The sequence below is a fragment of the Populus euphratica genome, unplaced genomic scaffold (genome assembly GCF_000495115.2).
Source record: "Populus euphratica unplaced genomic scaffold, PopEup_1.0 scaffold128.1, whole genome shotgun sequence".
Taxonomy (NCBI): domain Eukaryota; kingdom Viridiplantae; phylum Streptophyta; class Magnoliopsida; order Malpighiales; family Salicaceae; genus Populus; species Populus euphratica.
In genome coordinates, this window is record NW_011500015.1 from 378,113 (window position 1) to 436,002 (window position 57,890).

General features: G+C 30.2%; 5 protein-coding genes and 1 long non-coding RNA gene across 10 annotated transcripts; 5 read left to right on the forward strand and 1 right to left on the reverse strand.

The window, feature by feature from the left end:
- Positions 1–5,804: 5,804 nt before the first annotated feature.
- On the reverse strand, positions 5,805–12,564 carry LOC105141653 (cellulose synthase-like protein H1). Its single transcript, XM_011048933.1, has 9 exons — positions 12,251–12,564; positions 11,795–12,122; positions 11,108–11,233; positions 10,788–10,907; positions 10,422–10,634; positions 10,168–10,303; positions 7,814–7,995; positions 7,335–7,685; positions 5,805–6,525 (listed from the first exon to the last, which is right to left on the reverse strand). The coding sequence occupies exons 1-9, from the start codon at positions 12,508–12,510 to the stop codon at positions 5,998–6,000; spliced, it is 2,244 nt and encodes a 747-aa protein (XP_011047235.1). The 5' UTR covers positions 12,511–12,564; the 3' UTR covers positions 5,805–5,997.
- Positions 12,565–14,957: 2,393 nt separating this feature from the next.
- Positions 14,958–19,150, forward strand: LOC105141654 (alpha/beta-Hydrolases superfamily protein). Its single transcript, XM_011048934.1, has 5 exons — positions 14,958–15,214; positions 15,330–15,472; positions 15,562–15,691; positions 17,382–17,573; positions 18,738–19,150. The coding sequence occupies exons 1-5, from the start codon at positions 15,041–15,043 to the stop codon at positions 18,945–18,947; spliced, it is 849 nt and encodes a 282-aa protein (XP_011047236.1). The 5' UTR covers positions 14,958–15,040; the 3' UTR covers positions 18,948–19,150.
- Positions 19,151–33,225: 14,075 nt separating this feature from the next.
- LOC105141655 (probable WRKY transcription factor 31) lies at positions 33,226–36,205 on the forward strand. Of its 4 annotated transcripts, none has more exons than XM_011048938.1 (6): positions 33,226–33,915; positions 33,997–34,095; positions 34,207–34,728; positions 34,817–34,930; positions 35,182–35,774; positions 35,835–36,205. In XM_011048938.1, exons 1-6 carry the CDS (start codon positions 33,484–33,486, stop codon positions 35,959–35,961), a joined length of 1,887 nt encoding a protein of 628 aa, XP_011047240.1. In that variant the 5' UTR covers positions 33,226–33,483; the 3' UTR covers positions 35,962–36,205. The 4 variants fall into 4 exon arrangements, with proteins under 4 accessions (XP_011047240.1, XP_011047241.1, XP_011047237.1 ...); XM_011048939.1 differs by having other exon boundaries at positions 33,227–33,915; positions 35,182–35,834; positions 35,898–36,205; XM_011048935.1 differs by having other exon boundaries at positions 33,227–33,915; positions 35,182–36,205.
- A 1,011-nt stretch (positions 36,206–37,216) lies between these two features.
- On the forward strand, positions 37,217–38,648 carry LOC105141656 (uncharacterized). Of its 2 annotated transcripts, none has more exons than XR_845432.1 (3): positions 37,217–37,429; positions 37,558–37,610; positions 38,145–38,648. It is a non-coding gene; the product is annotated as an uncharacterized LOC105141656 (long non-coding RNA). The 2 variants fall into 2 exon arrangements; XR_845433.1 differs by having other exon boundaries at positions 38,148–38,648.
- A 9,455-nt stretch (positions 38,649–48,103) lies between these two features.
- Positions 48,104–49,226, forward strand: LOC105141674 (mitogen-activated protein kinase kinase kinase 2-like). Its single transcript, XM_011048969.1, has one exon. The coding sequence runs from the start codon at positions 48,543–48,545 to the stop codon at positions 49,224–49,226; it is 684 nt and encodes a 227-aa protein (XP_011047271.1). The 5' UTR covers positions 48,104–48,542.
- Positions 49,227–53,972: 4,746 nt separating this feature from the next.
- Positions 53,973–56,656, forward strand: LOC105141657 (Stress responsive alpha-beta barrel domain protein). The gene is made up of 9 exons (XM_011048940.1): positions 53,973–54,230; positions 54,293–54,383; positions 54,468–54,595; positions 54,722–54,861; positions 55,004–55,072; positions 55,413–55,551; positions 55,778–55,840; positions 55,924–55,967; positions 56,395–56,656. Exons 1-9 carry the CDS (start codon positions 54,050–54,052, stop codon positions 56,479–56,481), a joined length of 942 nt encoding a protein of 313 aa, XP_011047242.1. The 5' UTR covers positions 53,973–54,049; the 3' UTR covers positions 56,482–56,656.
- Positions 56,657–57,890: the final 1,234 nt, after the last annotated feature.

A 57,890-nucleotide genomic window follows, 5' to 3' on the forward strand; every position in this document is an offset into this window, starting at 1 on the left:
GCAGCCTTTATTTCATCAGCCATTTTTAATCTTTCTTGGCTTTAAATCTGCAAAATCTAACTTTACAGATGTGTCTAGAATGGCCAAAAATGATGGAAACGACACTGAGATCACCTAAATCGGACTTCGGATGACTCAGATTTAAACAATCAAACTTTGAGATCACTGGACGCTGCAGATGAAGCCACGTGGCAGGAGGAATAGTCTTTGCGCCACACCGGATCAAAACCTAGTGATGCTGACGTGTCAGACACGTAGGTAATGTGGGGTCCACCAAATTTGACGTGGCAGATCCACGGAGATTTTCAATTGGCATGGCAGAGCTGACGTGGTGATGACGTGTCTGAAGACGTGGTAGTTTGACTGGTCAGACTGCTGATGTGTCAGGTGACGTGTCTGATGACTGTGTGGAACTGCTGACGTGGTTGATGACGTGGCGGGTCAAGTTGCAGGAAACGGGCGAGGAAGATGCATGACGCGCGTGAAGCGCGTCGGTGCGCATGGACAGTACTGGTGGCGGCGCGTGCGGGCATGCAGGATGTTGAATTTTCACCGGGTTTTCACTAGTGGATTCCTCTCGTCGTCCTCTTCACGCTGATATGTTCCAAAACACGTTTTGAGAACTTTGATTTTTGAGTTTGGATCAAACACCTTCTTTTTCAAGAACAAGCTCTAATGCCAGTTGTTAGGACATTCTGACATTCAAACACACATCAATTTACGTGGTTCAGTAACTTGCCTACTCCACGGAGCTACTGGTTCGTATTAATCAAGCTCAAAAGCAATACAAACAACAAAACAAGGAGGAGGAGAAAAACTTCTCTACTCAACTCAACTCTCACTCTAAGCTCTCTTTGTGTTTCTCTCTATTTTGTGGTGATCAGCTATCAATGACACTCTTTATTTATAACTGATGTGGGAGATAATCTTCTTCCTTTGATCAACAATGGTGGGCAATATTTTCTTTGGTTAGGCACCCACCATTTGACTCTTACCATGTCAAGCATGGCTGCCACCAACCATATTGTGTCCACACATAACACTGTATCCTAGACCCATCAACCAGAGCATCACTCTTGAATCTTCTCAAAAGGTATAACTGTGTTGTTGTTATTTCTAGCTAACAACTTTATAAAGAGATCAAATATTCTTCAATAGAGAAAAAGAAAACGAGGAAGAAGAAGAAGCAGAATAAGAAGAAGAGAGCATCGTTTTTTTGAAGCAGATTGTGAAGTGAAAATGGAGATTTATCTAGCAAGGCATAAACAAGTAGAGGAGAAACATACACTTGAATTTTCATCTTTTATATAATTTGAATAATAAAATATTCATGACTCCATATTTCATAGAGCGTGAATGTGCAAGGGTGACTTCTTCAATGACTTGAAAAATCCTAAAGGATATATAGTTTGTTGCTATAAACGTTAAATATATGTCCACCAAGTGACAGTGATAAACTGATCCTGCAAGAAAGAACAATTGTAAGAGTGAATTATTGAGAGAAAGAAATAAGAAGAGAACTTAAAATGGACCATTTAGGTCTTTTTGCTCACCTTGGGTAGAAAACTCGAGTTGGTAATGATACAATAAGCTGACAACACTGCGTAGCACATCGCTTATCCCCCAAAAAAGGATCTAGGGATACGCCAAACATTGTCTAAATTGGAGTCTGGCAGTAATTATGGCAATAATGGGGATTCTTTTGCTGATCAATATTTCTATTGCCCACCTCTTTTGCTGGGTCATCGAGATCGTGGAGCACGCTCCACAAATGCACGAGGATCGGGCGAGCAAAGAACGAACCTCCAACCCTTTGCATGGGTAATAATCCGTAACAGCCCTAATTTTCACATATCATTTATACTTCATTTCTTTATGATTAATCCATTTGTTAGTAATTTTTTTTTTAAAAAAAAATTATACATTTGTAATAATAAAAATCTATTGAATTTGGACAAAGTCTTTTTCATACCTTGATTTCAAGTTATCAACTAAAATTTATTCTCAATTTAATAATTATTAAACACAACTTAAACATTGTCCAATCATCTAGACATGTATCAATGAAATTAAAATAATCTTTAATCCTATATTCTAACACTTTCACTATTGTAATTTCCTATTATATATATGTAGATTATCAAAAAAACATCATAAGTTAATCACATTCATTCATAATTATATATGTCATCATTCATAATTATATATGTCATAATAAAGAGTCATAAATTATAAAAATTGATTAACATATTATATTACCAAGCACTGATCTCATTAAAAACTAATACCTTCTTTTCAATTTATCTATATGAATAAAAATTCTACATTGATAATTGTTTTACTTTTAAAAACTTGATAAATAAAAGAATTAAGGTGTTAAACATCTATTTGATGCCGAAGCTCTTATTGTGTTCCCCTGTTATTGCATAGCTCTCAAGACTAGTGTTTTTAAACTAGCCTAGTGGTTGACCCAACCCAAGACTCGAGTTATGGGTTTTGATCGAGTCATTAAGGACAACCTTAATTTTTTTTATAAATAAAAAAGATATTGTTTTGGTTAAAAATAAATAAATAGTCAATAGATTACAATTGAGTTTTAACCGGGTCAACCAGGCCACCAGGTAAATCCTTCGAGTCAACCAGGGTATTGACTTCTCTTATTTTTTCATAAACCTGGCCTAGTTCCAACCCCAGGTCAGTTGAGTTCTGGGTGACCCGCCAGGTCAAGTCGATTTTTAAAACTATGCTCAAGACCTCTTTTGTACCAACAAGTATATATCATTATATTTCATTTCACTCTTACCTCTTTAACAATTTAGTTTTTACATTATAAAAAATCTTAAGCAAAAATAAAAGTCAGTCAAACCCAATCAATCTATTTTGACCATTTAAAACATAGTTTCTTATTATAATTGTAACAAAAGTTATAAAAATTTGGTTTTAAACATGGCTTGTTTCTTATGAAAGCTAATACTTCAAACTATGTTTTTAATGAAAAGAGAAAGCTCAGTTTTCCATTAGCACGCCCAAACCACCTGTTATCATAATTTATCAAAATTATCCATTATAATTTTTAGATTTATCTCATCTCAAATTTTGATCTATATATGAAGTTTTAGAGCTTTAAATTCAGTAAGGTCAGTCTCATTGAAAAACTAATACCTCATGCTATAACTTCTATGAAGAAACCTATCCCAAATATTATCATTTTCACAAATTAATGGCTTTAAGAAATGAGATTGTCCAGTTTTCCTTCCTATGGCTTTATGATAAACCAAACATTCCTATTCAATTTCTCACTTTTCAAAACAATCCTTATCATGTCATTTACATTATAATATCATTAAATATAACTTTATAAAACTTATCAACTTAACTCTTATTCATTTAAAATAATCAAAACTATTTCAAGAAAAAACATGCTCATTGTGAGATTTCATACCAAATTTACATTCCATAATATTAGCATAGTAATATATACTTTCAATTCTTCAAAATAAATTATCATAATTCACACTAACAATAGGATAATAAGATAAAAATATATATTTTCCATTAAGTTTCTCCTTGTACACAAAATCAACCAATTATAAAGATTCTCATGTCTAAGTTCTACAACCAATCTTAAGATTAAAGACATAATTGATTCAATTCATATTACATGATATAACTAAGCTTACCTAAAATGATTTTAAATATAAAATTATGGATTGATAAATTACAATTCACTTAAATAAATACATTTCCATCATGCATTAATTAGCACCATTTTGGCAAGTTATGAATGCCTTTAGGATTACCATGTTTTCTTCATTAATTCTCACTAATTTAACACCCATTATAAATTACTCTAACCCAATTGAGTTAATTTATCATTAATTTATATATTTTTTCAAATTTCTACCATAAACTCTAACATTAATTCTAAGATTTCTACCGTAATTGTTATTAGTTTCATATAAAATTACTAAATTGGATTTAGAACATCTCACTAACTAAACGTTAATTTAGTCTTCAAATCCTAGCCTGTCAAGATTTTCAAAATCCCTCCTTATTTTTTGTCATTACCATGACAACCACTCTAGTTTCTTTTCTTTTCCATAACTTCTTTCCCTTAATAAACTGTTTAAGGATGATAATTCACAATCCCTCTTCAATTTTGTTGGTTTTCTATTGTTTTTTTCATAAGAATTCTTTTTAATTTTTTTATTTTTCTTTCTCTCTTTTTTTCATGTTACTTCTAGCCGGCCATTAAAGTGTGTGAGAGAGAATTTTTATAGTCAATTATTTGAATTATTACACATTAACCCCATCTTTTCATTTAATTCTCATTTTATCCCCATAATTTTCTAATTGATTTCTTCTCTTATCATTTCATTTCAATTTTTCCTTTGACATTAATTTTTAATTTCCTCAATTTTAATTTAACTCATTTTGTTTCCAAGTTATTTTTAATATTTCATGAAGAATTTAGTCTGGAATTTACATAATTCCTTTAGTGAGGACATCTTCTTATGTGAATCCATATTGCAAAGAGATAAAACTTGCCTTAATCAACATATATTACAGGGAGAGAGAAAAACATTTCTCATGGAATGAATACTTATTATTATGCATAAACTAGGAAATGTTTTTACTATAATAATCATAATTTTTTTTATAATTTTTACTATAGCAGTGACAAATCTTTAATTTTTATTTTTCTATAGAAAAAAGGTTTTTCTTATATTTTTTTGTAATTGATATATTTATTATTTTACACTTGACCTATTTATTACCATTTTTTTCTTATTTTTATTTTTTGTAATATTTTTTTAGCTTTTCCTTTTCTTTCTTTACACTTTTCTTTTGGGAAAAAAATTATTTTTTATTCTTTATTCTTGGAATATTTATCACTCTACACTTGACCTATTTATATTATTATTTTTATTCTTATCTTTTTTATTTTGTAATTTTTCTTTTAAAAAAATATTATACAAAGACTAAGAAAATGATGTTTCACTAAAGTAATGAGATCTTTGTTCTATTTTTCTACTACATTGAAAATTAGTTTGAGGTATTACAAGTTTTTATTAACATATAATCTTTACTTTATTTTATTATATGTAAGCATTAAATTATTTATTCATAATTTTTTTTCATGACAAAAAAACATGTTAATAAAATCTATATATTAATTCTTTTATATTAAAAAAAATTATTCATCATGTAGTGAGGCAAGTAGGATAAACGACAAAAAAACATGTTAATAAAACTTTTATATTAATGCTTTTATATTAAAAAAAAAATTATTCATTATATAGTGAAGCAAGTAAAATAAACATGACAATATTTTTATTTTTGTATTTATTGGCACAAATAATTTTTAATCTATTTAATTAAATGCATGTATATAGTTTTTGATTTATGATTAGGATTGTTTTGTGTTAAAAACACATTTGAAAAACTTGCGTTTTTATTTTTTTCCACCAAAACAGTTAATAATTAGTATATATATTAAAAGAAAATTCATTTTTACTTTATAAATGACAAATGACATGATTGAAAACTTTTCTAATTTTTACTGTAGTGGTAATAAATCTATAATTTTTTTTCTAGTTTTTTCCATAGTATGGATTGCCATGAACTGGAGTGAGACGTTTTGCTTGATTTCCTGTGTCATCGGGACATGAACCATAAATGACTTTTCTTCTGTGAAGAACATCTTGTTCCTCCATAAAAAGGTCCTTGACAAAGTTTAACATGTTACTGTAAGTCAAGACAAGGGCTAAGTAAGAGATAACATTGGTAAGAGAATTGCGGTTCCTACGTTGTATTGTATGCAGATAACTCCTCTTCGCTTGAAATAACCAATATTTTTGTTTATTATAGGAAAGACATGATAAGAAAATTCATTTAAAAAGATGCCGAGTCAAATTATCAAAAAACTTGCAATCCTTCCACACCATCGACTTAATCGATGCATCATGCGGGTAAACATTAGGCTTGACCCATTGATCATGCACGCTTGGCCACGAGCACAAAACATAATGCCAAAGAAGCTGACTTGAATATTGTGGATAGAGGAATCCCATATTTTCCTTTTGCAAACAGGCCTTTCAGAAATGGCCAGAAGCATAAGACCACCATTAAGCTACACAATATCTCTCCCAGCCCTGAGCCATCGTTAACTGATAGTTGCATGCCTCGGAATCCCATGATCAATGCCGTGAGTTGCAGCAGCAGAACGGTTGTCCCAGGCACAAAAATCAGCGAAGCATCGAAGGTGAACCTGCCTTCATCGCCATCATTACTTGAAGATTGGTCTTTTGGTGTAACTTCAAAAACTGCATCTGATATTCTTAAAACCTTCAAGATTACACTTATAAATCCAAATAACCATGCATTCATTGCATTTATTCTAGCCATCCTTTGGTTATTCCACCATGCACGGATTGACAATCCAGTTTCGAGGTACTCTATTAGAGTGTAGATGACGTAACTCAGGAAAAGGGCCATGTAGATATATATGGCTGGCTCATGCACCTGCATTCACCATGAGTAATGCTAAATTGACATGTATATGAACTAAACATAAAAGGGGGAAAAGGGAACAAAGACTGAGGAAAGCTATCTTTCTCTATATGTAAAACTTGAAAAGAATAATGATTTTGGACGTAGTCATTGCTAGCCTCATTTTTTAACATGAAATTGTGTAATTATAGGGTGTGTTTTTTTTAAGTATTTGTTTTCGAAAATATATTTAAATAATATTTAAAATGTAAAATAATCTAAAAATATTTTAAAAAATTAATTTAAAGATAAAAAAATAAAATAAAAAGAAAAATTATCAAACAGTCAGCTACTCATAATAAGACCTTATTTTTTTATTTTTTAAAAATATTTTAAAAAAATTCAATTTTTTTAAATTTTTTTATACATTTTTAAATTATTTTAATATAATAATATTAAAAATAATTTTGAAAAATAAAAAATATTATTACCATCTATTTTATCTATTTTTTATATGGTTAAGGATTTGTTTAGTATTATTATAATTATTATTTTTTAAAATTTATTTTATTTAAAAGTATATTAAAAATATTTTTAAATTTTTTTAAAAAATATATATTAAAATAAAATAATTAAAAATTAATTTTTTAAAAATCATTTTTACAGGACAAACGATTACAAGCGATCGTACATTAGCTGTAAAAGATAGCGGTGACTACTTTAATGACTTGAAAAGCCCTTGTCGCCAGGTGCGTTGAATATATGTCCATCAATTAACAGGTGTCAACCAAGCGTGCAAGAAAGAACAGCTGTAAAGTGATCATTTATGTTTTTTGGCTCACCTTGGGCAGGAAACTCGAGTCGGTGATGGTACAATAAGCTGGCAACACCGCGTAGCAAAGCTCAGGAATAGAGCGTAACCCCCAAGTAAGGAACGAGAGATACACCAAACACTGTCTAAACTGGAGTCTGGCAGTAACTGTGGCAACAATGGGGCTTCTTCTGCTGATCAATATTTCAAGCAAACCTGTTGCCCACCTCTTTTGCTGGGTCATCGAGATCGGTCCGCCCGGAGGGGCACACCCCAGAAAGGCACGAGGATCCGGTGTGCAAAAAAGGGACCTCCAGCCCCTAGCTTGGATCATTAATCCAGTGAGGATGTCTTCTGTTGCGGATCCATATTGCCAACCCACCTGAGATAAAACTCGCCACCAATACCAGTCAGTCATTGTAGATTATGGGGAGGGGAAAAACGCTTTTCTAAGCATGAAAAATGATACATATTTAGCAATTAAACCCTTCGATTTTTGTTCCCACTAACCTCTATGCCCCAGCTAGTACCGTACTCGTAGCCACAACCAGCAACCTGGTGTGCTGCCTCAACTAAGGTGGGAAGATTTTGAGGACTAATATTTTCCTTCCCTTGTAGTGCATGAGCAGCTGATCTGATAAACTCCTTTGAACCGCCAAATATCCTTAGCTGCTCCTTGTATGATAAACCACCTTGTTCATAAAAGAAGAAGAAAGGGTGTGATCGATCGATGATTTGCAATAGAAGAGAAGGAATAATTGCTATATAACAAGTACGAGTTGGTGTGACTGCACACTGCATTATTATAAAATAAAAATACGTGATGATGTTATAATTATAAATTAATACAAGATAAATAATCAAAATTAAAGATACAAGAAAACTAATATTTCATCATTAAAAAAATTATATCAGTGATAAAAATTTAAAAACGAAATAAAATCATTTATAGCAATTTAATAGTATTTTATGAAAAAATATATAGTGTTTTTGCTATATAATTTAGTTTTTTTTGTTAATAATAAAAAAAATTAAATACTCTACCAATTTAATATTAAAAACAATTACTAAAGATAATTTTGGACAGAAAAAAAATCATTAGAAAAATATTATAGCAATTGATAATGTTTTATGAAAAAAACTAATAAAATAAAAAATTATTTAAAGAAATACTGTAGCAATTCACAGTATTTTGTGAGAAAAACCACGGCATTTTTCTAGTATAATTTAGTTATATTCTAATTATAATTTTTAACTAACTTTATATTAAAAAAATCAATAAAGATAATTTTAAAAAATATTATGAAAAAACATTACAATAATTTATAGTATTTTAAAGAAACAAATTATAAAATGACGGAGATAAAATCATAAGAAACTATATCAATCCACAATAATTAAACTTTTCCTCACATATTGACAACAATAAAGATAATTTTAAAACAAATCATAAAAAAAACTTATGTGAATAGACATCGTAAAAATCCATAATGTTTTGTGAGAAAAGTTATAGTTTTTTTCCCACATGATCAAACTTTATTATAAAGTTAAATTCTAACCAACTTAATAAAAAACAATCAACGAAGATAATTTTAGAAAAAAAAATATATCATAAAAAAAGAAAACACAAAAGAAATTGAAAAAAAATATATGAGGAAAAATTGCATTGATTCATAGTGATTTGTGAGGAAAAACTTGTATTTACTTATAATTGCAATTCTTAATCAATTTAATATTTAAAAAAATAAAATTCACCAAGATAATTTTAGAAAAAAACATGATAAAATAGAAAAAAAAACCATGTAAAAAAAAACACTATAGCAATTCATAGTAATTTGTGAGGAAAGTTAAAGTACTTTCCTCACATATTGTAACTACAATTTTTAATCTACTTAATATTAAAAAATAAAATAAAATAAAAAGATAATTTTAAAAAAAATTCATAAAAACAACAAAACAAATCATGCGGAGAAAAACTACATGGAAAATCACCACAACAATTTACAGTATTTTTCAAAAAATAATGAAGTGAGATTTTTAACCAGCTCAATATTTAAAAAATAAAATCAATAAATAAATTTTTAAATAATAAATAAGAAAAAGAAGAAAGCTAGAAAAAAAGGAAAGTAATTTTGGAAAAAAGATAAAGAAAAAAAAGAAAAAAAATGAAAAAATGAAAAAGAGTAAAAATAAGGAATGAAAAAAAAAACAAAGAATGCATGGTAGATAGTGCAATTGGATGTGGAGAAATTTTTGAAAAAACATATTATAAAAAAATACAAAACAAAACTGAAAAAACACATGTAAAGAAAAACTATATCAATCCATAATATTTTATAAGGAAAAACTTGTATTTATTTATAATTGCAATTCTGAACTAACTTAATATTTAAAAAATAAAATTAACCAAGAAAATTAAAAAAAAAACATAACAAAACAGAAAAAATCATATGAAAAAATATTATAACAATCTACAGTAATTACAAGAAAACTTATTACGCCTTCCTCACATATTATAATTGTAATTTTTAATCAACTTAATATTAAAAAATAAAATTAAAAAAATAATTTCAGAGAAAATCATAAAAAAAACAATAAAAAAAATCATGTGGAAAAAACTATATTGAACAATACCATAACAATCTATAGTATTTTAAAAAAAATTATAAAGTAAAATTTTTAACCAGCTTAATGTTTAAGAAGTAAAATCAACAAAAACAATTAAAAAGAAAAAAGATGAAAGTTGGAAAAAAAAGTAATTTTGAAAAAAACAAACAAAAAAAATACATCATAAATTACTATTATAATTCATAAAATAATTTTAGATATAAAAACAGTAATTGGATGTATGTATGCATAATTACCATGAACTGGAGTGAGACGTTTTGCTTGATTTCCGATGTCATCGGGACATGAACCATAAATGACTTTTCTTCTGTGAAAACATCCTGTTCCTCCATAAAAAGGCCCTTGAATCCCAGCTGCTCCCTTCCCCATGTACTAACCAGTTCAAACATTCAAAGCCAATTAATGACCAATATATATTACTCTTCTTCGCAGAGTTGAGAGAGAGTTTGTGCAACTTTTTATGTATAGATAGGATTTTGGACGCCCTTACTTTGTGTTCAACCACGAACTGGTTCCCAAATGGATCATCCTTGAGTCCATCATAGAAACATTGAGGACACTGAACAAACCCGCTTTCTCTTTCATCATTGGAACCGAGTAACAGACACATCGCATGCAGAAAAATCTGTGGATTGTTGACAAACATGTCGCAGTCCACGTTCAACATGAATGGAGCATTTGTTATCAATCCAGAGACTCTGGTCTGTTCATCATGAAAAAACAAACAAACAAATAAATAAATCCTGGCCATAACGGCGGGTTAATTAACAAGTATAGGCTGGGATATAAGTTCAAGATGTGGACTGCCAGTACACTGAATGCAAGAACTGTGATTTTGAAAAGAAAAAAAACTTACTAAGACGTTCATGGCACCTGCTTTATAGCGATGTGGATGCTCTGGCCTCTTCTCTCTTGATACGTAAATTAAATGCGGCAATGCTTCTGAAAGTCCAGCATCATTCTGGTCCCTTATAACCTACAAGAAATTTGTCTAAAATTAGCAGGGATTGCACGTTCAAGATCTGAGAAACTTAATAAAAAAAAAGAAGCAAAAATTACCATGCAAAAGAGCATCATATGTATATATATATATAAAAAGAAAGCACCTAAAAACAAAATAATAATAGCAGTAGTGATAACCATCATGAATCAACATATGCCTTGTAATGCGTGAACCTTGATAATAGTCGGATGGTTTTTGCGCTCCATATTCGAGAAGACGGCAAAATCACCGATTAGATCCCACTCCATGGATTTTTCGACTGCATCTTTGATTTTGGAGGCAAGCTCCTCATACCCATCCTACCAAGCATGAAAACAAAACATTTTCGTACCATTTGTAGTTAGTCCAACCACTTCAATTTTGTTCTATTATCTTATATATATATATATATATTACACCCTCAAGAATTTCTAAATGGCATTCCTAGGTGCAATGCATATTAACATTAAGCTATATACAGAAATTAATTATATTAATTTTGATATAATTATTGTATTTATTTTGATATACACGACATTTTTATTCCCTAAAACATTCATGTCATCTCTACTTCGGTACACTTTTTAATTTGTAAATAAAACTTGACTTTGTTTGTAGTTATTTTTTAAATAATTTTTTATTAAAATATATATTTATGATTTTTTTTTTTAAAAAATTATTTTTAATATTAGTATATTAAAATAATTTAATAATATTAAAAATATATTAATTTAAAATGAATAAATAAATAAAATAAAATTTAATTTTTTTTAAAACGTTTTAGATATGATAAAGTTATGCTCGGTGGTGGTGGGTACTCTAGCAAAGAGAGAAACAAATACTGAGAGATAAGATTAATTAATTCCCAAGTCCAAAACTACCTTCATCTTGTTGTATTCTTGCTGGAATTCCAAGGAATTACAACTGCCGGTTAAAATGAGCTCACTAGAAAAGTATCTGAATGGAGCTCTAGTTTGAATGTTATACTTCTTGCAAAATGGAACCCAAATCTTAGCAAACTTGGATGCTTCAACAAGAGAATAGTAGGTTATAGGGGAGCAACCATCATCCGATACATAGCAAGCTAGTTTATCTGCTGGATAGTCAACTGCCAATAAGGATATGACTGTGTTTACAGTGAGTATTGACGGTTCAAGCACCGGGTCTGCGCTTGTCACAAACATATCCACAGGAGGAAGATCCTGTGCACTAGTAAATTTTCAAAGAGAAACAAAATGACAGCAATATAGTTCAGAACCTAAGGTTTTATATTATATGCGTGTGCTTGAAAGAAAGGAGTAATTAGCATGGCATGTTACTGTGAAAAAGAGTGTTACTTCTGTGAAAGTCGTTCTGGGTATGTCTTGTATTCCACTGGATTCCATTTGCTACTGACAGTGACAACCCAGATGAAGGTAAAGCATGACTCGCATAGGAGAGCGAGAACCCAAGCAAATCCATGGTTGCTGAGATAGAGAAGACGATAAACGAGGAGAGATACGAGAAGGAAGAAGATGGTAATGTCGAAGGCTCTGTGTATAGGGTATTTAAGAACAACTTTCTGGAATAAATTTGGCGGAGAGATTGCTTTGGCCATTGAAGATGGAACTGGAGTTGGGATGATGGACTTGTCACACTGTGGTACGATGAACGCAGTTGGAAGTATATAGTGCCTGTCTGGCAATTCTGACCATGTGTTCTCCGTGTGGCATAGAATTATTCACTTCTTGACTTGGGTTAAACTTAGATAGGCTACAGTGCTATATTGCAGAACTGATTTTTAATATAAAAAAAATATTTAGCAGTTCCCATGTTTTTTAAAAAATAAGAACATTTTGCTATTTAAATCACTTCATTAATTTAATAATATAATTAAATAAAATATCAATGATAAATAAAAAAATTGATAATAATTCACCATAAAAAACAACCTATAAGTATCATACTTGGAAGGGAGAAATAAAAAACTTGTCGAAGACTTACATCAAGAAGGTTTTAACGCTATCATAAAAAACTGTATGATGACAATGAAAAATGCAACTTGTCAAAGTAATGACTAGAATGCAAATTAAATAAAACATTTTATATTTATATTTAATTAATTAATTTAACTTGATTTAAAAATAATTTTTTTTTAAAGAAGCTAAATTTAACAAAGAATAATAAATAAAAAGTCATGAGATAAATTGAATTATTTTCAAATTCAATGAAAAAATTTTAAAGAAAAAATAAAAAATTCTAATATTCAATTAAATAAATGTTGAAGAATGAAAAAAATATAAATAAATAAAAAAACAAGCGAACCTAGTTAATCTCTTAAATCTTAGTTAATTTTTCAAACTCTTAATTCATGACATCTCATATTTAGATTCAATTAAGAAACTTGATTTTATATCAATTTAATATTGAATAACGAAATAAAAAAAATCAATTTCAAATTTTTTTAATATATAAAAAAATAATGATCAAATTTGACAGGAAAATAAAAACTAAAGGATGATGAAATCATAAAAAAAATATTTTTTAAAATTATCTCAAATAAAAAAATAGTAATCAAAAGAATTACAACAAAAATAAAAAAAAATTAAAAAAATAATAAAATTAAAAAAAAATCTAATTTTATAAATTATTTTAAATAAAATAAATAATAATAACTCTTTTTAAAACATTCTTTTTACAACATTCTAGAAGCTATATTATTACCTGTGTAGTTAAATTTCAAAGGCATATGAGGTTAGAAAAGCCCATGAAATATTTGCTATATTATTAAAATTGATTTAAACTTCTTATTTAATATAACTCTTCTTATTTAGAAAAGCCTAAGATGTTCTTGGCAGTACTTAATTAGTCTAAAAGAGCTGTAATATAGAATTTTGATTGGGAAAAAAATTGAATAATAAAATGTTGAATTGGGATTTTTGGTGTGATAATCTTATTTGATAAAATATCATGCTATTTTATTTAAAATGAAATAAGCAACCTTCTGTTTTGAAAAACAAATCACCTTTTGAAGTAAAAGTTAATATATCTTCAAGATTATCTATAAAAATTTAAGTGATTTTTAAGATTCTTATAAGATATATATATATATATATATATATACACATTTTGGATTACTTTACTCTAAAGCAAAATAATACAAGTGAGGAAAATAGACTTGTACCTTCGTTTCTTAAAAAATCATTTAGTTAATTAAATTGTGTCGGTTGTCTACATTAGACCATACACAAAAAAAAGAGTTATGTAAATGACTTGTAAACCTTGATATTATAAATGCTAAAATAATTCATTAGTTTTAATTAACTAAATATTTTTTTTAAAATTTATTCTTTTAAAACCACAATTAAAGTGTTTTTTTTAAAAAAAATTTTAAATCATAACTATAAAAAATATTATAATACCAAATATATACTAAAACACAAACTATTTAAAAATACATTTTATTATCAAATTAAAAAATAAAAATAAAAATATTTGTCATGATAAAAGAATCATGTGTCAGCAAACACAACTATCTCATAATGTTTGAAGTGCAATAATTGATCGAGTGCTTTTGCTAAAGCAAAGTGGGTGGTACAGAAACAATGAACATGGCTTCTGAGGTAGTATTTGTACTATGATAGTGTGTTTTTAAATAATTTTATAAAAAATTTATTATAATAATATTATTTTATTTTTAAATTAAAAAACTATTTTAAAAAAGACTATCTAGAATTTTAGCATTATCTTCATCACTTACTATTGACTATCTAGAATTTTAGCATTATCTTCATTCACTTACTATTAAAAAAAGAAAAAGAAAAAGGAAAAGGAAAGAAAAGAAACCATTCTGCCATGATTAACTGGGAAAAAAAAATATTTAAAAGGAGAAAATCTCTGCTATATTCATTATCATGTCCCGTGACTCCTGCCCACATTGCAACTGACTCCATGGCTCTCCATTTGAAAAAAAAAAAAAAAAGAAAAAAAAAAGAAAAGAAAAAGAAAAAGAAGCAGGAATGATTTTCCTTACTTTTAGCAAACCGACACCGTCTTTAACACAGAACAAGGGTCAGATTCATTAAAAAAAAAAAAAAACCCAGCGGAGTGGAGAGTAATGATAAGAGGAGAGAATAATAATAAAGAGTATGTTACTGTTCGCAGGTAGAGTGATCCCAGACTCATCATCATCAGTTTCCAGAATCTTCGCCGTCGCCAGTAGAAATCCCTTCTCCATCTCCGGTTCACGCTTTCAAGTTCGTGCAATGGCCGGCTCTGCATCTCAACCTTTCAAGAAAATCCAAATCCAGAGAGACGATACTGTCAGTTAGTCAGTCTTTATTCTTTTTTTTTTAAAGAAAAAAATTTAGATTTTGGCTGTCAATCTGTTATTTCATTACATAATGGTTGGTATTTATTGTTTGATTGGGTGATCAGACATTTGATGCATATGTTGTCGGGAAAGAAGATGCTCCTGGTATTGTTGTACTTCAAGAGTGGTGGGGTGTCGATTTCGAGATCAAGAACCATGCTGTCAAAATCTCCCAACTTGGCCCTGGATTCAAGGCCCTTATTCCAGAGTATGTACCCATAGATAAATCTATCTCTCTCTCTCTCTCTCTCGCTTTACAAATGCTAGTTGAATTCAAGGGATATATCATTTGTTCAGTTTGTATCGAGGAAAGGTCGGATTGGACGTTGCTGAAGCTCAGCATTTGATGGATGGTCTTGATTGGCAAGGTGCTGTCAAGGATATACAGGCTTCGGTTAATTGGCTCAAGACAAACGGTTCAAGCAAGGTATTAATATCATCATCGTCGTCGTCGTCGTCTTCCTCTCAATTCCACTTCTTGCTACAACTTATCAAAACTGCCCTTTTGGATCATTCCTTTTTTTTTTTTTAACTCTGTACTCAAAAATTGGTGACTTGGTTAATGCCTATAAAATGTTTGGTTGAAATTTTTGTCAAATTGTTGGATATAGGGTAATGTGGTTTTTCAAAAGTACGCCTAAGCGTTATGTGGTCTTGTTCACTATTTGCTATTCATGGAGGTAGGATTTGTGGGCAGCTTATGTTACCTGATGGTGTGGAGAGTCAATTTGTAAACCAGTGAAGCAGCTTGTGTTACTGTTATGTCTTCATGTCTAATTGAGATGGAGGTGGTAATTATATAGGAAATGAATAGATGGGTGTGTGTGTGATTAGGAAACAAGTAGTTGCGACTTCTTTCTTTTATGAGTATAGCGTCGGCTGATTTTTACAGAAAGTTGGCTGTTTGAACATGCCATCAAAGCTCTTGATAGATTGACGGGGACGGAAATTTGTAGTTGGAATGAATGATTTTTTCTTTTGCTAATAATTGTAGATAGAAACAAGCTCCAGACATGTTTGAGAGGATTAAAGTGGAATGTGTGTGTCCACATGACACTACTTTTGTTGTTCCACTTTCCGTTTGTGTTCTCACCATGGTAGTAGAGATTGCTTTGGAGTTGTTTCAGTTAAATGTTGAGTGAGTTTGGGGTGATAGTAATATTGGAGGAATTATGGGTCTATTGATCACTTGGCAGGACATGATTACTGGTAGAATAAAGTGAAATTACAACAAGAATGCCTTTTGAGCCTGCCTGGGTTTTGTGGGTACTTTTAGGCGCTTGTAAGATTCATGGAGCAGTTGAGATGGGGAATGAAGTGGGGAGGAGGTTACTTCAATTGTAGCCACACCATTGTTGGGGATGTATGGTGTTATCAAATAGTAATGTGGGTGTGGGGACATGGGGTCTTGGTGATCATATGAGGAAATTAATGGTAAGAGGATGGATTAGGAAACCCCCTACCAATGGTTTGATTGATTTTGCTTGGAGATGAAAGTTTAATTTTGCATTTCAATTTATATGTTGATAGATTTTAATGATGGCATATTGGGAGATCAGGGATCAGTGATGGAAAAGTTGAACATAAAATGCTGATCTTGACACTCATTTAGTATCATAGTGTTTGACAGAGAATTTGGCCCTAAACATAACAGTATGGAGGCATATAACAATAGCACATTTAGCTTAGGATTGAGGGTATGTTGAGTTGAGTCCTACATAGTAAGTGATCCCATTATTTAATAGTTTCTGCAATAGGTTTGTTCAAGAAAATAATACACGAACTCAGGTTGGTGTCTTGGTGTCTTGATGGGCCTTTAAACTTTGGAGGGATACTGGGGGATTTGACTTGCTCCTTCAGCTGCTCCTGTAGACTATAGCTAGAGTGGCCTAGAGAATTGAAACTGTTACTTGCACTTAGAAGAGGCTGAAATCATCAATTTTGTTTGTGGAATTGTTAACCATGTTGTCATGCTTCTTTAAGTCTGCCATCAATTGGTTTGGTGCTTTCACAAATCTATTCTACCTTGTATAAATAAAGTAGGAGAGAAGTTGATTGGTTTAGCAAGTTCTGAAGATTGAATTAAGATGCTAAATAATTTTGTGATTCTGCGATAGGCTGGAGTAACTGGATTTTGCATGGGGGGTGCGCTCTCTATTGCAAGTTCTGTTCTGGTTCCTGAGGTTGATGCTGTTGTTGCATTCTATGGTGTTCCTTCATCGCAGCTCGCTGACCCTGCTCAGGCTAAGGCACCTGTTCAGGCTCATTTTGGAGAGCTTGATAATTTTGTTGGCTTTTCAGATGTTACGGTATGCCAATTTCTTTTGAATTCGTCAATGCTAACTAATATCTGCTTCCTTCAGTTTTCCTTTAGAGTTATCTACTTGTCCTTGCCTGTGATGTTCTTTAGTAAAACTGCTCATGGTACTTGTTATATTCCTCTTTGGATGTATAGATTTTCAGCTTCAAATTCCTCCATGAATGAGAGCTTACTTACAGGTTCTACGTGTGGGTTGTAATCACATTCTCAAACTGCAGCGCTTGAAGCTGTACTGCAAGTAGTTAAACACGTTTAAAAGTGGGAATTGTATCTTGGATTATTAATATTATTACGTTCAATGAATTTGCTGTTAGTAATCTTCATTCTTTAAATTTGAAGAGCAAAACAGAAACTGTTCATCAAAATCAAATATGAGGAGAAACACATTTACTGAGATAAATACAACATGTGAACAATGAAAGCTTGCATCTGACTCCCTCGTAATTATAATAAAGTTATATCTTTTGTCTTTCCCAATTGTTTGCCTTTGTATTCTTTTCCTCAAGAGTGCAGTCAAGCCAATATAATATGTCGCCTTAAATCTAATTCAGGCAGTCAACAAAATTTACAAGTCAACTGAAAAAGGAAATCTATAAACAATGGTAATTGGTTGTGTGCCCATTTTTTTGCTTGAAGTTTGTCGTCATACTTCAAATAAAATCTGTCTGACACATCTGAAGTTATGTCCTGAGAAAATCTCAAAGCATGGCCTCTGCTCTTTTTTCTTGATTTGTTTCTCTTTTCATTCCTTTCATTTTTTGTTTCCGGAATACTCCTCCATATGCTCATCTTACGAAATGGATCACAAAGTTATGAACTACCTTGTTTAATTATTTATGAGGTTCTCTGCTTGGAAAAAAAAGAACTATCTGAGATTTAGCCATATGTTCTTCTAGTATCCTTACTGAGCTCAGAGGTTAGATATGCATTGATGTATAGTAGTGTAGAAATGGTTTACTGTTGAATTTACATTGTTTACTGAGCTATTTTTCCTTGAAACGCTCTGTCAGCCTATGGATATTGCATGCGAGATAATAGATAGATCATTGATGGATATACATTATTACACTGAATTTTAGAGCTGCATTTGATCCGGGTTACCTCCAAATAAAATATAAATCTTCTCATGCTGTTATTAATTTTGATATTTTAGGCTGCCAAGGCTCTGGAGGAAAAGCTGAAATTGTCAGGAATTCCATATGAGGTACACTTGTATCCAGGCAATGCACATGCTTTCATGAACAGGTCTCCAGAAGGTGTGAAGAGGAGGAAGGACATGGGGCTGTCTGATAAGGATGAAGCTTCTGCTGAGCTGGCTTGGTCCCGATTCACAACATGGATGACTCGTTACTTATCTGCATAAGTGAGTGGTCGGTTTGATATATCCATCTTTCGTGCTTGCTATCTATAGCTTAAATAGCAGCTTGGTATGTTACCTAGATGTAAGTTGGAAGGTCTGGGATAAATTATGTGCGCTCCCCTCCTGTGCAAGTCTGATAATGGCACAAGTGATGTTTGTAAAGTGATTGAGTTTGTTTTTAACAGCTGCTGTTGTGATTTGGCATGTTACCCTCGTTTCTTGCCTGGAATTTAAGCTTCATGGATTTTTATGTCTCTAGATCTCTTTTTCTCGAAACTGGACTCCCAGTATGCTCCATGCAGCAATCCTGCTTAAATGTCGTTCTGTAAGCACTGTCTCCATAAAGTCCCAGAGAACAGGCAGTGTATAAATTTGGTTTGTCTGGTGGTTGATTGTCATCATCCCGCACATGTACATTGACTGCCTGGACGAATAAAAAATAGTGAAACATAATGATCTGAGTGGTTCTTTTTCTTCTTATTGCTCATTTTCATCGGACACAAGCTTTCTGAGGGGGTAGAATAGAAAACTGTTTCATTGTATATCTTTTATAATAAAATCTCGGATTTTCTTATAAAAATTGTGCTAGTAACAATTTTCAAGAACTCTGAAGTTGTTTCTTCTTTTGGTCAAACACAGAAAAACTTTCTGACTCTTGAATAAAGAGTATTCAGGAGCAGCGTAGGATAAACTTGAGCTCTTGGATGGACAAGCTCTTGGAAGAGCTGGTGAAGTTTTTGATGATATTAGATATTATATAAGTAGCTGTCGTGTTTGGATGTTTGAAAATACTTTAAAGGCCAGATGTGGATATAGTCGTATATGATAGGAGACTGTTCATGATGAATTATACCTGTTAATTTCTTGTATTTTTTCAATTAATTGAAGTTTGTGTACATTCATGCAAGTAATTTGTCACATATGCATGTTGACGAAGAAGATTTTAGACTCGTCGATGCAATCTCTTCCACACACACCAGGACAGGGAGGAGTTGTAAAAATGTTTCCCACGGAGTAGTTGAAAAGCACTTCCAAATAAAGGCTTATTTGAAACTCTCAGCTCTTCTCTCTTTTATTGTTTTTGGAAACGGAAGCGCTTTTAATAATTAAAACAACGAAGAGGCTGATTTGTGTGCTGCCTAACATTCTTAGAGCTTGGAGAGCAGGAGAGCCCAAAGAGTTTTTGTCCTTTTTCTCTTATTTTCTCCAGAACCCCAGCTGGGAATTATTAATGCCAAGCAGGCAGATGGGCTTCAAGAAAGGGATGGATGTTGTAGGAGCGGAGAAATCTTCCATTGGACAGCATGCTAACTTTATCAAAAATGGTCCAGGCTCGACGTATTCTTCAAATCCAAACAAAATGGACCGCGTAAGATCTTGCAAAGTTCCTCCATCTTGCTAGTAGCTACCTAGCTAGGATACAAGAACGATCAAGGTGGGGCAAAACGAAAAGAATCTCCCTCTTCCACACGTCTCGTGTCCTCTGAGCTCCTTGTCAAAGAGACGAAGATACTGGAACCCAATCTTTTTGGGCTAAATATGCTTTCATAATCACTGCTTTCAACTAGTCTGGTTTCACACGTGGATTGAATAGATGTTTGGTGTGTTTTCTCAGCGAATTACTTCTTTTATTTTTTTTAATTAATATAGTTATTAGGAGAAAGTTATATATCTTAATTAATTTTATAAATTTTAAAATTAATAATTATATAAATTTTTAGTGGCTTTAATATTTATAAGACTTGAATTAGTTACTATTTCTTTTATTGCTTGTTTATTACACCTAAATTATTTGATATGTAAAAAAATCTTTGTGATCTTTTCGGTATTATGATGTACATTCATATTTGAAAAAAAATCTTACAGCCAACTTTAGCTTGGATTTTAAATTAAATTGTTTGTAAATTATTTTAATATAACTTTATGGATTCTAATGGATAAGTTATTTTTTTATTATATAATAAAAAATATATAAAAACTGATTTTATAGTTTTTGTTATTGCTTCATGGTGCACCATTCATCACGAAAACATTTCATTTTTATTTTTTATTTTGTAATGATATAAAATGTGCAATGTGTGTTTTATAATAAAAATAATTTTAATTTAAAAAAATATCAAATTAATATTATATCGATTCAAATGCACTCGTCATCTACATTATGGGCCATGGAAAAGCATGTGTGTGAAAAACCCTCTCTTGTTGCTTGTTGTGGGTCATATTTTACAGCTACCGATTAATAATACACTCTCTTTTCTTGTTGAATTTGAATATGATTAAAAATAACTATGCATTATGTATGAATAAAGTATTCTCTTTATATATATATATATAAACAACGTGACATTACTGTTATAATGGTGGCTAAGAAGCTCCAGCTACAAACAAAAACACATTATATTTTGTGGAGGAAAGCCATCGCCCTGAAATGAATGCAACACGAGGCACGATATCTTTACTAGCACTGTATCAATTTTATAAAAGGTGAAGAATCTTCATATTTCTAGTTCTTCAATTAATTTAAGGAGGATACTTTATATATATATATATATTTCCGTAATAGTTTTTATTTATTTATTTCAATCAAGACAAGCACCCCTATGTCACCACTGTTTTGAAGAATAATAATAATAACAAAGAAATTTATTATAAATCCACTCTGTTCTTGGGTGAAATTTCAATTTTTCAAAAGCACAACACCCGATTTTATAACTTTGTTTTTATCAATATTATTTTTAATCCATCACGACAAAATATCCCCGTGAAAAGGAGTTGCCGATGCTTTTATTTTTATTTTTATTTTTATTTTAAATAAAATAACAAACAAGTAGGTGACTCCAGCAATCTATATTCTTAGAAATAATTAATATCAGATTAACGTGTTAATGGATCAGTTAATTAATACTTAAAACTAGAGCTAGAGACTATTTAATTTACTTCACTATAAAACTAGAGAGATTAATTTATAGTTGGCTCAAAAAACAAAGATTGATGAAAGCATTTACATATTACTCTTGATCAAGATGTTGCTGGCTTGCCGGTGCCTCTATCTCTGGTAGTCAGGCATGCCTCCTCCATCATCTTGAACGATGAAGAAAGAGAGGGAGACGAGGGATAATGGCTGCTAGGTTTAGGTTTCCTTCTCCTTCTTGTTCCTGTTCCTGTTTTTTAACTAAAGAAGAACTGTTAGAACAACAAAGATTTCTGCTAAATTGGGAAGCATGTTTTCCATTTTGTTTTCATACTTTCTTCTTTAATGTTCAATTAGATTATTACCTGGTCATCTGAGTGGCTTTCGTTTGAATCTCCAAGGAAACCAGTTTGAAAGGATCATTCATTATTGTTGACTCCCCTTTCTTAAAATATGACATGCTATACAGTATAATTTATTTATTTTTCTCAATCATTTATTATTATTATTAAAACAGAAGGAGTGTTGAAGCTTGAAGGTTGGTCCCTCGTTAAGAACATGAGATTAAATGTGTGAAAAGCATCTTTGTCATCTCAGGCAGAATTACTCTGATCTAGGGCATCGTTTAAATTTTAGTTCCAAGTTCAATGGTCTGCACAGCTCATATCCAGTGACGTCTTCTTTGGTTGTTATTGTTAATTATCATGATTTTGTGTTTTCAACTAAAGAGTTTTATCTAATCTTCTCAAAGATGATGATAAGCGTACTCACAGTCGTCGTCGTCGCCGTCGCCGTCATCGGAATCCCAGTTGTTTTATATCTTTTCTCAATATTTTATTAACGTTGTAATATTCCTTCTATTTGACACTAAAGTATGAGATTTATTTTGTACCGGATTTTTAGTTTAATTAAATAAAACATTAATTTAATTAATAATAGTTGCTTCAGGTGATTTGGTGTTTATTTTTTTAAAAATAAAGTATTTAATTTCAGTTTTATAAATAAAATATATCAAATAAAATACATTATTATTAAAAAAACTTTAATTTTTAATGGGTTGACTTGACTTGACCGAATAAGTTAGAGTTTAGTGAATATCTAGATATTAGAATTTAAAAAATTAAAAATATTAATTTAATAAAATTTAATTAATTTGTTAGAACATGTGAACTAATAATGTATTAGGATTTTCATGACTTGATTAACTCTGTTATACCCAACTAAAACATTATTAAAAAAAATATAATTATTTTAATAAAAATAATTTACCTAAAGTTTTTTATGGATAAATTCCCAAATCAGATACGAAAACAATGATAATTTATAATTCGTGGAAGGGTCCATTTTGGTTAATCTATATTTATTGTCCTCACCAACAGTTTCACTGTTTGGAGTTCTAAAGATATCAAGCTAATTTATATCGCTAACCAACTTATTCGATCATTTTGATTTTAATTATTATAATAACTTATATTAGCTAGGGTATCCGAAAGATTATTAAACCTAATTAAAAATTAAAATAAAAAATTTATCTTTCTGGTAAAGAGAAAAATGTAGATGTCATGAAAGTAACATTCAAGTTTTTTTTTTTATGTAGTTATATGGAAATAAAAATGAATATTCATAAGAAAAGAAATTATTTAAATCCAGTAGAAAAATATTTTTTTTATCTAAACTCTCCTTTTATCATTAATTCATGTTTATTAACAAAAATATATATATGTTTTTAGCCACGTGGTTAATTTAATAAAAGATTAAGGCAATTTAAATAAATATTAAAAAAACCTAATGATTTAAAATAAAATAATATATATATATATATATCTTTAAACAAAAAAATAAAAATAAAAACCTTACTTTTTTCATGCACTATTTTGTTTTTGATAAAAAAATGTCTTTTTTATCAGAATTATTATTTTGTAAATTAAAATTCATCATAATTTTAAAAGCAAGTTTTAATTAAAAAAAATATGAATTGATAATGTGTTTAAAATTAAAATAAATTAAAAAATAAAAATATTTACAATAAAAAGTTATTTCATTCATATTGAATATTCATAAGTAAATGTTTTATTTTAAAAATACATATTAAGTTAACATATAATAATTTGAAAAGTAATTTTTAGTATTATCATTAAAAGCTCTAATATTATTTGAAACCTATAACATAATCAGAAAATTATTTAAATATCACTTTAATAAATTTATTTAAAGAAAATCTTATTATAAAATGCAAAAAAAAATCAAATTAAAAAAAAAAACTAAGAACCATTATATAAAAAAAAAATCAGGCATGTCAAGGTTTGAAGGATGGTCCCATATACCTAGCTCACAAGAAAAAAAAGCTTAGACGTGCTTGGCTCTCTCGCGTGTGTGTGTGGGTGTGAAATTGAACAAACTAGGCATTAGAAATCTAAATTTTAGCATTTTCTTAGACCAAAAAAAAGAATTCAAACGAAACTCTAAAATATCATTTTTAACCATAAAATATATTTTAATCAAACTAAAAACTTAAAATCAAATTAAATAAAAATAATTGCTATTGTGGCCTATGGTCAATCTAGATTTATTTTCTTCTTTTTCAAGTGACTTTTTTTTTTAGAAACAATTAGGGAATGAAATAAAAATAAATGAAGTCTCATGATTTAGATGTAAGTGTTGTAAAGGATCAAATATGCAAGTATATGAAACTTAAGGGACCAAATTGAACTTTTCCATGTCTTTGAACAATGTAAGTGGGGTAGATTTTTTAATATAACTTTTTATCCTTGATTTTTTAATTTTTTATTTTAAAACATAAAATTAGTGTTTAATCTGACAGCGAAATATCCAGCAACACGTCGTGCACGCGAGAGCACGGAAACCAAAATAGTCTCCAAGACATGAACCATGTTAACATGACTTGCAAGTTTGAAATAAAAATAAATAAATTAATGACCAACGGGGAAGATAAATACAGGAACTTAAAAGGAAAAAAAATAAAAAAACTTTAAGTAAACAACAATGACGATGAACAATAAAACATGAGAAAGGAGAATACATAAATAGTAAAAATTCCAAATTTTTTAGTTCATTTGTTAATATTAATAAAAATCATAAAAAATACATATACTAATTACCATGTTATATATGATTTTAAAATTAAAATTAAAAAAATTCTCAATAAATATTTTTATGATAGATATCGCATACTATATATATATATTCTTTTAAAAAAAATAATATTGCAAAGATATTTGAAATTATAGAGAAATATGTAGATGTCATGGATATCAAATATAGAATAAAAACAGGGAAACACAATGTTTTTTTATTTTGAAAAATAAATTCACATTCTCCTACGAACACAATTTTCCCTATATATGGTTTTTTATATATATTTATAAATAATAATTAAATATTTTATAGTTTGAAGTAAAAATAAAGATTGTATAGGAGAGATATACACATGCAATTTAAATTTTTCATTAAAATTTATACAGAGATTTATTTGGATTGGACTCTTAATAAATAAAGTGTGTTCATTTTGGTAAAAGATACATAAAGCAATGTGTTTGATTTTTCAAAAGGATGACCGAAAGAAATAAAAAAGTAACTCATCAAAGGGACAAGATGAAGCGTGAGCATGGACGTCATGCAAAATGGGCGCCACATTTGTTTCAATCAACATTTTTTTTTTAGGCCTCTTTCCAACCCAAATTATATAAAAAAATATAAAATTTAATTTATAATCAATCTAATATTAAAAAATTAAATTAAAAAAATAAAAAAATAATCCGAATCAACTCGAGCTAGTTTATTAAACCCGAGTCAAGAGATCGGAATAATTTTTTAGAAAACAAGTTGAGAAAAATTATAAAATTTAATTCTCAATTAATTTAATGTTAAATGATGAAATTAAAAAAAAAATCAATGAAAAAAAACAAAACAATACCCAAGTAAACATGACTAATCCACAAAACTCGCGTGTTGATTAATATTAAATGATAAAATTGAAAAAAACAATCAATGAAAAAAAACAAAACAATACCTAGTAAAAAAAACTCGCGTGTTAAGTGATGAGAGCATGATAATCCCTTATAAAAAAATAAAAAAACTATTATAAAGCTCATTTCTTAATTAACTCAATATTGAAGGATGAAGTCGATAAATAAATAATTTTAAAAAAATAACAAAAAAATAACCCAAGTTAACTCAGGTCATGAGACTGGAAAAACTCTATAAAAAGAAAACTAAAATAAATTATGAAGTTCAATACCTACTAAACTCAATGTTGAAGAATGAAAATGAAAAAAAAAAGTTTGAAATTATAAAAAAAACTTCATCACAAATGTGACTTAGGTCATGAGATCGAGAAGCTCCAATGAAAGCAAATTAAAATAAATTATGAAGTCCAATATCCAATAAATCCAATGTTGAAAGATGGAATTGAAAAAAAAATTAGGTTTGAAATAAAAAAAAAGTCCTCACAAATTTGACAACCAAAGTGAAAAAAAAGCTTGGCTTTTCATTATTCATTTCTATAGTAAAAAATAATAATTATGAAGACTAATTTTCAAACTACTCAATATTGAAAGATAAAATTAAAAAAAATAAAAAAAAACTCTGGTCAACATGATTAACCTGCAAAACTCGCGATAGAGATTATGAGACCAAGAAACTCTATAAAAAATAAATCAAAATAAATTATTAAATTTAATATCTAGTAAACCTAATGAGCATTTTAGTTTTAAGGACAAATGTATGTTTATTTTAGAACTTAAGTTCTAGTTATTTGTAGAAAGATTTTAAGTTTATCATTCCTTTGGTTTATAAATTTTCAAAGAAAGCATATTGTTTTAGAGTCTAGTTATTAACAACAAGCAATTAAAGTAAAATAGTGAAAATTAGTTCTGATAATTATCAGAATTAATTCCACATCAATTTGGTTTTAAAAATTAATATTAAGAAGGATGAAGGAGATATATTCTAGGAGCTTTTTTTATTATTATTATCTATAATTTTTAGCTTATTTTACCTCTTATTTTGCTTTGTTTTCTTCTTTTATTTTAGAGCTTAGATCATGGTTCTTTATAGAGAGATTTTGAGTTTATTATTCCTTTGGTTTATAAATTTCCAAAGGAAACATATTCTTATAGCTTGAAGGAGACTATGTAAGAAGATTATTTGCATTAAAAAAAAAAAGCATTTTAGTTTTAAGGATAAGGGGTATGTCCTTTACAACAACATATTCTTTAATCCATCCAATTATCTTCAACATGTTATTATCTAATATCTATAATATTTTTAGTTCAAGTATAATATCCATTTTTTATATATGTTAATATGTATGATAAGATCTTTGTTTATTCAAATATGACTCTAAATATTCTTTTATTTACTTTGTATGCATACAAGGTTTTTGTTTTCTTAACTCTTTTGCAAGCTTACCTTGTTATAAAATTGCATGCAACCTACACTGAATAATTGCTACCACTAAAATATCACTAAAATATCACTAACAATCTTAAAAGTAAAACTTGATTTTTCATTTGCGAAATGTTTTTTTTCCATTTCTATTTGTCATATCAAAATATAATATTTAATTGTTTATTTAATCTATTAGTTGATTTCTTATTTATCTTTTTACATCTTGCATGTTTAAAAACCAAGTTTTAATTGTTGAATATATATATATATATATTCCATTGTTGTTATAAATTATAAATTATATCTTCTATTAAAGATTTCATTGCTTAAACCAATATTACTTTGGTAGGAAAGACTTTATTATTACCTTATGTGGTGCTTGGTGAGTAACCTAAAATGTTTAAATAACAAAAAAATATTATTTTATTTGATGACAATGAACTTGACTAAATTCTTGTATGAAAATGTATCAAAGTTATTAGATAATAATATGATCTCATCGTTGTGGTTGTTATAGACGCATGAAATTATAGTGACTTTATGTATAAGAACTGCATTTAAGGATTGAATTACACGCTTTATGATATGTATAGTTCAATTAAGAGTGCAAATCCACTATGAAAAAGCTTTAGATTGAAAGTACAAAGTAAAAGATGATGATATGAAAACAAATTATATATAGTTCAAAATTTTCTAAATCTCAAAATAGTCGATTCAAGGACCGTGATAAGTCAAATTCAAGAGTTTTAACTTATCTTGCATGACATTCATATTGAATGAATGGTTCTCAGTGAATTCTTTCAAGTGACTAGAATTATTGAAAATTACTACCAAATTAGAAAGACTTCACGAACTACCTTAAATATAAGTATAAGAAAATGCAATTTGAAGACCTTATTTTGAAGTTAAGGATAAAGTAGCACAATGATTTATATAAAAAAAAACTAACTCTTGCAGCATGTCGTCTAAAGATAACATTATTGAACAAGTGGCAAAGATCAATATTAAAAAGCAAAATAAAAAGCTTATTGTGAAAGGGAATGAGATTGCTAAGAAGCTCAATAGTAAATACTTTCTCTGTAATAAGACTACATATCAAGCCAATGATTGCAAAAATAGAACTTAACAAGAAAATCCTAAAAAAATAGGTTACTGAAGTCAATATCACCGAGGTTGATCACCTTATATATAAAGTTTCAAAAATGAATTTGTCCATGGTATTTATTAAGTCAACTTCATTAACAAATCTTTATTAAGTCAATTTTATTAACAAGTCCTTATAGAGATGTGGGATACCTTTAGAGATTAAATTAGTTATACTGTAAGGATAATGTTATCTTAGGTGACGTTTGGTTGTTATGCCGAAATTTAAGAGATAAAAGCAATAAGGATATGGAAGACAAGATAAAATTATGTTTGATAGTGGTGTATAAGATAAAATGATTATATTTGTATCATGTTTGGTTGATGGTGGACAAGACATGATAAAATATAAAATGTCTATTTTACCCTTAATATATATTACTATTAAACTTACATATTTAAAAAGCTAACTAGATATTATTATTTTTAATATCAATCTTTTAGTCGTGTCAACTTACATATTTAAAAAGCTAATTAGATATTATTATTTTTACTTTATTTTATATTGAATGTTGAAACTAATAATTATATAATAACCTTAGTTATAAAACTTGAATCGACCTGATGTGTTGACTAAGACTCAATTGTCATAAGATTTGGCCTACCCGATGCCTAGACTGGTTCCGATTTAAGAGAAAATATAGAAATAACTAAAACTTTTACAGAGATAAATTTTGTTTATGTCTCTATCTTTTCAACTAAGCATGTTTCTATCCCTACTATCCTTTTCTTTTTTATCATAGAATAGTGACTAAACACTACCTTAAAGATTGTTTGTGTTATGTTGTAGAGAGAATTAAGGAAGATGTTAAATGAAAATGATGTGTAAAAAGATGTTTGTATACATATTGAATGAGGTGAAAGTTCAAAATCTTTTGCCTTCCGTTTCATGGGTGTTTTTATACGCATAAAACACATTGACTTGTATAAAAGAAGGGGTAGAAATGAAAAGGCATTGTTTGGCTTAGTTTAAGATAATTATATGAGATAATTTTGGTGGTTAAACTATTGATGGAGAAAATAAAGTGATATATTTTGGCATGAGCATGCCTTAATGTTATTATGCAAGCTCGTTTATGATAAAAAAATAATAATAATAAAGTTACGCTAATGCCCCTTAGCATTTAATGTTAAGTACTAAATGACTAGAAAATAGATAGAGAATAGCAAACTTGAGCATATTATACCCAGAGGTAACATCTTTGAATACAAGAAGACCTTATTAGTCTAAAATTTAATTCTTACGAGGGTTGTGATGAGCTCATTAAGCTAACTGGTTTCCCAGAAGATTATGCTAGTTAGGCTGACTAGTCTATCATGAAGATTATGTTTTTTGGATCAACAAGTTATCTTAAAACTTATGTTAAGCCGACTAGGTTATCTTTGATATTCTAACCCAGATGTGATTAATTTGATCTGAGCATGCGATGTTCTAATAGGAATGATGACTTATTAGGTTTTGGATTGATGTTCATGGTGGGTCTTATCAGTTGGTACATGTCAAAGCCTAATTATAGATGAAGCAAGTACCGACGCTAATTATAAGCCTGACATTGAATCTAAAATTGGGTTCGACAATATCACATCTAATTTAAGCCTTTAAAATTAGGTCCGACGATATCAGATCTGATTTAAGCCTTAATTAAGGGTTGTAGGAATAAGCCCATTAACTATATAAAAATAATTTTTTATGAAATATGTAGCAATAAAAAACTATTTCTCCTTTTCATTTTTGGTTTTTCTCTCATTTTTTTACATTTTTGGTTTTTCTCTCATTTTTTAAGAGAAATTGGAAAATAGGTCAAGAGTATTGTTTTCATTGAAAAAATAACACCTAAATCAAGATTATAGTTAATTTTTATAAAAAGCAAACAATAATTTATAGCAGTAATCTTAATATAAAGTTTTAATTTTATTTCGTTCAAATTAAAGACTATCAATTATATTTGCTAGCTCAAAAAAATATTTTATATTAGGTTTATATTATAAAAAAATTCATGACACTAATTAAATATAAAAAACATAATTTTAATGTTTTACATTTCTAAAAAGTGCTTATATGTATAAAAAAAATACATTTTATTACTCCTCATTTTTTATATTCGAAAAATAGCAAAAAGCTTGTAAAAGAGAATTATGGACAACCTAAAAGAAGGTGTTTTCCAAACTCAATAGTTATATAAATGAAAAAATATTATATTTTAACAAGAAACTCGATTGAATTTGAAATATTAGTTAAAATATTGCTCCTTGTAAACTTCTACTCAAGTATCAAGAAAATTAATTGATCAAAATCCTCTTAACTAAAGGATCAAAGCTCTTAATTAAAGCCCACAACATACACGTTTGATGACTAAAAATATAGAATAGAAAAAGATATCTTAGTACCGGTCCATTTAATATTTAAGAATATCTTCTAGCTAGCTTATACGTTAACTTAGCCTAATTAAGCACTCTGAACTAGAGAGAAGCAAGTGAAATCAAAACTGATCACAGCAGGTGGGTTTCTTGTGGCTTGAAATTATACCCAGTAAATTGAATCACGTTTTAGTCCTGTTAATGTTCATGCTCTGAACATAACTTCAAAATGAATCTTTCCTCATATCCTTTTCACTGTATAATATGCATTAAATATATAATTTGTGTATTTTGGACTTCACTCATGCATGTATATGCAGAAGCCCTCGCCTTCTTCTTGCCCCCTTTTCTACACCCTTCCCTCTCCACAACCTTCTTCCACGTCCAAACACAAAAGAGGCAGGCAGATTCATGAACATAAATCATCCTTAACAGAAAGTCATGACAATTAATATGATGTTCAAAGACAACAAGTGAGGACTTGTCGGTCACGTGTAAATTAACTAAACTAATTATTCATCTGGTCTTTGATGTGTTTTTTTGGGCTAAAAAGAGTTCGAAATGAAAGAGTTTGGTTTTAAAAAATAGCATGCATCGCAATCATAATCGTTGACTTCTCATCTCTGTTTGTTTTAATTTACCTAGCAGACATGCAACTTTTAAATGAGACATATATATACACACCTTTTTCAAGAACCCTAATAAATGAAAGAAGCTGCCATTTCTTGATTTGTATGGCTACTAGGGTTTCATGCCAAGTCACACGACTCACGTCTACGGAGAGACCGCGTGTGGACGTAACTAGAAAAGGAGATATGTGGGCTTAGGGAGCTAGAAATAACATAAACTTAAGCGCGGATCAAATATTTTTTTATAAAAGAATTTACAAAGGTTTTTTTCATTGTATTTTGAATGGGATTTATTAATTTATTTTGAATGCAATAATATGTTATCTCTCTTTATTCCTTCCTTGGCTATGCATACGTGTTGAAGAATAAAGTATGCTGATATAGTGTAGATTGATAAATCAGAACCGAAAAGTACAAAAGATATAAATATAAATAAAAAAAAGGCTTTTCTTTTCTTTTTAAATATTAGAACGAGAAAGGTGTTTTTATCATTCCTGAAATGTTTTAATAAGAAAATTTACTTTTTATCTATCATGCAATATGATGGATATTCAAATATGTTCTGTTAATTTATATTTCTTGCTCTACCTACCTGTGTTATCAAATTGTATTTTAGGATGAGGAATTATCATGAGAATTGTGGTAAAATATAATAAAAACAATTTTTTATACCGAAATTAAATTGAAAAAACATTGAGGGACTAGATATGTATAGTTCTTATAGTATGAGGACTAAATTAAATATTTTATATGAACTTTGAAGCCATCATCTATTTATAACATCATTCTTACTTTGATTCCATGTCTTTTGATTTTATTCTTAATCAACAAATCTAATTTAATTGCCGTTGAATTTGATAATAAAAAATACCGTTGCCCGAAAAAAGAAGAAGACCGAGGACCAAAACCTTAAACAGTAAATCCATAATAAAAACAGGAGAGAAGAGAACGAACAGAAGTGAAGAATTCCAAATTCCCCACTGCTCCTTTTGGACTCTCTCCTCAAACCCACTTCACTGGCTCTTTGTTTCCACTGTTTATGCCTGTGGCAAAGTCCAAATTGCTAGCAGTATTATTGATTATAAAATGGACCCTTGTTTTGGACGTGCTAATGCAAGTGATAAAGGAGCCGGTTCGAACCGATCCATTCTAAGCGATAAATTGTTGACTGAGGCAGCCCTTTTTCACAGGAGCAAGAGGCGCCGGGCCAATGGGGGCGGTGGATTCTGGGAACGCGTCAATCTCCTCTTCTAAAGTCCCACGCCTTTGACGAAACCCTAAAGATAAGATAAAAAGAAAAGGAAAAGCTCCAAATCAAAAAGAGAGAGAGAGAGAGACTTTGCTTCCACTGGTCCCACTTTTCAGTCACGTGGGTCCCGCTTTCAGATGGTCCCACTGACACTTGTCTCTCTGACCAAAGCCATGACTTCACCGCTCGAGAGGAGGTTATTATCTGGTGTGGGCAAATCTCAGATGACCCTACCCTTTCCTCTTATCACCACCAAAACATGTGACATACCATAAATAACAACAGATTTTTCTTTTCATATCTTTTCTTCATCTTTTTGATATATAGGGTATTTTGGACAATTTATATATACTAAATAAAGTCCTTAAAATAAATAAAAAGCCAGTTATTCATAAATAGCTCATAAGTTTCAACCGTGGACCCTTTTATCAACATTCATTTTTTTCTTTTAAATTTTTAGTATTCTTCCTTTATTATTTTCCTGATTATTCCACAACTTGATGGCAACATTGCATATACAAACAAAATATATCAGAGTTTCATATACATCATAATATAAGATTTATAAATATTAAATGATGATTAACAGATACAAAGAATGATGGTGCATGCATATCAATTCGTATGGAAATTTAACACAGATGGATTTTATACTTGCCAAGATCCAAATCTTAAAGGCAAACATTTAACACAAGAAACACACACTAACTGCTACTGAACACTTGTATTCGGTCTTCTTCTAAAGTCTCCAACTCCCCCCTTTTATTGCCGAGTCCACTGCAGCGTTTAGAGACTTACACACCCTCCTCTTTCTCTCCAGGGCATTCTCTCTCTTGATTTATGGCCAAAGGAAGGGGTGTGCTCTCCATTGATTCAGATCTAATAAGCACCACTAGTGCCTTCTTTCTACACAACCCCCCTGTGCTCAATTCTTTCCCTGATCAAGAGAACATCGTGAATCCCAAGTGGAAACAACTTGCTAATACGGGTAGACAAACCATGGATGCAACATCTGCTAGGTCACCTCCTACTACTATCCAATTCCCTGTCAAACTTATAAACACCAATGATGCCCGTGATGATGATGATGATGAAGATGATGATGATGATAATGATTCTTCTTTGCCATCCGATAATAGACGACGGACGGTCATCGACGAGATGGACTTTTTTGCTCGCAAGAAACATGATGATGGTTATCCCATCACCAACAATAGCACTGACGATTTGAAAGACTCTGGAAGTCCTGCTAGATTGGAGCTAAACGTCAACGTACGTGACTTGTACCGGAGTTAATGTCTTTAACGTTTTTCTTTTTGCCCCCTCTAACTGCATTTATCTTGGGTTATACAGACAGGTTTGAATCTTCTTACTACTAATACTAGCAGTGACCAGTCGATGGTAGATGATGGGATATCGTCGAACATGGAATATAAGAGAGCTAAGAGTGAGGTAGGCCAACCCCATTAAATGATGTAAAAAATGAAACTTTATACATGGAAAGTTTTGAATTTTCTTTCCTGGGTGTATTTCTGGTGTTGAATGTTACTGTGTTGTTGACAGTTGCAGCTAGCTGTTCTCCAAGCTGAGGTGGAACGAATGAAAGTGGAGAATCTACGGTTGAAAGGCATGTTAAATCAGGTTACTAGCAATTACAATGCATTGCAGATGCATTTAGTAACACTTACGCAGGACCAAAAGTCTCATCACAAGAATGAACAACATGATGGCAAAAATAAAAATAATGGGATGGTTCCAAGGCAGTTTATGGATCTTGGTCTAGTTGCTGCTGCTGCTGGTGACACCGATGACCTTTCTCTATCTACATCAGAAGGGGGAAGGAGCCGTGATCGATCGAGATCACCTGGAAATAATGTAGAGAATAATAATGAAGATGGGACACTAATGTTTGATCAAGATAAGAAGGGATTTGCTAGGGGAGCTGATCATAGAGAGGATAGCCCAGGTCAAGGCTGGGCCTCTAATAAGGTTGCTAGACTTAACTCGGCGAAAACTATTGATCAAACGGAGGCTACAATAAGGAAGGCCCGTGTGTCTGTTCGAGCTAGATCTGAGGATGCCATGGTACAGCCGATTTGATTCAATTAGTTGCAATTTGGTTGAATTTTGATTAGATTTTGTTTAATTCAACGGAAACTTCTGGTTTGTTTAGATATCGGATGGATGTCAATGGCGGAAGTATGGACAGAAGCTGGCAAAAGGAAATCCATGTCCTCGAGCTTATTATCGGTGCACCATGGCCGCTGGTTGCCCAGTTCGAAAACAGGCATGTTTCCTGTTGTTTTCCTTAATTATATTCGGTATTATGTTGTGTTTTTATTTTTCAGAGGATTTCTGTTGCATATATAGAAGCTAGAAGAGTTTGATTAGGCAATTTTGGAAAAACACTGCCACTAAATTACAAAGGTTGTTGTTTGATCGAAGACTTTGATCAGATTATTGAATCTTGATTTTCATATCACTCAGTCATTTAACTTTTCCTGGTATATGTTAATCTGAACTGGGACGCTTGAATAGGTACAAAGATGTGCAGAAGATCGAACCATCCTCATAACTACATACGAGGGCAATCACAACCATCCTTTGCCTCCAGCTGCTATGGCAATGGCATCAACGACATCATCAGCCGCAAGAATGTTGTTGTCAGGCTCCATGTCAAGTGCTGATGGACTATTGAACTCAAATTTCCTTACCAGAAGTCTTCTCCCATGCTCCTCTAATCTAGCTACTATATCAGCTTCAGCCCCATTCCCTACAGTTACATTGGACCTAACCCAAAATCCCAACCCTCTACAGCTCCCAAAGCAACCAACTCAATTTCAATTCCCATTTCCAAACGCACCTCAAGATCCTGCCAATGCTTCAGCTACTGCATTGCTGCCTCAGATTTTTGGACAAGCACTCTACAATCAATCAAAGTTCTCTGGCCTGCAAATGTCTCAAGACATGGAACCTCATCGATTGGGGCAACAATCACAACCTGCATCCCAGCAAAATCCATTGGCTGACAGTTTGGCCGCAGCAACTGCTGTCATTGCTGCTGATCCTAACTTCACAGCAGCGCTAGCAGCAGCAATTACCTCAATAATTGGTGGTGCTCACCAAAACATTATTAATAGTACTAATAACGCTCAGACAACCAGCAACAGCAACGGAAACGGCAACATAACTATTAATAGTACTAATAACGCTCAGACAACAACCAGCAACAGCAACGGCAACGGCAACATAAATATCAGCAACAGCAATAGCAATGGCCACAATAAAACTAGCAATTCAAGTTTTCCTGGCAATTAAAATAAAGTCTTCTTCTTCTTCTTTTTTCCATTTAATTTACTTCACCGGACAAACACATTCAATTTTTTTCATATTATCATGCACAGGTTTTGGTATTCTTTCTTATTTGAATAATAGTTTGTTTCAAACATTTTCCAATTGTATGTCAGTACAAAATAGGGGAAAAAAGAAGAAGATAACGCAAAAATAATATTAAATTATCTTCCTATGGCTCCCGAAACAAAAGGAGCTGGTTTTGCTTCAATTTCTGGACTCTACTAGTCAAAGTGTTGCTTGTATCTTTCTCTAGATGAAGCCAAACCCAGAAAGAGAGGAGATAACGTTAGTTAGGTATTCATTCTTTCTTGAAGTTTCCTGTCCAGATACGGGAGTCACGAAGGGGCAAAGAAAAGCATCACGTAGTGGTTGATATAGGATCTGCTTGACACGAAAAGGCAAGGAATAGAGAGGGACTTCTTCTTGCCCCACATGAACTTATTAATCGTCTCTTCGCCATTGTAGCCCCACCTGACAAGGAGTTTGAAAGTGTGGTGGCTTTTGAAAGGCATATTTTTTTAAAAAAAACATTAAATTAATGTTTTTTTAATCATCATCCTCGGTTAATATTAGGAATAAAAATATCTAAAAAAATATCTTAATATATTTTAAAATATCAATCGGAGTACCAAGAACACACGTGATAGCAAAACAAGCAGGAAGATGGATCTAGCAACTACGTTCATTCAGGTCCAATCAATCATCAAATTTCAACGATTCTTAGTTTGTATTCTGGTTAAATGTCAGCGTGCTTTGATTGTCTAGGCTAGTTGGAATATTTCTGATGTGGGTATGTTCTGGAAACGCAGTTAATATCGTGTTTTTTTTTAAATAGTTTATATATATATTTGAATAGTTGAATATAATAATATTAAAAAGAATTTTTAAAAATAAAAACATTATTTTAATATATTTTAAAAAATATATTTTAAAAATCACTACGTGTATCACCTCTTTAATTGCTTTTTTTCTTAATTGCCTTAGCTGCCATTCATGACAACTGTCCATGCATGCATGTGATGACAATAAAGAAGAATAGATGAGCCAGCAGCAGCCCATTCAGATTTTAGACATAGGTGCATGCATTAGCTATCGTCTCTTTCCGTGGTTGATCCGTGTTTTTTTTTTTTAAAAAAAAAAAAATTATTTTAATATATTATAATCATGTGGCTGCGTCTCTTTCCGTGGTTGATCCGTGTTTTGTTTTAAAAAAAAAAAACAATTATTTTAATATATTATAATTATGTGGCGGAGCCTGCTTGGGTGCAGGGTGCCTTGCAAATAACCTATGTTGTTGTCGGACCAGGGATTAGCCACCACTTGGTTTCTTGTCGATGGGACCATTGTTCCATTATACGGGTCCAGGGCCTAATATTTGGGCCAATGAAGGGCCCATTACTTCCATTTCACATTTTCAAGTTCATTCAAGAGCGTAAGGATAGTTAGATATGTTGTATATTATGATAATTATTGTTTTTAAAAATATTTTTTATTTGAAAATTTATTCAAATAATTTTATTTTTATTTTTAAATAACATCAGCCAACCATTGCAAATGCAGCTCTGTGGCCGACTGCCCAGTCCAAATGCAGAATCGGCAGTTGAATGTAGCAGGTATGGCTATTTTGTCTAGTATATTTATTATGCTCCAGCTATTGCTCTAAAAAATATTCATATTTCATCTCATTTTACTTTATTTAGCTTAAATTTAGTCAGTTAGGCCTGTTTATTTTTTTATTTTAAAAATGTTTTTGAAAAATTTTAAAAGTTTATTTTTTTATTTTAAAAATGTTTTTTTTTAATTTTAAAATTTTTAAAAAAAATTATTTACTTTAAATTAATATATCTTTAATATTTTTAAATTATTTTAATATCTTAATGTAAAAAATAATTTTTAAAAATTAAAAAAAATTATTAATATATATTTTAATATAAAAAATTAGTTAAAAATTAATTACAACAGCATTTCCAAACAAACTTTTTAAAGTGTTGATTTGTCTGTGAAAACTTATCTCGTCTCCGTCCTCCCTCTTGAAATGTCTGTCAACCTACCTTGTGGAAATATACTGCCATGCATGCACATGATCTCCGGTATCTGTAACATTTCTGGATTTACATCGCCCTTGACTTTCCCCTGCATATGTATAGCAGGGAATACCTCTGGGTTTTGGGCCTGTGACCTCAGGCACTTGTATCGTGGCAACAACAATCAGATGCCATTGCACAGCTAAATACACATTCTATGGCCAATTAAGCGGTTCTGTCAAATTACGACTATGGGATCAATCAATGACAGAGCTTGCATCACAGGTTCGGGTGATGGTAGATGCTCGTGTCAAGAGAGAAAGAGTCAAGGGGGCAGCACATGCCATGCAAATCAAGTTCTAAAACCTGAAAATTTAAACTGCTGAATTTAGATATGTTCTCGAGAGTGGATGTATGGTTGTTTTAAGAAACCAGTCTGCTCGAACTGCACAGAGCATGGTTCAAATGTCCTTTATGCATAGCGCTAATGTTTTCTTTTCTGGGTTTTTTTTTTTACTATGGTATTGTGTTTTGTTTTTCTGAAACACACTCTGAATGGTGGTGGTGCTATGGACATCAGTATCTATAATTAATGAATCATAGATATCAACAGAGCGTTGGTTGCAAGGGTTTCAAGGCTTTTTTTCCTTCAATTTTTCTCTCCTTTTTTCTTGCTTCTTCTTTTGTTGCCTGTTGGTCCCTTTGACATCAATCAGCCATCGGCCTCAAGGGAAGGGAAGCGACATCAGTTTCTATGAAAAGTTCTCAGAATTATAGAAATTCTTTATCAAAATTCCCCATTTAGCATTATTGAAGAACAGGCCTTGAACCCTTTCAATCAACCTAATCAATGCTGTTACGGTTTTTTCTGAGCTTGGTCTTTGTTAGCAGGGCGTTTACGGGTTTGTGCAGGGGCTAGCTTCTAATTTGCATTATACTCTCTGTAATTCTTCTGAGACAGTCTTTGCCTCCTCTTGTTTATCAGGGAAAAAAATAACAAATCATCCTCATTGATTTGATTACTAATAAGAGTTAGTTTATGCCCTTCGCCAATGACATTGATTGCTGGCAACCTTCTTTCTTTGGGTGAATCCTCTCATCAAACTAGCAGAATTAACAGTTTAATTTTCTGGTTATAAAATTACTAATCCTGCTATTCCTAGTCGTCTTAGTTAGGGGCTGCAGCCAGAAGAATAATGCTAAATAGATTTTACTAATCAGTTTGAAGATGAAAGCCACGGAACATTATCATATGATTTTGCTTGTGGATGCTGGATCTTCGGGGACGTTTTCATGGGCCGGTATCATACAGAGCTGATGCAGCTTAAAGTGAATTCCATCTCGTAATCTCATCTCTGCGCATTGGTATTAGCTTGACTCTGTGGAGCGCTTTGTACGTTGGTAATAAAATGAATAATTTAAGGGTAATTTAGTTATTTTATTATATTTTTTAAAATAAACAACCCCTTAGATAACAATTTAAAATTTTCGTTTTGCTGTAATTTAGTCATTTTATTAAGCAAAAAGATCCTATTATCCATAACAGCCGAACCAAATATTTTTGGTAAAAAAACTAAAATAATAATTTTATTATTGTAATTTATAATGCATAGGATTCAAGAGCTATGATATTTTGGTATTATTCAAGACACCTTTTTGTTTTAATTTTTTCTTTATAAATAGAAATTAATTAATACCTTTTTGTTTTAGTTTTTTCTTTATAAATAGAAATTAATTCATGAGGAAAACTCTGTAGTTACCAAAACTTTTCATACTCTTATGAATCACGGTGAATTGTAATAATTAAATTTTTTAATTTGATTATTAAGTTTTATTTTGGCATAATTTAGCTATTTTAAACTCGTATTAGAGCCTAATTACATGTTGTTTAAAAAAAAAATGAATTAGAAGTTAAATGATCAAAATAAAAATAATGTGATGGTTTTGAATTTCATATAAAAAATTATTTTTATCCCTTATTTTTTTAGTTTTATAGGTGATGGTCTCTTTAGCTGTCCAAAATTTAATTTTGATATAAATTAATTTTTTATTTTTCAATCATATTTTGTTATAGAAAAAAAAATGTTGGATTCTGGTTTAGAAAAAGAAAATGATTGTTAAATATGATTCTAGTCACCAAAAAAGTTGAAATGAGTGTCAATTAATTCCATTTTATGAGGGTAGTTTTATCTAAGTGTTTTTTTTTTTATTCTTGCCTGAAAAGCAAATTTAATCACAGGAATATTTTTGAATTCAAGTTGATTTTAAATTTTTAAGCTATTATTTAATTTATCAAGATATTTTAAATGTTTCAAGTCAAAGATGAATTTTGAAGCTAAAACCAAACCGAAGCCTTGTTTTTCCAGCATCCTCCAGTTGCTAGATTCTTCAAAAGTAGGCAATATGTTGTTTATTGTTACCGAAGACACGTTGTTCGCTTTTAAAAAAATAAAGCGGACAACATTTAAAAAATTAAAAAATAAAGGCATTCCCACGTGTTTGTGTTCCTTTTTTGTTTTGTTTTCTATTTTTTTATATATATTTAAATCGAAAAAATTAATAAAAAAATTATTAAATCTAATTGAGCCCTAGATCATAACTTTAATGGATTAATTTATAATATTTTATTTTTTTTATTTATTTCTTTTACTTCTCCTTAATTGTTTTTTTTAATTTATCATTTGTTATTAATTATATATTTTTATTATCTCAGCACCATGTTTCTATTATAATTTTTTCATTTTTAAAATAAATATTTGATGCAACATAGTTATCATGCCATTTATTGGCATATAATTATATAAAACTTAATTTCTAAAATAAAAAAAATATATTGAATTTGTTCACATACATAACTTGTGTCATAAATTTATTTTATCAACTTGAGTTTACTTATATTTAAAGTAAATATTATTTTATTTTATTGATTTTATTCTTCAATATTAAATTAATTTAGGATTGAGATTTTTAATTTTTTTTAAGATTATCCCCTTAAATTTTACAGGTCAACCCATGTTATCTAGGTAGATTATATTTATTTCCTTCTCGATATTAAATAAAAAATCATTTAATTCATGATTAAAATTTATTTTTTTTAGAATCATTAATACTTGAATATAATTTTATAAGCTATAAATATTTTCTGTTCTGACATGCGGTATAGCGCAGGTTAATAGACTAGTTACCTATAAAATTCCTCATTATATACATTTAAATATTTATTAGATAAATACTTGACTCCATGCCTCCTACTACATTTTCAAACATAAACCAAATTTTAATAATTTTGTTATAGAAAAAAATATTTTTTTAATAATTTGTGCATACATGTATATAATTACAAACAAAGTGATATAATTTATGGATAACATTTGATGAAAATATTAAAAAAATGCTATATTTTAATTAGTTTTATTGATTTTTAGAAATTATTTTGAGTTAATTATATACAGCTTAAAAAACAGTAATAAAATATATTCTTCCAAACTTATAGTTCTATGATTCCATCAAGAGATTAACTCAGATGGTTAAAATATATGCTCGCTCTTTATATAAGGTCAATATTTAGTAAAATCTTCTAGAAACATTTATAGTCGGGATTAATATATAAATTAGTTCAAATATATTTTTATTAATTAATAAAAACAAAAACATATTCTTCTCTGTACTAAATCAATCGGGGGTGCACGGGTCCTATAAACTAGAGTATATCCTACAAAAATCTTAATAATTGACGTCCTTATAATTGCGTTCGAATATTGCATCCCCGCGCGTATTTTTTGGATTGGCGTGGAGAACAACCGTGTTCCAGTGTACGGCGGAGAGAAGGGCGGCCCCTTTAGTAGTTTCAAGCGATATCCCCGCCGACCGAACGCTAGAGCGACCAAAGAGTTCAGTTTTTTTTTTTTTTTTTAAATGTCGGTATTCAAATTAACTTACGTATATATTAGTGTTTTCAAGTTATTTTAATATTTTATTATTAAAAATTATTTTTAAAAAATAAAAAATATAATATTAAGATATATTTTAACAAAACATTATTTTAAAAATAATTACAACCACCTAGTTAAGATATATTTTAACAAAACATTATTTAAAAAATAATTACAAATGACAAATTTAAATCACACTTAATTTGGACCACTCTACATGGTGGTTATAACAATTCGGTGTCCTTTTATTTTAATTTATTGGGCTAGCCTGAGCCGTGTCGACTTGGAGCATTTCTTACCATTGGTCGGGTAGGTAGAGTTGTCTTCAATTTATTTATTTATCCTGCATTTGTACACAATAAATTAAGATCTTTCCTTGTTCACTTAAAAACATAATTTCCGTGGGACACATTTCTCACATGCATTTCAATGCACATAATTCTTAGATTTGTTAAATTTAAACCATAAAGTTCAAATTAAGCATACCCGATTTAATACAATATATTATCTTTCACCTGATTATTACATTTAGAGCATGATTTGATCATGCTCGTAAGAAAACATAAAATATACAAATCAGAGATTTTTTATTTGAATCAGATTAATGTTTTCTTGTTAATGCAATATATTTTTGTTTCACTAATTAATCTTATCCGGCTATTAGGCATCTTGAATTATTATTAATTAATCTTATCCGGCTATTAGGCATCTTGAATTATTATTTGGGTATAAACACAATAAAAGTTAACAGTGCACTCATTCAAACTCTAAAGGTGCATTTAGTTAATTAGAGCACATGAGAGTTATTATAATATAGTTGTTATTCATGAAATAAATTTAAAGGTCTTATTGAAGTTGAAAAGAGATTTATATATTTTAGGTTTAAAATTTATAATAGCAAGTTAAATGGATAAAATAATAATAAAAATTCAAAATAGATATATTTTTAAATAAAAAGATAGTTTCAAGGATTTAGTGAGATAATTAATATTGTCAATATAAGGATTGAACAAGAAAATTTAGATTTTTTACAATAAAATCACTAACTATCTAGTTTTATACTATCATGTATAATTCTCAATATAATTATTGTACCGAGCTGAAAACTGGAAATTCCAGCTCCTTCTCCTTGTAACAATTGGTTTTGCTAGAAAAAAAACAAAGAGGAGACTTTCTTTTTTCCTTGCAATATTTACATTAGAGATTCTAGAGAATTCAAAGTTTAGGGCTATAATAAAATAGATATGAGTGCTTGAACCTATAAACCATAAGAATCAAGAGAAAGTCGAGTGAGAGAAAATAGGAATCCCAAAGAGAAAGAGAGAGAGAGAGAGAGGCATGTCAAGTTGGAAGGAGAAGGAAAGGAGTGGAAAATTTTCAATTTTATAGCATTCAAAGCTCATTTTATTGTCAGGTACAAATTTCTGAGTTTAAATATAAAAACTTAGATGAAGATGAATATAATTGATGTTAAAATTGATGAATTTTAAGTTACGGTTCTTTAAGAGATTTGAGAAAAATGCAAACCAAATGTTATTTGAATTAATTGGATGAGGGTAAATGTTAATGAATGCAAAATTATGACAGGAATTGAAATAAAACTTTGTATCAGAAAGATACTAAGAACCGATCATAATGGTGGAAATTAGGCTAATTTGTGGATTTTTATATGTGCATGTTTAATCATGTTAAATTAATGCTTGATGATGTACTAATGATGATTTGGAAGAAAAATCATATCACTTTTGTTGTGTGTGTTTCGACCAATATTAAAAAAAAAAAAGAAATTAAATTGTTCTTCTATATTGACATGAGAATTGTGTTAGGTTGTATTGTAGAAAACATCTTGAGATTGATATAAATTGTACTTACATAAAAAAAAATCTAAAAACAAAACTATGGTTGATTAATGAAAATCTCGATCAAATAAGGAATTTTTGAGGAACTAATTAAAGGAGTGTGAAAACTTGTTAAAAAGATGATTTTTGTATAATTTTGCAATGTTATGGAATGAAATTTAACAAAAAATCAAAAGAAAACATAGTGCTATTAATATAATTAGTGTCGGTCATTAAAGAAAAAGAAGTTGAAAATCTAGAGATTTCATGAATTGCTTGCTTAATTATAAGTATGTAGTATATGTGGTAGTATTAATGATGATTTAGAATTAAAAGAAACTCATGCATTTGATTATGGTGGGGATTTAACTTGTCATAGACTTTGACACCTTAGGATTAGACTGAAAGTTAAAAGAGAAAATATATTCTTTTAGATAAATGTGTGTGATATATATTGATAAATAAATTCGATAAAGATTTAGAAAGATAAACATAAGAAGAAAAAAACTTTGGGCTAGCAACATAAATCTTTAGAAAAGTTAGATAATTGATGATAAATATGTAGTTTTTCTTATTCATGAATTTCAAAGTAAAAGGGTAACTTTTGAATGAGAAATATGGAATAAATGCTATAATAAGAATTAAATAAGTATTTTGAGTTAAGAATAAATAAATGAGTTTGAATTAGTGTTAGATGTTTTCTTTTGATAAGTCCAAATTATGTTTGTGTCTTGATAAGATAATAATAAGTTGAAAATTCTCTTGATGCAAGAGAGATCATTGGAATCGGACACAAGTAGGAGATTATGACATACTCAGTTAGCAAGCAAATATCCAACACTTTGACTCTTAAAAATTTTATATATCATTTGAGTAGTAGTTATTTCTTATAAGATTTGTTTTTTGAATATTGAAATAATCATGTTATAAAAAAATAAATTAATGAATTTTGAAAAATACAGAGAATTTTGAAAAATACAGAGTGTGCATTGGTTGTGATATGAAATATTATAATACAATACTTACATAGGTGTTTAACATGAAAAGTCAGAACACAATGATAAATATTATAACTTAAAGGGTATAAATAAGGTATGTTAATAGAAGAGAAAAAAGTATCGATTTATAAAATAAAAAATGTGTGCATATTTAACAAAATGAAATTGTGTATTTGTAATTTGGACATTGAATTTTATAAGTGAAACTTTATGCTTGGTGGTAAAATATTAGGCATTTCAAATGATTAGTATTACACTTGGTTGTAGAAGTGAGTATAAAGAGAAATATAGTTGCATGTGGTATTTAAAATGAATAATTAAAATACAATATCATGATTTATGTCTAGATTCAAAATAGATGAATTATATAAGTTTAAATTACAAGAAGGTATTAAGTAAAGAATAAGATGAGAATGTTAGGTTTTGGGGTAGGGTAACCTAGTGAAATGTGTAAGGTATTAACATGAATAAGATTTTAATCAAAGTAAAATAATGTGTTGGATATGTTACCATGAAGTGTGAAGAACCTGGTATGAGAGGTTTTAAAGAAAAGTTCAATTAGTCGGGCACTATATAGAGACTGATGGCATCAATGGTTATTAATAATTGATATTGTTTGATAAGCTTGCCACTACATAAAGACTAATGATATTATTTATTATTGATAACTAGCATTATTTGATAAGCTTGCCACTGTATGGAGACTAATGACATCATTTGTTATTGATAACCAACATTGTTTGATAAGCTTGTCAGTGTATGAAGACTAATGACATTAATAGTTATTGATGACCAACATATTTAAGTAGCCTGTCATTATGTAAAACTAATGGTAACAATGGTTACTGTTGATCATCATTGTTTGATTAATTTACTATCGTATAAAGACTAATTGTATTAATGGTTATTGATTACCAATATATTTGATTAGTTTGTGATGGTATGAAAATTGATGATATTAATGATAAATAATAACTGACATTATTTGATTTAATTAATCATATGAGTCAAGGTTAGAGATATCAAAGAGCTCGATGTATGGATGAATGATAAACAGTAAAAGAATAATTATACTAATGATCGATCAACTCGATCAATTCAAAGATAATGTGATGAACCAACAAAGTCTTTCATCATTGAGCTTTTTCATGTAAGCTGCTCTAATAGGGACCTCATTTGTTTTTCATACGACAGGTTAATATTGAAGATTGTGAGCTCATGGAAACACAAGTATATCTAAAATTTATCAGTTGTTTTTATATTTTAATGACTTGTCCAAAGACTCTATTATTTTTAAATGATTCAAATATAAGATTTTATATTAAGATTTTTTTGGTGATATTATATGTTTTCATTTCTTTAATTCACCAAAATCAATTAGAAATCTTAAATCTTGGTTAGGATATAAATGCAATAAAAATTAACTGTGCACCGATCCATGCATTAAAAAGTATGTCTGGTCACTCAGCTCCCGAGGGAGCTATAGTAATATAGCTGTGATTCATTAAACAATGAATGCTATTGAATTGGAACCATCCTCGAAGAGCGCCTATATATATATATATATATACATAGCTTAGATTTGATGGTTAAAATTAGATTTTATTTATAAGATTTGAACATTAAAAGTGAGGGAGAGCGCCTCATCCTCAACCCTATATTATAAATAACTAGCTCCTGTTTCTAAATAAAAAACATGTTTTCTCACTTTAACACACGTGCTAAGCAAACATCTTGCAGATACGTACATGGCTTCTTTAATACCCATATTGAACAGAATAGACAAGTTTTGAGGTATTAAAATGGTTGTCAAGCAGATACACTTTTTTTTAATTAAATTTCAAAACTAATATTTAATAAATTTATAAGTATACTAGCTAGACTCATATAGAGGGTGTTTTTCTAGGATCCTTTACTAAAAAAATATTAAATCAACACAAAAGTATCCCCTCTCTCTCTCTATATATATATCATGAAAAAAAAGAATAATAATAAATAAATAAAAAGCATATTCGTGAGTTGCTTGTGAGAAGAGCCTCTTCGTGCGTGATCATGATATATATCTTAGAAGCCACGCATAAAATCAAGGATTCCATGCCATATCTATCTACTGATTAGGAGCTAGCTACCGTTAAGTTGGTCCAACTAACAGAGTTAGTATTGACAAGAATCGGCTGGTGGCCATGGACAGTTAGGGGTGCGAGAGCGTGAGATGACGAACGATTATGGTAGAAAATGCTGAGTTTGTTGGCAATGGCTGTCGCTTTCGGAATATTAGTTGCCATGTCCATTGCATTTTTGGTCAGCTCCCCCAGCTTGGTTAGTTAACCTTCTTCTTCCTCTTCCTCTTCCTTTTAATGTGAAATATGATTACCAAAACTTGCTAATATATATATATATATGCTTATGTCATGATCATATCATACGATGAGTAGCTTAATTTTTATTTTTCTTTCTATATACTAAATATAAGAAGAAGAATAATTAACCCGTTGCAAAGCCACGTTTAGGTCCTGTGGATGATTAATTAGCACTTGTCAACGAAGTTAGACTAGCACGTTTTAACGTTATTGATTATTTTCTTAAAATTAAACTTTTTTTACCGATTTGATTTTTTATCTAATTTTAAATTAAATCATAAAAAAACTAGTTTAAAATAAATTATTTAATTTAATAATTCAAATAAAAATAAACTAGATGATCATTAAAAATATAATATAGCTTAGAGCGTAATTAGAATATGATTGGAGTTATTTTTGAAAGTATATTTTAGTAAAAAAACATATTTAATATGATTGGAGTTATTTTTGAAAGTATTTTTTACTCAGAAAACATATTAATAATATTTTTTATTTTTAAATAATTATTTTTAAGATTAATATATCAAAATAACTTGAAAATATCAAAAATATATTAATTCAAAATAAAAAAATTAATTTTTTAAAAACACTTTTAAAATACAATATCAAACAACCCTCTACTTTTCACGTAAAAATAAATTTTGAGTTGCATTAACAAAAATAGATATTTTGCTTTTAAAAAGATGATGGGCATGAAGAAATATAAAACACTTGTTTCGAAGAAGGGTGTTAGTAATTAGACGAAGGGGGATTTATATTCTGGGTTTTATGATTAATTTCGGGCAGCTTTCCTGGAGCCTCGTCAGCAAGATGGAAGGTTTGACATCACGTCAAAAAATTAGATGGAAGGTTTGACATCACGTCAAAAAAAAAAAAAAAAAGAAGGGCAAGTGTGAAGCCAAATATTATTATTTGACTAGTGATTTAAGTGCAAAGATAAACAAATGTCTAGCTAGTTTCTAGCTAGAAATAAGCGTTTGACTTCTTACAAAACACAACTTAACTATCCATAGAATTGTACTTTTTCACACACCCATTTGATAGAGTTCAACTTGGACACACCGATTAGTTGGATATACACTCAAAACACATCGAAAGGATTCTAAAATTCAACCATTTTGTGGGTGGTTCAACCCACCCCCTCCGCCCTTACCATTTGCCAAGTCATCGCCGTCTAGGCTGCCAAAGCTGTCAACCCCGCAACTATTTTGACACGTTGTGCTCTCTTCTCGTTAAAGGGATTGTCCCAACCAACCTATGAAGCTACCCTTCAAATATCCACCCACCTCCTGTATATACATATATAAAGGGCACGCTGCTAGTTTGTTATCCCCTCAAAGAAGAAGGGCGGAAAATCATAGGCAAACTGTCATTTCTTTCTCAGCTTTGCGAGATGGACTGGACTAGAGGGCACACCATAGGCCGCGGCTCCACGGCTACAGTTTCCGTCGCCACCTCTATTCAATCCGGTGATGTTTTCGCCGTGAAGTCCGTCGAGCTATCTCAGTCTGGATTCTTGCAAAGGGAGCAAAAGATCCTCTCTTCTTTAATCTCACCTTTCATAGTTAGCTACAAGGGGTGCGACGTTACTAGAAAGAACAACAAAGTCATGTACAATCTCTTCTTGGAGTACATGCCCAGAGGCTCACTTAGCAATGCGATTCGTGCTCATGATGGAGGTCGGCTCGACGAATCATTGATCAGGATTTTCACGTATCAAATCTTGCAAGGTCTAGATTACTTACATTTGAACGGATTGGTGCATTGTGACATTAAGAGCAGCAACATTTTAGTAGCTCAAAGTGGTGCCAAGATTGCGGATTTCGGGTGTGCAAAGCGTGTGGAACAACAGGGACCGATCGCTGGCACGCCAATGTTTATGGCACCGGAGGTGGCGCGTGGGGAGGAGCAGGGGTTCGCAAGCGATATATGGGCTTTAGGATGCACAATTATTGAAATGGCTAGTGGCGGAACACCTTGGCATAACGTCAGCGACCCAGTCTCCATCATTTACAGGGCAGGGTATTTGAGGAAGGTGATACAGTTATGGATGACATTGAATACAAAGATGAAATAGCTGGTTGGTAGCGAGGAGTTGTTAAATTTGTTAGATAGCAATAGAATTACTGATGATTTTTAGGTTCTTGTACATATAGGGAATTTAGTATTGTAAAACCTTCCATGTCAAGATTAATTTTCTTTCTTCTCGAACTCCTGGACAGTCGAGTTTCATTTCCATTTTGTTTTTTGGGTACAGTAAGGAAAATAAAGAAAAATAGACCGGAAAGACGGCGTTCGAACCTCCATTTCTTATGAAAAAATGGGAGCACGAGTGGTTAATAAACTACAACGCTCACTGGCGACGGTCAAGTTTTGTTGGACATGAAGAAGTCGGTGTGGAATTTGGGAGGTCAAACCCGATTCTGGGACTTTTTTCAATTTCCACGACCTAATCCTGTCTTCTGTTTCTGGGTTGATGAGTTCACTTGGCATAAATGGCAAAAAGTAGCTGCCATATGGTGGATTTTGAAGGTGTTTCGTACAGTAATAATAGTTGTTTTTTAAGATATTTTTTTGTTGAGAAATATATTATAATAATAGTTTTTTTATTTTATAAAATTTGTTTTTGATATTAAAATGATAAAAAAGTATTAAAAAAATTTTAAAATAAAAATAAATTTTAATTTTAATAAAAAGCATGTTGGAACTCAATGTTAAATACCCCTGTGATGCTAGAGGGTTTTTTTTATAATAATAAATATTTTAATTAGTTTTTTTATTAGGTGCTGGGTTTTTCTAGTTTTCTACTGAAGGGAATAGCTTCTTCTTTTTTTATTTTCATTTTTATATTCATTATTAATTAAAAAAAATCAGTTTTAGCTTTTTATATATAATGATTTTAATGAATAAGAATTGAATATTTTGGATATTTAATTATTGATGAATTTAATTTTTTTTTCTATTTTTATTTTTCTATCCAGTAACATGTTCTAGTTTTTCCATTTAAAATGAATAATTTTTCTATTAAGTTGTAATTGAGTTTTTTTAGTTTTTCCATAAAAAAATTACAATAATTTTTGATAAGTAAATAAAAATTATATATTTTAGATACATTTCCATTCCTATATAATCCTGCAATTATAGTGGTCTTGATCTTGAATGATTTGAATTTATAACAAGCCGGTCGTCTTTCTCCGCCGGCAACGGCACGCTTCCATTGATAAAAGTCACCGAAGCCGCTCGTCCGTCTCTCGTTTTGGTGGATTATTATTTTGACTGACCCAGCGAAACAAGGTGCCAATTTGGCCACCTCCACTATAATTAAGGGCCAGCACAGCACCGTCCCCTGCTTCAATGGGTTTTTAGGTAAAAGATATTTAATACCTCTAACACTGTTGGCTGTCCACCTGGCCTCTGCTCACTGATCCGCCATGCCATCGGTCTCTGTTCTTTGTGAGTAAGCTTGGATTATAATAATGTCAGCCGAGGTGTCTTAAAAAAGTCACCATTTATGTTAGATGGATTTAGCTCACGTTGATTCAATTGCATCACATAGATTTCATTAGTCACTGATGCACAATTGTTCTATCAATCAATCTAACATTTTCAATCCGCATGATAGAATCTTGTTGGTGTATTTTTCCCTAAATTTCTTTATTGAATTCAATATGCTTCTAGAAATTCCTTGAATGGCTGAGGTTAGGTATAATTTAATTATACATGAAATTCAATTATAAAACTAGGTTTTTAATTTCTTTTTTATGTTTTTAGTGTCCGGGTTCACAAAAATCAACCTCAATTTTCAAAATTTACACACTCTAAGTTTTGGTATATATTTAACTTAGAGGTATAACGATTTTTTTTAATATACAATTTTTTTAAAATACAAATCACACCTCAAAAAACTAAAAATATATATTTTTTATATATGCTCCATCAAATAAAATTAAAATCACCTCCAAACTAAACACTTTTTTATTATTGTCGTCAATCATTTTAATTATTTTTTAAAATATTTTTATTTAAAAATTAAATTAAATAATATTTTTTAAATTTTTTAAATTTATTTTTAAAATTAACACATCAAAATAATAATAATATAAAAATATATAAAACAAAATTAAAACAAAAAAATTATTTTTTTAAATACTTTTAAAATGTATAAACACCCGGAAGATGCGTCACGCTTCTTTTGTCATGAAGATATTTCCATATTTACAACTTCTTGCACGTGATAACAACATCATTAATTGAACAAAAATAAATATGCCTTACCTAGCTTAGGTTGCCCAAGCCTAGCATCAACATGATGAGTTCATATTTTTTTCTTTATTTAACTTTAATACAAACCTTAAGTTTTGAACTCAATAAGTTTGCTAATAGCATTAGAAAATATTTCAAGAAAATTGGTTTGAATAAATGGAATCTTAAGCTGGAATGAAAAGAAAGGATTCTTATCTTTTCTTTTTCTTTTTTTTTAAGAGATGTTTTTGAATAACCTTGATTTCTTTCCTTTTTTTTTTTTTCTTTTTTCTTAAGAGATGTTTTTGAATAATCTTGATTTTTTTTTTTAACAAAATCAACTCTTTTGTTTAATTCTTTTTATATAGATACAATTTGATTAAACGAAGAGGTGAGTGGTTTTATCGGCTTGGTTGGTCAAATAAACAATCTAAGAAAAAAATAAATACAACAAGTAAACCCTAGTAAATTATCTAAACTCTATTATGAATTTAACTAAGTTTAATTAAATTTTCTTAGTTATATGATAAAAATATAAAAATAAATTTACAATAAACTTAATATTAAATGTTTTAAAAAATTAATAAAAAAGCTACCCTTAATCTCTTATGGTTTGGTTTAAATTGTAATTACTCTCTATAATTTGAAAAATTACACTTTACACACTTAACATCCTTTAAAATAAAATCTAATTATTTACATGATTGTTATTATAGATATTTAATAACCAAGAAGCCTCTCAAGCTAAAAAAAAACAATAACAAGAATGCCACCAAGTGATCAATGGAAATTTTTGAAAATAAATACTCATTGATAACTCTTATTAATTACAAAAATATCCATTTACAAATATTTAAACATCTTATGATATAGTTTTCACTGACCATTTCCACCCCCAGAAAAGAAGAAGAAAATAAAAAAAAACTTTTCATATACTTCCCAAACCCCTCACCATTTCCAGCCATAAGCAACCATTTGTTCATCACCGTATCTCACCCAAGAAAACACCATATTCTTTACAAATCACTCACCATTTGTAGCTACAAGTAATTGTTTTTTTCATCACCATAACTCAACAATGTAGGGATTCATCTAATTGAATAAAAAATCTCATCACTCTGGGATAATCAAATAAAAAAGAACTAGCATGGTTTTTCAACCATAAAAAAATAGTTTTTTGAATTTAAAAATTTATTTTTATTTAAAAGTATCTAATAAATATCATTATAATTGTAATAAACAAACCCATCAACTTATAATACTTCTAAATTTATATTAAAAAAAAAACATAAAATCAAATGGAAAACAACTTACCTTTTGCTCCGATGAACTTTTTCCGAAGTAAAAAGATTATAATAGAACATTTATGGTCAAACGAAACTTTTTAATATTAAGAATGACTTTTTTATTGTCAAAATAAAGCCACCCGATGGCTTTCTCTCTCATTTATTATCTTTTAGCGAGTTTTTCTCCTTCCACAAGCATTAAAAAAAATGAAGTTCTGTACCTACTACAGGGATCAAAAACAAAATCTGCCAAAAAATGCCAAAAGGTGGCTTTAAAAACTCATTCTTTGCCTCATTCTCAAGTTTGGTCCTCAAATTTTATTTTTTTCTAATCACCACGATCAAAATATTTTTTTATAAAATTAAATTTTAATTCAATATAGAAAAATTTCAACATCCAAAATAAATTATTAAATTTAATATCAAAACCATGTAGTATATACCAATGTTGTCAAAAAAACAAATTAACTTTTAAAATTTTATGATTTTACAAGGCAAGATGTATTTAAAGTGTTAAATAAAATTAAAACTCGAAAACTAATAAACTTGATCAAACTTATTCATACTCAGTAAAATCAAACTAATTTTACGAGTTCAAAAAAAATATAAAACTATGCACTCTGGTAATTTATATTTTGACATTTTCATTGTTTTAAATTTATATCCCGTAAAACTTGTGCAATCTAAGAATTTAGAGCTTGATTTTGATTATAATTATTATAATTTTTGTAACTATATAAGTTATTTATGGATTTTATTTTTGTAAACAATTATATAGAATAAAAATTATAAATTGACATGTTTGACCCTTGAAGTAATTAATATTAAATGGTCTACCAAAATTTAAAGGGATTCGTTTCTTATAAATAACAAGATAAGTGAGTTGATTTGTCCAATAAATACGGAATCAATATGAATAAAATAAAAATGTTTTAATTTTTTATTATTTATTTTAATAGTATTGTATTGTTAATTACTAATTACCTGAAATTATTAATATATAATTAATTAAAATATTTTATTTATAATTTTATGATTTTAAAATTTGAGTTTATATTATATATTACATTTCATGTTAAAAAAAACATTTTGACAACCTTGGTATAAACACTGTTACAATCCACGTTAAAAACCCCTCACCTTTTTAGAATTCTTTTTAATTTTAATTTTAATATCCGTATTGTATTAAAGCTAAATTCTGATTCGGATCTGTCCAAGTTTCTTGGATGAAATTAAAGAAAATCATAATAAATTTTTAGTAGAGCACGATATGTGTAAAAATAAGAGCAAATTTTCGTTGTCCACCCATTTCTGCTTTGAAATATTTCTTGAGCACCACAATTCCAAGTCCAATTCCGATTCCTGCTTCCAAATGATAAATAGGTTTTTTTATAACGACAACAAACACACAGTTACTCTTTCTAGAGTAGCCACTTCTTCATCTTCAAAATTAAGAACAATGCCCCTTGAAGCCCTTACATCGACCGCTCCTTCTTTTCCCAGTTTTCGCCGCCAAAACCCCACCACTCTTTCCTGCCATGTTTCTTTTGACGGTGAGTCCAGAAGCCTTTGACCCATGTTTCTTCCAAATTTTTTGTTAATTTGTTATATACAGTTTCAGGATTGAATACGAGGAGGAATCGGACAACGAAGGTTACGGCTGGTTCTAAAGTCGAGAGCTCGAGCTTCCCTTTGGAGAAAAAGAGGTTCTTGCTTTCCGGGTCTCTTTGAACTCCTGGGTTTTGATTTCAGGGTCTCTTTAAACGCATGGTTTTATTTGTTCTTCGCAGAGAAGTTGTGGAACACGTGTGTCTGCTCAAAGCAAAGAAGTTTTTGTCTGATGAGGATGAGAAAGATATGCTGGATTATCTGTATACTTCCCAATATCAAATGCGTGGAATTGTTGCAGTTTCTCTGGGTCATTTCCTTTTCATTATCCAATTGCAAATGTGCATTCTTTGTTTCAAAATTGAAACTTTGGCATACATTTCTTGTTACTTCTTCTCTTACATATATTCATGTCTTGAATTTTCTTCTTCTATAGGACGAATCTCCAACGACAATGCGGAAAATTTTACTCATGCTGTTTTCATGCGTTTCCAAACAAAGGAAGATGTTACAAGGTTCTATGAGAACCCTTTCTATTTGAAAGTTTTGAAGGAGCATGTAATGCCTTATTGCCATGTACGACCTTGACATGTAAACACCATAACTCTTATTTTCTTTAAAATTCAGTAGTATTTCCTTTAACTGCTGGCTGATACTGCCTAAATTATAATCTTACTAGGTGTTTTTTATTGGACTTAATTTTGCTGCTTTTTTGCAGGATTTAGTTAATGTGGATTATGAATCGGAAGTTGAAGATGATATGATTCCTATATTTCGTAAAGGAGAGGTAACCCACATGCTTGCAAACGTTTCTTGCGATTCTTATGAATTCCTTTGAGATTTTTGTTCTTTAATGAATAGAAAACCTGTTGGTGCTATCGTCAGCTAGCTTTGCATGCTGGTTTAGAATATCAAAAAACCCGTACCAATGCTATAAATTTCTTACATATTGGGAAATGTTTCACTTTGCCTGTTGCCATTTTAACTGTGCCTTGCCTGTCCATATGGAAGATGCGCTCTCTTTTGTTTTTATTTGTGTCTGGTGTTGCAATATGGTTCTGTGGCTGGTTGCTGGCTTAAGCTGATAATTATTGCAGAAATGAAGTTGAAATATATTTCGCTTACAGGAGTTCAACTATGGTGTGGAGTTCGTGCATCTATTTGCATTTGATGACAGCGCATTAGGTGCACCTGTGGAAGATGCATTGGCATCCCTTGAAAAGTTGAAAAAAGAGTTTCCGTCCTTAATTGTCCAATCTACTCAAGGTGCGTTTGAAATGAGAACTGCATTTTAGGGTTTTGAAGTCAGTAATAAGCATGCTGTCTTGTTATCTTTCCTAAGCTTAGCGGTGGCTGATTAGGGAGTCAGTTGGACTACTGATTTAGCTACGACTTAAATTTATTTTCAGTTAACCTTTCTACATGATACATTTTCTTGTAATATGGCTTAAAGGTTGTAAGTTTGTAATATTTCCTACTTGTGTATTTTCAGGTTCAAATTTTAATCTCAGCAGCAAAGAATATACACATGCTGTAGTGACAAGATTTCGATCATGTAGGTCCCTTTTCAAAGTCCGTAATATCTGATTCATTCCCACTTCCCCTTTTTTGACTGCTGCTGCTTGGTATATTTTGCAGCTGAGGCCTTTGAGATATTCGTGGGTAGCACTGAATACAGAGATGTAAGAAGGCTACTCATACATACTGCATTTTTTTGTCTTCAGTTCACGTATAGCTATCAAATGGCTATGGATGCTTTTTTTTCCTATCTTGAATATTGGACTCTAAAATTTATACCTGAATTGTTTTCAATATCCTGCAGCATTTTTTTTTTCATAAAAAATATCTCTGTTTTTCTGATGTTGTAGTTGAAGTTTTCAAAATGAAGTTTTGCAAACTGTTACTCCCGCTACCAAATATTGTTTGAACATGTAGATGCATGTTGAATAATAGGATTTAATTTTAGAGTTTCTAAATTTGAATTGGCTTGAATATTACAATGGACATTTCTTGTCTTCATTCACTCAACATCTTTCAATTAGTCTCTGTCTGTTGCACATATCTTTTGATGAAGAAATCAAACAGAAATAGACTGAACTTGGAAAGCAGGTGTGGAGGTCGAAATTCGAGCTGATCACGCAGAAAACACTTCCCATTCATTTCTCTGTTGATCCAGTGGGCAAGGAGGTTATGTAGTGATAGATCACTGTTTCTGTGATTTGTTTTCTTGCTCGTAGATGCTGAGACATGAATGAAAGGGCATTTGTATATTGTATATAATTCTTGCAGAGGTCTTAAAGGGCTTTCCTACTCACTGTTTTGGTTTCTAGGAACAAGCATTCATGTGATCCTTCTCATCATCATGATTTCACTTAACTTGTGCTTACTCGTTGCTCTTTCTGATTTCTTTTAATTATTCATCAGTAGTCACTGTAACTTCCTTGTCTCTGTTACTTCTTCTGATAGTTAGTACAAGTAATATACGGATTCTCACTCAAAACTTTTGCCTCTCCCCACTGGATGGGGCCGCATTTGAATATAGCATACCAGTACATAATCTAAATGGTATAGTGATGCAGCTTAGAAATTTTAAGTAAGGGAACATTTGTATTTCCTGTAAATTTCCTGTATATCTAAATGGTATAGTGATGCAGCTTAGAGATTTAAGTAAGGGAACATTTGTAGAGGACTATCTTCTAGTTATTTGAAATATGGAACATTTATGTTTCTTATTTAGCAACATAAATCTAATTAGGATTAGGAATGACTCGAGCCTATAATATATGTGCTGGCAGTCTCAATTTCATGATGGAGTCATTACGAATAAAAGTGCAGCCGTTTGGCCCTTTTTCTTGAGAGTGACGTTTCACTGAGAAGTGATGCCTCAAGTCTTAAAAGTTCTTATTGAAGTAGTGTTTCCTTAAATCTACGAGTTTGAGGCTAGTAGTTTCAAAGTTTCTTTATTTTCTCTTACTTTTAGATCTGTTTTCAGTTTCGAAGTCCCTGAATTACTAAATTCAGCAGCCCAAACCCTGTAAACAACCATCTATAAGCTTTCCTTTGACTTGTCCTGCATCGTGTAACTTTTGGGCTAGAAATGTGATGGTTTGGATAAAGAGACTGGCTTCCTTGCCCCAGTCAAAATGTTGAATTTCTATATCTAGTGGCGGTTTCAGGCTGTCAAAATTCGTTTTTAGAGAGCAACGCACCTGCGACCACTCATTCTTGGTCCGTCTGATAGAGTTGATGCCTATCTGTTTTTCTCTGTTTTCATGTCATGCAGCAGTGAGTGATTGGCTTCCCCTGTCTTCCTGTGGCTGCATGTCACATGTCCAACTGTAGCAGTGAGCTGCTGCGGGTGATTTCTAAAATCTTTTCTTAATTAATTATAAAATAATGAAAAATTATAGTTTAAGGAATTTCAATGATCTTGTCAAATATTTATTTTGTCCACAATAAATATTTGTTAAAACTCCAATTATCTAGATTTTGAGAATAAAATTATTTCTCATATCTATCTTTTATGTTAGTGCGTGGTGACCTTGTCGTTCTTCTTCTTCTTCCCTCCAAGCGCAGGATACCACAAAAGGTTGTTTTTTTTTTTT

Excerpts from the sequence above, each read along its gene's own strand:
- LOC105141653 (XM_011048933.1), bottom strand. The coding sequence starts at position 12,510 with ATGGCCAAAGCAATCTCTCCGCCAAATTTATTCCAGAAAGTTGTTCTT. Across the intron at positions 10,635-10,787 it reads CAGGTGCCATGAACGTCTTA|ACCAGAGTCTCTGGATTGAT; the intron begins GTAAGTTTTTTT and ends CATGATGAACAG. Across the intron at positions 10,304-10,421 it reads AGTTCGTGGTTGAACACAAA|TACATGGGGAAGGGAGCAGC; the intron begins GTAAGGGCGTCC and ends TGAACTGGTTAG.
- LOC105141654 (XM_011048934.1), top strand. The coding sequence starts at position 15,041 with ATGTTACTGTTCGCAGGTAGAGTGATCCCAGACTCATCATCATCAGTT. Across the intron at positions 15,473-15,561 it reads TTCAAGGCCCTTATTCCAGA|TTTGTATCGAGGAAAGGTCG; the intron begins GTATGTACCCAT and ends TCATTTGTTCAG. Across the intron at positions 15,692-17,381 it reads AGACAAACGGTTCAAGCAAG|GCTGGAGTAACTGGATTTTG; the intron begins GTATTAATATCA and ends ATTCTGCGATAG.
- LOC105141655 (XM_011048935.1), top strand. The coding sequence starts at position 33,484 with ATGGCCAAAGGAAGGGGTGTGCTCTCCATTGATTCAGATCTAATAAGC. Across the intron at positions 33,916-33,996 it reads GATTGGAGCTAAACGTCAAC|ACAGGTTTGAATCTTCTTAC; the intron begins GTACGTGACTTG and ends TGGGTTATACAG. Across the intron at positions 34,931-35,181 it reads GTTGCCCAGTTCGAAAACAG|GTACAAAGATGTGCAGAAGA; the intron begins GCATGTTTCCTG and ends ACGCTTGAATAG.
- LOC105141674 (XM_011048969.1), top strand. The coding sequence starts at position 48,543 with ATGGACTGGACTAGAGGGCACACCATAGGCCGCGGCTCCACGGCTACA.
- LOC105141657 (XM_011048940.1), top strand. The coding sequence starts at position 54,050 with ATGATAAATAGGTTTTTTTATAACGACAACAAACACACAGTTACTCTT. Across the intron at positions 54,596-54,721 it reads AATTGTTGCAGTTTCTCTGG|GACGAATCTCCAACGACAAT; the intron begins GTCATTTCCTTT and ends CTTCTTCTATAG. Across the intron at positions 55,073-55,412 it reads CTATATTTCGTAAAGGAGAG|GAGTTCAACTATGGTGTGGA; the intron begins GTAACCCACATG and ends TTTCGCTTACAG.